Below are 60,948 nucleotides of genomic sequence, written 5' to 3'. Positions count from 1 at the left end.
TGTTTTGCGTTCTGCAACGTTTCAACGTTGCTCATCAATTCCCGGCTAGGTTTTAGTGTAAATCGCTAGAGTTCTTTCGCCAAGTAAAACAAACTCAACTTAACATGTTTTATTACGCTTGAGGTACAGCTATTTTAGTTTTGCGCGCTTATATTTACATGACAAATGCATGATATTTATAGTGAAAATGTGTATTTAAACACAATGGGTTCGACAATTTATCAACAGTTTTTTGGCGACCAATGACGTTTGTCAGCATGTAAAAATCGTAAAAGAAGTTTTGCAACCTTAAAGGGCCCCGGCAGCGGCGATGTGACTTTTTCTACATTTTAGCCATTTAGAATTGCCATAATTCAGGGAATCCGAATCACTAATTTTTTTTTGTCCTATGATTTGTCGTTTTCGAGATATTCAATCAAACAATGAGCTCTCGAGCGACACCTTGGTTTAAAATGTAGCAGCGATTGTTACGTCACCTCGTACCAACTTCTAACAATGGCGTTGGTCAGCTGTTGTTTTTGTTGCTTGTTTTACCTTTGATGCGTACATTTTTTTACTGTTTACAATTGATAAAATTAACGTAGACGCTTAGTTGACAGTTAAGGAATATATAACAACTGTTTTCTTAAAAAGGTAGGTGTTTTGTTGTTAACAAAAGGTATTTTTCACGTAACAGTATTATTGTAGGTGTTCGTGTACTAACTGTGTGGTAATGGAGGAGAGAAAATCATGCGTTTGTTGCCATGAAATTAGTAAGTGCAACAGCAGTTAGCCAAGTTCAACGAATATTCTGAGTCAAATCTGCTTTGTATAAATGCACATCCTGGATTCGAATATATGTCTCAACGTGTATGCATTAGAAGCAGCATATTAACGATTTAAACGTCAATTCGGAAATCATGATGAGGGTAACACCCGTCACGAGTAAGTTTTACTGTACCAACTACTAACATGCAATATGCCACCAGCAACCTCTATGTATTCAGGCTTTACAGATAAACTGCCTACAGAAAATTTGTTGAATGGTGCTGGGGAAGGCTTCAGAGTTACGTTGACTGACAGCCACTTGTCAACTATAAGTTGTGAATTCCCGTGTGACGTTGCTGCACAACAATACATGTGGTTGTATATGCTTTTCACCCAAGGTCCCAACTCTTTGCAATAGGCTTTGTTAGAAAGTGCTGTCAGTTTCTTTTGGATTTCTAAATTCAAAACCATAAACACAAATATACTGGTGTATGCTCATCTTTTATTTTCATCATACTTGTAGCTACATGCCAAACATAATGTTTTGTTTCTGAAGATTCTTCACTAATGTATTTAATGATTTGTGTATGCCTGTCAGTCACAAAGGCTTTAATAAACAATCCTTTGCTTGTGATGCTTTCAATGCATCCCAAGAATCCTTCTTTTTCCATAGCATTGCTGTTTGCCACTTCATTGCCCTAGAAAATATTAGGAAATTACCAACTGAATACCTGAACAAGGTTAATAGCAACAATTTTATTGTTGCAAAGATCCATCATTGTGTATGTACCAAATTTAGCTGAGTGTCCAGGGAAATCTGCAGTTAATTTATTTCTGGTACACCATTTACGACTTCCTGACTTTCCACTTATTTGCAACAGAGAGCAGTACATTTTTGAGCCACAGTCACAAGTGAAACAATTTTTTTTTTCTGGTGGGTACTGTGGCACCTTGACATTTTGGGCAATATTTTAAGAGGTGAAGAAGTTTTCTTTTACACACAATGTATTTTGGTTCATAGCTTAGATTGGGTGGTTCCCTACATGAAAATGTATTGATATTATCACACCTTTTTTTTTCATAACCACACTTTTTTGTTATTACCAAATAAATGGCACGACAATAAACTAAATTAGTATAACATAATGGTAATATTGGAGACTATAATGTTAAATGAGATTATGTCAGAAAAAAATTAACTAAAGCATACCATATGCTGTGTGACTACTTTTCTTGCAGCTGCTCTCATTGCCATTTCTTGCTGAAGAAGAATGTTCTCATAAATCCATGGAATGGCATTTGGCTTTAACACCACAACTTTGCCATACCCCTGTCATACTGCAATTTATTTGTGAAATATTCATCTGTGAAATGTAGGCTACAAAGAACACTGCATTTTGTTGGTCCCTTCCACGTTCTCTTCACGTTAACAAATTTAATCCAAGCTTACCGCAATCGCTTTATACTTGGAAAGCGAAAAAGTGTCATATTGCTGGCCTTTTGATTTCCTCTCGAATAGCAACCATACACAGAACACACTGCAGGCATTTTTGCACACTTGAGTATAAAAATTAAAGCAATTAAACACCAAAATACCTAAACTGACTAACGTAATTGGCGTCGCAAAATGTTATACAACCACCAACAAGCTCCAAACCAAGTTGGTACGAGGTGACGTCACATGACGTTTGAGCTAAGTGACAAAGTATCCGCAAGGTGTCAGTGTTTTTAGATTTAAAACGTAAATATTTAACTAGTAACTTCGATTTTTGTGGTTTTAAATCTGGAATCGTGTTTATAAAAATACGACAAACAACATATTAAAAAATAATTTTCCGGTGCCGGGGCTCTTTAAGAAAAGGGGACAAAAAATTAGTCAATCAGCAAAATTGGGACTAAAAACTAAATGTCCTAATGATTTTTAAGTGTCGGACGCAGCATGTGAAATTAGGCCAATTTATCGTTTTTTGTCTGATTTTTAGGCCACCTGGCAACCAAGTCTACATAAAATACTTTGCTGGCAACCATGAGGACCATGCGGTCTCTCACAAGTTAATTGCCTTTTAATTGATTCGAGCATTGCCAGGACGATATTCCCGCTTTTAGCAAAAGCCTTGTGTATTTTTGAAATGTGGACTCCTCGTATTTGTTAATGTAAGCAGCAACCCAAAGATAGTCTTTGTGCAACCCGAGGAAATATTTTTTACGATGTTCGAACCCAGAAAGCACCCAAGGACGAATCCCGAGGTTTATTACACTTGATTATGGACCAGGCGCGCGGGACCGTTCGGCCAAGCTCCTTCCCATTAAGGCATTAATAAATTATTTAAAAAATGAAAAAACCTTTTAGGACTTTAGCGCCACCACCAATAATGTTGATTGGTGGCGCTGTGGACCATTGTGTGCAACAGTGCAAGTTTGTATGTGTGTGTGCACTGTGCATTGCATGTTTATGTGTGTGTATTTGAATGTACGCGAGGAAGTAGCACCATCCGGTTTGCAGGTGCAGCTGTGTAAAAGTTGATTTGTTTGGTAAAAGAACACATTGCAATTGCATCCTTTACCTTCGTATTGTAAGATGTTGATGAAATACACGACTTGCGAAAGTGCTGGTCGGTGACTGTTACTGCAATGTTGCAAAAGTTGTCTGAACTCGGGTGTGTTGTACTAGTGTAAAAACTAAAAATATGTTTAGTGACATGTAAGTGCAGAACAAATAATTGTTGTTATTTAGTAAGAAGTCTCATTGTCTTATAACAATGCTTTTTTTTGCTTGCTGCCAGCAATAAGCAACAAAGCACAAAGTTAGGAATAAAACTATCCACCTTTAGAACTAGAGAATATAGGGAAAAAGGGGCAAAAAGGACACCTCATTGTTTTCATATTAAAATAAGTGTCAGTACCATTTTGATTCGCGTAACAGCTAAAATTAAACTACTAAACGTTATGTAAAACTTTGGAAACACTGCTGCTCATTCTAGAAGTCTGGAACAGTTAAACTTTAATGATAGCCTAATTTTATTGTTGGATAAAAAGTTTAAAAAATATTTTTACAAGTTTAAACCAATTTCTTTTAAGACAGCTAAATCTTTTAGTGTTGTTAAATCAGCTTATTATAGCTAAATCCAGGAATTTTTTGGGGGGTGCGAAGAATGGTCTGACCTGACAAAGGGGTACGAGCAGCAAAAAAGGTTGGGAACCCCTGGTATAGCACTATGTTATTTCTTGCTTTGTGAATGACCATTGCAGTCATAATAATTGGAGCTAACAAAATTTAAAATTAAATAAAAAAAAATTGTGTAAAATAAAAAATGTCTAAACATAGTCTAGGTTGAAGATACCATAACCATTAAACATCAAACATTTACATCAGCGTGAACATTTACACCTTAATGCACGTTACAACTCACTATATATATATGTTTTACCTTTTAACAAGATTTTATCTAAGAAGCTGTTTGCCCTAAAAACAAAGTTCATTGTATTGTGCTTTTTCTATCATTGTGTGTGAAACTGCATTTAAACCTGCATAAAACATAAGATTTTAGCTAAGCTTACTACAGGTGTGGTGTGCTGAATTTTTTGTTGCACTCAACTCTTTTTGCTTGGAGAGGATATATTAGCTTGTCATGTTTTCATTTTGTGATTAAATTCATATTTAAAAATAACATTAAGAACAAAATATAAATGCTAGTTGCTGAGTTAGGCTATCAATCTGCTTTAGAAGTATCCTGAACAAAATCCTAAATATAAAGATGTTTTGAACTGGACTCTTTTTTATCAACCTCTGGTTAACATGAACAGGTTTTTTTTAAGGTTTGGTTTGGGTGACCGCTAAGTAGTTTTAAAAGACCGCAAGTGTTTCATTTCAATACCAAAAAATAGCCATATTTACTTAAACGAATTATTTATTAGGCTACTGGCAAATTTTGGGAAACCGCTGGAGAAAGACCGAAATGGTCCCCCAAAACACCTTAAAAAAAACACTGAACATGAACACCAACGAGTTGGATGTCAACCAACAATTGTGGCCTCCACTATGTTGCACTCGATAGCGCATCAACATAGCACATCTGTTTTTGCCCTGGTGCCATTGAGTTACAGTGTGTTTTTCACCAAGCAAAATAAACTCAACTAAACACAACAAAATTTGTAAAACAGCATTATCTCAAAATAAAACCACACACCTAAAGCAGCACTTGAAAAATTGAAACCTGACTTATCACTCAAAGCAATAGGCGCTTGCCTGGGACTTATCTGTTATACTTGTTATGTAATGCTGCAAATACTACAAAAGTAGTATTTTGGTCATAGCTCATGTTATATTGATTTTATCAATTTAAGTTCATCGTAGCTTTATTTTCTAAACCCTTTTTCAATAGCTGTGTTTTTTGTTTTTTAAATTTGACATGCTTTTGTATTCATACATGTCTAATGTAAAATACTGAAATATTAAGGATAACTTCCTGAATCAGAGAAATATGAAATTTTTGAGGAAGTACAGCATTTCACTGCTGTACATTGCTTGTTACATATTGCATTCTTAAACAGTTTTAGGTTTAACTAAGACACTTTCTTAAACATTCAAGGGTTGGTAGGTATTTTGAAGTTTTTCTCTGTAATTTTTGTCTAAATGCTTTTAGTACTATGTCAGACAATTGGAGTTAAAGCCGAAAAAAAGGAATATTTGAAGCTTTGTGAGAAAGGTGCCTTTTGACTAGATTACATTAAAAAAGGGTGATGAAATGATCTTTGAATAATAAAAACAAAAATATGCTTTATTTATTAGAAAAGTAATGTAATAAAAAAACTCCAAATGGTAAAAAAGTATTTCCAAGACTTTTGATGTGATTCTGCCAAAAAGCATCAAATGCAATTAATAAAAATATTTTGTCTATTGCTATCTGCTAAACAAATTTCTGGCATTTTATTCTCAGTTGTTTGTTTGCCTGTGGGCTTTTAATCACACTGTATGTATGGGTCTTTATTTATATTACAGTGACGCACACTGATTGTATTAGCACAGGATGCAGTGACGTGACAATTCCTGTGTAGTTTAGCAGTAGTGGGTCATAACATATATGATGGATGCATTGTTGGTGTAAGACTGGAGTGTAGATCACGCAATGTTGCTTTAGATACAGGATAATGCAATTTATTTAAACATCCAGTCAGTTTATAGCTAGCTTTATTAACTTATTTGTTTGTGCTAATTTAAATTTGTTTGTGCAGGTTGTGTTAATTGTCTAATTTTGGTTTTGCAAAATTATGAATACAGCAAACTTGTAGGAAGTTTGAAATCAATGAGGTTGAAACTTATGTGATCAACATGTCAAAAATCAAGAAACTTGTCAGTAAAAACAAAAGAAGATACATAGAAGATGGGTTTGACCTGGACTTAACATGTATCCTTTTTGTTCAAACTGATGATTTTGGTTTAGTGTTTTCAAAATTTAATAGTAGTCACAATCATAGGCACTGCATTAGCAGGGTGGCGCGGCCACATTGTTTTTTTCAAGCATGGTGGCCTCCATAACGGATGTTTGTGGGTCCCCTTCCCTGAAGGGGACACATATATATTGATTTTACTCAAATTGTGTTTTTTTTCTTTTTTTTCTTCCCAAAGTTTGTCCGACTCGTTTTTCCATCAAATGTTTGATGGATTTGGATGAAATTTACACAGATGGTAGATAAAGTTATGTAGATGTGCATCCCACTTTGTTTGTCCAGATAACCCTAGTATTTACCCCGCTAGCCCCCTAAAATGGGTGAGTAACAGTGTCAGAATTGGCTGAAATTTTGATAGCTTGTAGAGTATGCCATTTATAGGTGTCGATTGTTGTGTTCAACCCTGTAGCCCTAACATTTACCCCACAAGCCCCTAAAGTGTAAAACGTATTTGTATGTTACTGGGCACCACAAACAAAAGGTTTCTGTGGCGCAATAGTGTGACAAGGGCAACCAGTTGTATGTTACTCATGTTTGTGGGTTGCTTGGTGGACGATTTTGCGCCATGGCAGTTAGGGGCTTGTTAACAGCCCTATGACGTCAGAAACATTAACGGTTGTTGCTCAAAACACCTCTAGTGGTCAAAATTTTAAACATTGGCAGATTGGGCTGAAATGTTGCAGTACTATTGATTGAGTCATTGGGGTTTCATATTTTTTTAGTTTGTGTGTCGGACCCCATTAGTTACCCCACTAGCCCCCTAAAAAGGGTGAGTTCATAAAACAGTGTCGGGATTGGCTAAAATTTAGGTAGCATGCTATTTGTAGGTTTCGATTGATGTGTTTTACCTTGTAGCCCCAACATTTACTCAACTAGTCCCCTAAAATAAATGAACTTTAATAAAACGTCCTAATAATATAAAATTTGCAAAGTTTCTTGAACATACTAAGTCCTCAAATGTTATGTTTTGCCCTGTAGCACCACAACTTAACCAACTAATCCCCAAAATGGGCGACCCTTTTAACAATGTTCGAATTAAATAAAAATTAAACAGCTTGAATTTGCTATTCATAAGTGTCCATTTTTTGTTTTACCCCATTATGCCACTATTTACTCCGTCTTTTCTTTGAAAAAGAATGTTAAATAGGACATATATACTCCACACAATATCTGGGGTGAATCTAAATTTATATAGTTTGTACATAGTATTAATATTTAAGACCAGTGCCGATCACTGTGTTCTACCTTACAACACTAAACGTTCACATGGTTATCTCTTGAAATGCATTATTTTCAACTTTGCATATGTGGGGACCCATAAGTTTCTGCCTGCAGAAACGACTAAGGTTATAAAAGACGATAGCTAATATGGGACCCAATACAAAATAACCATAGGAAATATATTAATGTTTTACAATAGGTTATAGTCAGGGGCGTATCCAGAAATTTTTAAAGGGGGGGTCCAACAATTTTTTGGGGGAAAATCCCTAATGATGTCATATGTCGTTCAAAACGACGCGTTATGCGGCAAAGCACTTTTTCCAAAATTGGCGGTTTCTCTACCCATCTAATTGACAGGAAGAACAGGTAATTTTAGCAAAAGCTTTGTAGTTTTCTGATTTCGCCGCTGCTATCTAGCTTACTCAGCCAAACTGCAGCTGCAAAATAAGCGTGACTGTCAGGTAATCAAAATCGTTGCTTAAAAAAACAGGGTCCCATTTCTAAAGAACTAAATCTCTTGCTGAAGCGGTAATCCTACTGTTAAGTTGCGCAAAGTCACGAATGCACTAAAGGTGGTAACTGCAGAAGGCATAAATTGTACCTGGCAAATAACAAATTACCCTGATAACGTAACTCGATTTACATCGATCTAATGTTTTTGACAAACTATTACGTGTTTGGCGGATCAAAGCAACACAACATTACACGTTTTTAACACTTTTACATTGTTGAAATGCAAAAACAGTTTAGTATGTTGCACTTAGTGCAGTTACCACTTAGCAAGAAACTGCTACCAGCGTCCTAGCCGGAACGTAACTTTCCGATTGTTAGCGCATAAACCTCCTTATTAAACCCTTGTTACGTCACAATTGGCGATTAGATAACAAGCGAATACAAGAGATTGAAGGCTCGCGTCTTTGAGATCTTTTGAGAATGACTCCCTGTTATCACGCAGTGGTAAACGGAACGATTTTGGCCTATTTAATTTACGAACAACTTTTTGAAAAGGGGGGGGGGTCCAGACCCCCAAAACCCCTTGGCTACGCCACTGGTTATAGTGTAAATGCAACAACATTTTTATGGGTCCCCTTCCCTGAAGGGGACACATCTTGATTTTACTCGATTTGTTTTTGTTTTGTTTTCTTTTTTTTCTTTCCTCCCTGAAGTTTGTGCACCCTCTTTTGCCATGAAATGTTTGATGGATTTGGATGAAACTTTCACAGATGGTAGATATAGTTATGTAGATGTGCCATCTGCTTCGTTTGTCATGACAACCCCAGTATTTACCCCGCTAGCCCCCAAAATGTAAAATGTTGTTGGTGCGCACCACAAACGTTAGTTTTGTGTGATGGTATAAACCAGGGGTGGGGAACCTGCGGCCCGCTTGCATTTTGAAAGTGGCCCGCGTCACAATTTTGTTAAAGTACAGCATAAAACGTAGCAAAAAAAAACAATAATAAAATGTTTATGTACAAACATTTACTTGAAAAGACTTCGACATTTCTATATTTGACGCCAAACTTATTAAAATTGCCACACATTCAACCACTTGCTGTATTTGTGACGTAACAGTCACTCGATTGTCTCTTCTTCCAGTAACAAATCATTTGCCATGCGGTGTTAGTTTTAAATGGAGCTAGGGTGTTCCAGAAAGAATGGACAGATTTTAGTCGAATTAAGTGATGAACCTGTAAGCCTTGTTTGTTGCAAACATGTAGCAGCAAAGAAAAAATCAAATCTGGAGCAATGAAATATAAAATCACTTGTATGCTTAGGGTATTATTACACAGAATTTGAAAGTAAAAAATATTTGGCCCGCCCGAAAATGTTGTGCAATTCATGCGGCCCGCAGTACTAAGTAGGTTCCCCACCCCTGGTATAAACCCAACCAGACATATGTTACTTGTGTTTGTGGGTTGTTTGGTGGATGTTTTTGCAGTAGACAGTTGGAGGGGTGTTAACAGCCTTATTTTTTTTTTTTTTTTTTTTTTTTTATTGCGCATAAACATCACGACAAAAAGACGATTATAACGAGCAAACACATATAGCCATTAGCGCAGGTGGGCATTCCACTTCACTCTATATTTCCACATAGTATCATTTTTTCGAGAAACAAATTTTTCATTGCACTTACAACGTTTCATCTCATAAACAAACATTTCCACCTTTGGCCTCAGTTTTTGAATCTTGCTTTTGTAAATAACAAATCTAGCAATCAAAAGCAAGCAGTTAATCAAGTTCAAAAAACCTTTTTCAAAGCATTCAGTGTGGATTCCAAAGAGTTTTATACAATTGTTAAGGTCGATTCGATTACACATGGCACTGTCAATCCAGGCACTTACGCTTTCCCAGTATACCTGGACATGAATACAATCACAAAATAAATGGTACATGGTTTCTCTGCACACACCACAAAATGTGCACACATCAGCCTCCGCAATCCCAAATCCATAAAGCCTATCGTTTAGAACAATGGCTCTTAAGTTGAATTTAATTTGGAAGGAGCGCAGTCTAGTTTCCATTGTACATTCGTGCAAGTTTTTGTAGATATCTGGCCAGTTTAGGGGCGCCCCTTGTAGAATTAGTTCCCATTTTTGTTGCTGCTTGATCGGTTGCTGTTTATTACCCGAAGCAAAGAACTCGTACGCATTTTTGGCTGTGGATAATTTGTCTTTTATTCCTGTCCGTATTTTGTCCAGGACTGTTTCTCTGTCTGGTTTGTCAGGTGTGTATGCTTCCCAAGCTGTTGGAATTGCCGCAATAAGGCACTGGTAGTTTGCATGGTTTTGATTGTTGTTTATCAATTGGTAATTTTCGCAAACGCTTTTGAAGCTGCGATAGTCTAAATTGTTGTCTATAATTTGTTGGTACTTTAGTATACCAGCGTTTATAAAACTTTCGAAGGCGATGGGTTTTCGTTTGAATAATACTTTGTTGTTTAACCAGATACCGTAGTTATAAACTGTGTTCTGCTTCCAAAATTGGGTTACACATTCCTTCCATAGGTCAATCGATGACCAGAATGTCGAGAGGGGAGTTAGTTTAGTGACCTCTTTGTGCGAGAGTTTTAAATTGGTGGCTGCAATGCAGATCATGGCGTTTAGTGAAGTAATACTAGTTTCAATTGTTTTCCAATAAGAAACATAGTCAGCATCAAACAGTTTCCGTATCCAGGAGAAACGAAGTGATTTTGCATAGGCTTCTAGGTCTATCATTTCCACGCCACCGTCCTCTATTCTACAATACAATATTTTCCTGCCGACTCTCTCCCAGTTGGAGCCCCAAAGAAAAGTAAAAAGTTTTCGTTTAATTTCTTTCAGAAATTTTTGCGGTATACTAATGGGCAAAACGCTCAGTTTGTACAGCAGTTTGGGTATCGCAAGGGTTTTGATAATGATTACTCGTCCTAATAACGAGAGTGATCTTGCTAGCCATGGTTTTGTTACAGCTTCAATTTCCTTTCCTATAGATTCAAAGTTGAGTGAAAACAGATTGGTTTTGTTTCTAATCACTGGAATTTTTACGCCTAGATATTTTATGAACGTATTTGGCCATGAAAGACCTTCCGAAGAAAGGTGGTGATTGGCGTTAGGTTGTCTTTCGCCTATATACATGGCGCATGATTTCGCAAGATTAATGTTACAGCCAGTGTGTTTGCCAAATTCCTTTGCTTCTGCAAAAGCTGCACGAAAGCTTTTTTCTGAACCGTCTAGAAAAAGTAACGAGTCGTCCGCAAAAAGCGAAATTTTAACTTCCTTTGCACCTACGTTAATTCCTTTTACGGCTTTGTTCTGTTTAATAGACAAGGCCAGGAATTCTATGGCTATAACAAACAACGAAGGGGACAGCGGGTCCCCTTGTCGAACGCCTCTTTCTATCCTAAAAGGGGTAGACATGTGGTTGTTATTAATGATCAAGCATTGTGAGTTAACATAGAATGTTTTAATCCATCTGCACATATCTTTTCCAAATCCAAATTTGGAACAAGCTATGTTAACAAAGTTCCAATCCACTGAATCAAATGCTTTACATATATCTAAAAACAGTAGGGCCCCATGCAATCCTTGCTCAGAAATATGATCCCAAATGTTGAAAAGCGTTCTTATATTATCTCCTATGTATCTACCTTTTACAAACCCCGACTGTTCAGGTGCTATAATCGTGGGTAGTACTTTTTTTAAGCGACTGTTGATGGCTTTGGAAGCTATTTTATAATCTGCGTTCAATAGGGTAATAGGACGATAGTTTTCGGCGTATAAAAGGTCTTTTTCTGGTTTGGGGATTAAAGTTACGACCCCCCAAGTCATTTGCCCAGAAAAGGCACCTGTTTCAAACGCATGGTTAAATGCATTAACCAACGGACATTTTATATCTTTCCAAAATACTTTGTAAAACTCCGCCGGAAAGCCGTCTAGTCCCGGGGATTTGTTGTTTTTCATTGTCTTCAATGCTTCATAGCATTGCTCAACAGTCAGTTTCCCTTCACACGCGTTCGCGTTTTCCTTATCTAATCTTGGACACCCTACACTGTTTACGTAGTCGTTCATTTCATCATTTGTAGTGCGGCACGGGTTTTTATTTGCCCTATACAGCGTTTCAAAATGGTCTTTTAGAACTTGTAGAATAGTCTTTTGGTCTGTTTCTATTTTGGAGTTTGAGTTTAATCTAGTAATGGCCTTTTTCTCCATTCTTCGTTTCTCCAGATTTAGGAAGTATGAGTTGTTTTTGCCACCATATTCTGCCCACCGCGCCCTACTTCTTACTATTGCGCTTTTGCTGTATCTTTCAATAATATTGTCGTATTGTTGTTGGGTTATTGCGATTTCGCTCGTCGTGCGTTCGTCATGGGGTTGGGGTGATTTTTGCATTTCTGAAAGTTTATTTTCTAGCTCTGTTTGTTGGGCTTTCAATTTTTTTCCCTTTTCGCAAGCGTATTTGATAATAGATCCCCTCAGGTTGCATTTTAGTGCTTCCCAGAGGACTTGGGGAGATACAGACCCATTATCGTTAGTGTTCATAAATTCGGCGATCCATGTTTTAGTTTTTTTTACAAATTTTGCGTCGTCCAACAAGGACGTGTTCATCTTCCAATACCCTCTTCCCCTAGGTATTTTATCCAGATTAATTACGAGTTTGACGATGGAATGGTCTGATTGTGTGCTTGGTTCTATTTGAATTTGGGTGGTCCTGTTCAGAAGTGTATTTGTGACGAGTATAAAGTCTATGCGACTTGCTGTGTGTGGGTGTTTTTGTGTGCGAGTGTATTGTTTTAGAGTCGGATTTTTGATGCGAAACACGTCGTATAACTCAAATCTTTCCATCGCTTGTAAAATTGTATTTTTCGCGCGGCGGTTGCTATGCGTAGTTTTTCCTCCGGTTTTATCTACTTCATCATTAAGTACGCAGTTGAAGTCCCCGGCTAAAATAAATTCATCTGTTCCACTTTCGGCGCGTTGCTCCTCCAAGCGGCTAAACAGATTGTCGTAAAAATGCGGGCTGTCTTTGTTAGGTCCGTCAACATTACATAGTGTTAAACGCTGGTCAGATATTTCAAGGTCTATGATAACAAAGCGCCCAAGATTGTCAACTATCACTTTGTGTTTTAAGTACGATAGATTCTTGGAGAACAATACCGCCACTCCTTTGCTTTTTGTTGTGCCGTGCGAGGCTATAATTTCCCCACCCCATTCTAATTCCCATTGTTTGAGGCAGGATGCGGATGTGTGCGTTTCTTGTAGACAAATTATATCAATTTTTTTCTGACGCAGAAAATAAAACACACTTCTTCGTTTCTTGGGGTTTTGCAACCCAGCAACGTTGTAAGTTATGATAGAAAGCGGCATTTAAACGCGTTCTACACCTATTTCGATGTCAAATTCATATTCAAAACCGCATTCGCAAAGATAGGGTTTGTTAGGCCCCAAAAGTTGGCAGGTTTTCTTCCCACAGTTACAATTAACAATTGTGTACTTGCAATAGTTGTTTAGACAGTTGGTCGTCATGGTTCGTTTGGGTATTGCGTTAACGGTTTTACACACACAAAACATCGCGTACCTTTCGCATTCCAGACATTCGAAAGTACCTTCGTCGGTTTGATACTCGGGCTGAAACTTGTGACAGCAGGGCATTTTCCTCATAGGTTGATTGCAGATGGTGCAGTTCGTTGTCACCTCCTTATCCGGGACCAGAAATCGGTCCAGTTCGTTGCAGCACGCTGTGGCAATGTTAAACTCCGACGAGCATTTCCAACAAAAGAAACTGGTGTGTTTCTCTGTCACGTATCCATCTTCATCGCATACTGGGCAGGAAATGGGGATTTTTAGCTCGCTAAGGCTGATTGATTTTGCTTGGTGCAGGTTTGGTTCAGTTGGGCTTCTTTCATGGCGTTTTCTCGACGAACCCTGCTTTAGTTCCATAGGGGGCTTGCTAATTTCCTTTGGTTCAGGCAACCTTGTTTCTGTGTTGCTTATCTCAATTTCACCCGTTTTGGTGAAGGTGTCGGCGGCGTCCAAATCTAGCGGTTCCCCAATCGGCTTGTCTGAACTCTTATCTTCTCCAGCGCCCTTGTTGCCACTCTTATCGGTGGCGGGGCAATCAACGCCTTTCGCGGTTACATTTTGGCTTGTTTCCAGTTTCGGGTAGTCTTTTATTCTTTCAGGGCAGTTTTGTTGTTTGTGCCCAGGTTTTGTGCAGTATTTGCACGTTATTTGCTGCCCGTTGTACGTGCAGTAAAATTCATATCCGTTCATCGTAACATAGCTTGGGATTGGGTTTTTCTCCACATCGGCTCTGTCAAGAGTGAGAATTCTCATTCCAGTTAATAGTCCTTTTTTATCTTTCCGGTGTTGGATATTTTTTACATCACCATATCTTTTCTCAAATTCTTTTTTAATTTCCTCGTTAGGAAAGGGTATAGGTACCCAACCCACCGCCACATTTAAGTTGTCGGATTCATACAGTCTTACCGAATATACTTCATCAACTTGTACTAATTTTTCATACAACTCCAGTACAGCTTTTCTTGTGGTACACGTCACGTCCACTAAATTTCCTTTTCGTTCAGATATTCCCACCAGCTTCTTTATTGAAAAGCTTTCTTTTTCTATCATATTGACAACATCTTCTCTTTTGCTTTGACTTCTTGTTTTAAAGCTCATGCAAGTGGGTCTCTTTAAACGTTCCCCACCTCTTTGTTGTATAACTTGCGCAAAACTAGGACCTTTTTCCATTGCTGCTTGCGTCCGCTCGCTACGAGCGCCAACATAGAATGTTAACAGCCTTATGACGTCAGAAGCATTGACGAATGTGGCTAACAACACCTCTAGTGGTCAAAATTTTAAACATTGTCAGAATTGGATAAAATTTTACATGACTGTTAACTGGGTCATTGTGGTTTCATATTTTATACTTTTGGGTGTTGAACCCCATCAGTTACCCCACTAACCCCTAAAGTGGGTGAGTTTTTTAAACGGTGTCGGAATTAGATGAAATTTGGACAGCTTGTAGAATTTGTCATTTATAGGTGTCAATCATTGTGTTTAACCCTGTAGCCCCAATATTTACCCCTCTAGCCCCCTAAAAAGGGTGAATGTTTTAAACATTGTCCGAATTGGATGAAATTTGGACAGCTTATAGAGTGTGCTACTTATAGTAGTTGTTTGTTATCTTCAACTTTGTCACCCCAACATTTACCCCACTAGCCCCCCGAAATGGGTCAATTGTTTAACAATGTCAGAATTGAATGAAATTTGGACAGCTTGTAGAGTGTGCATTTATAGGTGTAGAATGTTGTGTTTTACCCTGTTGCCCCAACATTTACCCCACTAGACCCCCAAAATGGTTCAATTTTTCAAACTATATCTGAATTAAATAAAATTTGGACAGCTTGTACAGTGCACCATTTATAGGTGTTGATTCTTGTGTTCAACCCTGTAGCTGTTACATGACCCTGTATTATTGTGTTATAGGAGCTGATTGTTGTGTTTTAGCTTTTTTTCTCACTATTTAACACTTTTTTTCTCAGATAGACCATAAAATAGAAAACCTTCAAAAATGTATAAATTGACTGAATTTAAATAGTTTGTACTCCATAAAGCATACTTATTTATGCACAGTACAGATCACTGTGTTTTACCTTACAACACCCGACTTTCTCATGGTTATCTCTTGAAATGTATTATTTACAACTTTGCATGTGTGGGGACCCATGAGTTTTTGCTTGCAGAAACAACCAAGGTTATAAAAGACAATGGATGATATGGGACCCAATATAAAATAAGTGTAGAAAATATGTGTTATAGTGTATATGCAAGGGCAATATGTGCTAAGCCACCCTTCTAGTTTTTTATTGCGCCACCTTGCATTTTTGTAAAACTCTGTGTCTATGGTCACAATGCTGAATGTTAAGCTGTAATGTATGTCAAAGTTTCAAATAAGTTTTTCACCTTCACTAACTTTGTTTAAAAAACAGACATTTGTCCCAATGTTTTAGCGATGGGATTTCCTGCGGATAGAGTGGAAGGATTTTATAGAAACAATATTGATGATGTTGTGAGGTTAGCAATGTGTTCTTGTGGAATGAATATGGGTCTTTAGGTTTACCAGCCCTTTGGTTCAGAAATCCAAGCCCTAATTTGCTGAAACTTTAAACAGTTGTTATATTGATTTTATCAATTTAAGTTCACCGTAGCTTTATTATTACCCCAACCACTGCTGTAACTTAGATTTGGTGCTACAACTTTTGTTTGTTTTAGGTTTCTTGAAAGTAAGCATGACAACAACTACAAAGTATACAATTTGTAAGTTATATTGGGTAATTGTGGTTTAATATCTAATTTATTTTGCCTTGTAGCACCAGCAGTTTATTCACTAAATTTGTCAAACCTTAAATCTTGACAGAACATACATTAAATGACTACATACCATTGTTGTGTCATAACTACCCCTCCTTGGTATCATTAGTTACTCTGCTGAAACAGGAAATGTTGTTACCGTATATACTCGCCAATAGGTCACGCCACCGTATAGGTCGCACTGTTAGTTTTGTGTTAAAAAAGTTTAATTTAGAGTTGACTCGCACATAAGTCGCACTAAAAACCGAGGGATTTAAAAGGCCCTTTCCCTAGCTTTTTTGGTTGCAATTGTTTGTTTTTTAGCATTGAACTGCATTGCATTAAAACCGCAAAACCACTGTTTCTCAACAAAGCGGGAAAATCCAACGCACGCTGAGCGGTCACGTGTGCGCTCATGAAACTGTCTGGCATTGGTATGTGCGTACACGAGCGCATGCACCCGTATTTGCACTTATGTCAAGCGGATAGGTCGCACCTATAATTTTTTTTTAAAATATAAGGAAAAAAGTTGCGACCAATCCGCAAGTATATACGGTAATTATGAGATAGAATTGCATTGATAACTGTTTTAATTGCACAGCTTCAGCCCCATATACTAGTAATTACCAAATTTATATTTGAGACACCCTATGCACTATCTGTTAAGTTTTTTTGCAGGTAGCATATTTTTTTTTTAAAAGTTCATCAAAACTTAAAACATAAAGCATTTTTCATGCACTGTTTACAACAATGCAGCCAGTATATATTGCAGCAAACAATAATTCAATTCTATGTTTTTTTTTAAGATGCTCTGAGCGAGTTTATGATACAAAGAAGTTTCATGACCGAGGTATGTAAAGATTTTGTTTTCATTTTTATCCCAATCGGCACAATTGGTTACTGTTACAGTCACATATATATCAGAATTTGTCTGTCACTGGGTCGAAACCTGTAAAAAACAAATAAAACTACACTTTTACCTGCAAGTCAATTGCTACAATTATGTTTCTTAAATGCTATAGTGTCACTTTAAATGAAGTTATAGAGCAGACCGTTACATGTCAACTTTTTGACATGTCTTTTTGTATTCTAAATATATTGTGCTAGTCATTTTTACACACATTAATGGTTACACTACAAGGTTGCAGTGGAAATCATATACGTTTAACATATGGCTTTAGTTTACAACTTTTACAAATGTGATTTGGCTTTAAAATTCAGGGAAAAGTGCTGGTCAAAATTTGCAATTTTGCTAATGATAGTTTAAATCATGGAGGCATATGCGTTTTTGCAAGTTTAAAAACAATACATTTATAGGTTGTTTTAGTCAGTGATTTTGTTTTTATATATCACTTCTTTTTTAGTCACCCCCAAATTCAGGGATCGCCAACCCGCGGATCTGGAACCGCATGTGGCTCTTTGATCCCTCTAATGCAGATTAGTTTTTGTAATTACTAAACATGAAAATTTGCTATTTTAAAGTGCAAACAATATGAGGTGTATTATAAGACTTGTAACGATATACAAGCGTGCATTACAACATTTAAATGCTTATTCGTTTTTAGTTGTCATAAAAAGCAATCTTACTAACACACTAAAGTTGCAAATTAACTTTATTTTTGCAACTTTTGTGTTGTTCACCTACAAGGTGTCCCGCAGAAAAGAAAATTTAGTTTGTTTTTGAGTCGCCTGCTTGAAGATTTTTAAAAACACTACCATAAAACGGTATAAAAGAGGCAAACTGGCAGTGCGCAGGTTAACACACAATATGACTGTTTTTGTCAGCAGTGTGTATATGTGGGCAGCAAAACTTGTTTGTTAATATTTGTGCAACAATAAATAGTAAACAACAAAACAAAAATTAGCAAAAAAAGTTATGTGCAGTGCCTTTTCATTTCAAACGGGCTTAATGACTCATAGTGTGTTTTTATACTATGTGAAACAAGTCCAAATGGCTCTTTGAGTGGTCAAGGTTGGCGACCCCTGCCCAAAATGAATTGACTTTAAACAACACTCAAACCAAAAATTTATAGCATTGTACAACTACAACTATTTTTGCTAAACCAGGGGTTACAAATTTTTGCAATTAGCAAATAATTTTACAGGCTACTTGACAACAGGGAATTTGGTAGTTGCTACTGCTAAACTGTGCATCAATCACAGATTTTGGGCACATTGCACAAAAATACCATTGAAGGAATGTGCAAACCTTTTAACTGCATACAGGCAGTGATTAATATAGCGGAGTACCTTTTCTGCAGTATTGCTGTGTGTCATGAAACCATTTGAACCACTTTTAAGGTAGATTAGCCTTTGAGTCACAATGTAGCATGTTTGACCCACTAAAATGCCCTTCTTTGTAATGTGAGGTCATGCCTGCCATGGCAGGTGAAATACATACCATGACAGGTTTATTAACTATACCAAGGCAGTGGGATAAATTAACAGCTTGCATATTGATCAACTGAAATTGCTAATTGGTTGTAAATACAATAAAGAGGTTTATTTAAAATTGTCAACTTTACAAACTAAATGAACTGTTTTTTAATAGTTGCAACATACCCGTTTGATGACCACAATCCTCCACGATTTGAACTCATCAAACCATTTTGTGAAGATGTTGATCAATGGCTAGGGCAACATAAAGATCATATTGCAGCTATTCATTGCAAAGCTGGAAAGGTACAATGATTTAAACAAGATTATATTGACACAGGGAAAGTGTGAAGAGAAAACAATGTTGTTTTCACTCTGTTTCCCAAACTGTGGGTTGCGACCCAAAGTTGGGTTGCCTGTTTTGTGACAGGAGCATCCCAAGGCTCTAAATTGGTGCCCAATAATAATTTCTAACAACTTGGAGTGATAATGGTTAATTATGGGTCCCCTTTCCTGAAGAGGACGCATCTTGATTTCACTCAGTTTTTTTTCCCCGAGTAAGTTTGTCCATGCACTTTTGGCATGAGATCTTTGGTGGATGTGGATAAAACTTTCACAGATGGTAGATATAGTTATGTAGATCTGTCTCGTTTGACTTGATAACCCCATTTACCCCGCTAGACCCCAAAGTGTAAAACGTTTTTGTATGTTGCGATGCACCACAAGCGAAAGATTTCTCTGGTGGAATAGTATAATAAAGGCAGCAAAACATATGATACTTGTGTTTGTGCAATATTTGGCAGACGTTTTTGCACATACTGGTCATAGGGGCATTTACAGCCTTATGACGTCAGAAGCGTTAACAAATGTTGCTATTAACACCTCTAGTGGTCAAAATTTTAAACAATGTCCGATTTAAATAAAATATTACATGACTGTTTATTGGGTCATTGTGGTAACAGGGTTAAACATAACAATTGACAACTATAAATGGCACACCCAATTAAGGTGTCCAAATTTCATCCAAATCGGACAAATTTTATCCAAATTGTTTAAATAATACACCCGTTTTAGGGGGCATAAATATTGTTTGTTTTTTTAAACAGTGTCGGGAGGTAAATATTGTTTGAATTAAATGAAATTTGGACACCTTGTAGAATTTGTCAAAATAGATCGATTGTTATGTTCAACCCTGTTGCCCCAACATTCACCACGCTAGGCCTCCGAAATAGCTCAATTTTTTGAACAATGTCTGAATTAAATGAAATTTGGACCTTGTAGAGCAGGGGTGGGCAAACTACGGCCTGCGGGCCGCATGCGGCCTGGCAAAGGAGTTCATGCGGCCCGCCAAATGTTAGTGAATTTTAAAGAGAATGTTAGTAACGCTGAATAGTATTATGAGCACAGCCGACGAGTTTTAAAATATACCGGGGTTGCGACTTGCCGATACCTATACCATGTGCAGTATCTGTACCCGGACCATACTTTGGAACTGAACACAGACACTTTTTACGTGCTTTATAGCCGGTTGTGTCTGCCACGTTATTTTGCAAATCGTCACTTGACAAAATTTCTTCGTTCGATAAAGGTAAATAAAAGTAAAAGCGATTTACGTTTTCAAACAGCCCATTTTGCACTGTTGACGCCAAAACTTTGTTCACATTGGATCAAGTTTAGGTCGTTGCAATACTTTGCAAACGGACATTAAACACGGCTTTAGAATCGTTAACACATTAATGTTGGCGCAATAATTTCTTGACAAAAAGACGTGGTGTAGCCTATGTTGCAACAAATGCTTGTTTATTTTGAAACATTTGCAATTGTGGCGTTTCAACCAATATTTGTCCAATAATTTCAGTGACCACAAACGTATTTGCACATAGGTGAAAATATACTCCGTTAATATTTTGGGCAAAATCAGGGGTGCACAACTTGCGGCCGTACGGCTACATGCGGCCGCGGAGACGAGTTTGTGAGGCGGTGACCATGTATGTCAAAAAATACACGTGCTGGCGGCGGTGACGTAACTAAATTTTTCTTTTTATCCTTTTTTATCCTCCTGAGGTTTGACCCTGAATAGCCCAGCGGTTCACCCACAGGCCCCCAAAATGTAAATTTTTAAAACGGCTGTGCTGACGAAAGTACATCATCCAGGAGTTATATGCTTTGTTAGTTGGTGCAATGTAAGTTATGCTAAAGAATTTTGTAACTTTAATAGGATTCACCCATTTTCACCCCTTAAACCCGAAATAATCGGATTTAGTTTTAGGCTTGAAATACAAACTCTAATGTGCTGAAATGTTAAACAATTGTTTGTAGTAGGTTATTATGGGTCCCCTTCCCTGAAAGTTTGTCCGACCCGTTTTTCCATCAAATGTTTGATGGATTTGGATGAAATTTACACAGATGGTAGATATAGGTATGTAGATGTGAATCCCACTTTGTTTTTGTTGATAACCCCCAGTATTTACCCCACTAGCCCCCTAAAATAGGTAATTTTCTGCCTAAAGTTTGTCCGACTCATTTTTCCATCAAATGTTAATGAATTTGGATGAAATTTACACAGATGGTAGAATAGTTATGTAGATGTGCATCCCACTTTGTTTTTGTTGATAACCCCAGTATTTACCCTGCTAGCCCCCTAAAATGGGTTATTTTCTGCCTAAAGTCTGTCCGACTAATTTTTCCATCAAATGTTTAATGGACTTGAATGAAATTTACACAGATGGTAGATATAGGTATGTAGATGTGCATCCCACTTTGTTTTTGTTGATAACCCCCAATATTTACCCTGCTAGCCCCCAAAAATGGGTTATTTTCTGTCTAAAGTTTGTCCGACTCATTTTTCCATCAAATGTTTGATGTATTTGGATGAAATTTACACAGATGGTAGATATAGGTATGTAGATGTGAATCCCACTTTGTTTTTGTTGATAACCCCCAGTATTTACCCCACTAGCCCCCTAAAATAGGTAATTTTCTGCCTAAAGTTTGTCCGACTCATTTTTCCATCAAATGTTAATGGATTTGGATGAAATTTACACAGATGGTAGAATAGTTATGTAGATGTGCATCCCACTTTGTTTTTGTTGATAACCCCAGTATTTACCCTGCTAGCCCCCTAAAATGGGTTATTTTCTGCCTAAAGTCTGTCCGACTAATTTTTCCATCAAATGCTTAATGGACTTGAATGAAATTTACACAGATGGTAGATATAGGTATGTAGATGTGCATCCCACTTTGTTTTTGTTGATAACCCCCAATATTTACCCTGCTAGCCCCCAAAAATGGGTTATTTTCTGTCTAAAGTTTGTCCGACTCATTTTTCCATCAAATGTTTGATGGATTTGGATGAAATTTACACAGGTGGTAGATATAGGTATGTAGATGTGCATCCCACTTTGTTTTTGTTGATAACCCCAGTATTTACCCCGCTAGCCCCCTAAAATGGGTTATTTTCTGCCTAAAGTTTGTCCGACTCATTTTTCCATCAAATTTTTAATGGATTTGGATGAAATTTACACAGCTGGTAGATATAGTTATGCAGATGTGCATCCCACTTTGTTTTTGTTGATAACCCCCAGTATTTACCCCGCTAGCCCCCTAAAATGGGTTATTTTCTGCCTAAAGTTTGTCCAACTGATTTTTCCATCAAATGTTTAATGGACTTGGATGAAATTTGCACAGATGGTAGATTTAGTTATGTGGATGTGCATACCACTTTGTTTTTGTTGATAACCCTAGTATTTACCCCGCTAGCCACCTAAAATGGGTGAGTTTGTAAACAATGTTGGAATTGGCTAAAATTTGGATAGCTTGTAGAGTATGACATTTATAGATGTTGATTGTTGTGTTCAACCCTTCAAAACATTTATCCTGCAAGTCCCCAAAAGTGTAAAACGTATTTGTATGTTACTGGGCACCACAAACGAAAAAATTCTGTGGCGCAATAGTCTTACAAGGGCAACCAGTTGTATGTAACTCATTGGTGGGTTGCTTGTTGGACGTTTTTGCATCATGGCAGTTAGGGGTTTGTTAAACCTATTATGTCAGAAGCATTAACGGTTATTGCTCAAAACACCTCTAGTGGTTTGATTTTTAAACATTAGCAGATTGGGCTGAAATTTTGCAGTACTATTGATTGAGTCATTGAGGTTTCATATTTTTATGGGTCCCCTTTCCTGAAGGGGACACATATCGATTTTACTCAAATTGTTTTTTTTTATTTCTTTTTTTTTATGTTTTTTTATTTCATTTTTTTTTCTCCCCAAAGTTTGTCCGACTCGTTTTTCCATCAAATGTTTGATGGATTTGGATGAAATTTACACAGATGGTAGATGTAGTTATGTAGATGTGCATCCCACTTTGTTTTTGGTGATAACCCCAGTATTTACCCCGCTAGCCCCCTAAAATGGGTATTTTTACCCCGAAGTTTGTCCGACTCGTTTTACCATCAAATGTTGGATGGATTTGGCTGAAATTCACACAGATGGTAGATATAGTTATGTAGATGTGCATCCCACTTTGTTTTGTTGATAACCCCAGTATTTACCCCGCTAGCCCCCTAAAATGGCTGAGTTTTTAAACAGTGTCAGATTTGACTGAAATTTGGATTTCTTGTATAGTATGCCATTTATAGGTGTCGATTGTTGCGTTCAACCCTGTAGTCCTAACATTTACCCCACAAGCCCCTAAAGTGTAAAACGTATTTGTATGTTACTGGTCACTACAAACGAAAGATTTCTTTTGAGCAATAGTGTTACAAGGGCAACCAGTTGTATGTTGCTCGTTGGTGGGTTGCTTGGTGGTCGTTTTTGCGCCATGGCAGTTAGGGGTTGTTAACAGCCCTATGATGTCAGAAACATTAACGGTTGTTGCTCAAAACACCTCTAGTGGTCGAAATTTTAAACATTGGCGGATTGGGCTGAAATTTTGCAGTACTATTGATTAAGTCATTGTGGTTTTTATATATTTTTTAGTTGTGTGTCGAACCCAATTAGTTGCCCTACTAGCCCCCTAAAATGGGTCAGTTTTTTAAAACGTTAAATAGGACATACTTCAAACAATATCTGGGGTGAATCTAATTTTATAGCTTGTATTCTACATAGTATTATTATTTAAGCCCAGTGCCGATCACTGTGTTTTACCTTACAACACCTGACTTTCTCATGGTTATCTCTTGAATTGCTTTATTTTCAACTTTACGTGTGTGGGGACCCATGAGTTTTTGCGTGCAGAAATGACTAAAGTTATAAAAGACGATGGCTAATATGGGACCCAATACAAAATAAGCATAGGAAATATATTTATGTTTTAAAATAGGTTATAGTGTATATGCAAGGGCAATATGTGCTAAGCCACCCTTCTAGTTTTAGTTTAGTGTCAAACCCCATTAGTAACCTTACTAGCCCCCTAAAATGAGTGAGTTTACAAAACAGTGTCAGAATTGTCTGAAATTTGTGTAGCATGTGGGTTCTCTCTTGAAATGCACTATTTTTAACTTTACATGTGTGGGGACCCATGAGTTTCTGCCTGCAGAAACAACTAAGGTTATAAAAGACGATGGCTAATATGGGACCCAATTCAAAATAAGCATAGCGAATATATTTATGTTTTAAAATAGGCTATAGTGTAAATGCAACAACAAAATGTGCTAAGCCACCCTTCTAGTTCATTTAGCATTTAAAATTTTGCCCTATTGGTCACATAGTTACCTTTACAGCCCATAATATGTGCATACTGTCAGTCAGACAGAAGTCACAGGGAGTAATTCACTGGTTTGCGATTAAGACGGTTTAATACACAGCGGTGGGGCTCACATTGATTTCGGACAGACGTTTTACGAGACAGTCTTTTCGGTGATTAGAAATCAGCTGTTTTTGCGCAGCAATGCCATGTTGTTTTATTAAGTTATCGCACATTTTCATTTTAGGCGAAGGTTTCATACCTAAGGCCTAATTTAAACTCGATAAACATGCTTCGGTTTCGTTTGTGTCAGGCAAAGCGTTGTTGATCAACATAAAGCTGAAAAAATAAACTACGGGTTAAAGCAGGGTTAATGCTTTCTAAATAATTTCCTCAAAAGGTAAAAAATAACCGGAACATTTGTTTAGCGTAAATCCGCATACACACACATGTGGGGACCCATTCGTTTTTGCAAGCAAAAACAATCATATGTGTAAATCAAATGATGTGTATAGTACATTAGTAAATAGAATATATATTAAAGGTTGGGAAGCATTGGTCTAGATAACATTTGCATAAGAGACACATGAAGTGTATTAATAAAAGTTCACCGCCAGACTACAGAAATGTGAGAAAAGAACATTTGTGTATTTGCTTTGTTTTATTAAATAACAACAAAGAGAACATACCATTGTGTTGCAATAATATCTGTGTTTGGTGAAGAAGTTACACCAGTTACTCTGCTAGCACACAAAACAAAAATTTAAACAAAGTCAAACTTGGATGCCATTTTAGTGTAACCTCAAGTTGTGGTGTGCCAATTGCTGTGTCTGACCCTACAAGTGAAGGTTATATCCATTAAGTGAGACAACTTCTATTAGGCAGAACTTAAAAAAGTGTCAGAAAATGTGATTTCTGCTATGACCATTAAATATTTCACTTTTTAAAATGTCTTCTGCTGTATTTGCCCATATGTCACATGCATTGCAAAGCTGGTTATATGAATATTTTTTATCTTTTTAAGGTATACAAGCAATACAACATAAATGTCAGGAAAAATACTTGCTGAATCTAACTTTAAATATTTTTGGATTTTCAGGGGAGAACAGGAGTAATGATTTGCTGTTATTTGCTTCATCGGGGTCGGTTTGCCGCTGCCTCTGATGTTTTAAACTTTTATGGACTTGCACGGACAAACAACATGAAGGTAAACATTTATGAAAGAAAAATAATTACTTTACTGGATTTTTCTCCTTGCTACCTGATTCGGTGGTTCAAAACGGGTAGATACTTTTCACATTTGAAGTGATGTTGAGCTGATGTTTTTTTCCAGAAACATACACTGAACACCTGAGTACTTGTGGTAATAATCTGTTATTACTTACAGGGAGTGACAATCCCTTCGCAGCAACGATATGTAAATTATTATGCCCAGCTGCTAACTTCAGGGTTATCATACAAACCAACAACCTTACTACTTCATAGCATAAAGTTTGAAACATTGCCTCTTCAACACAATGCTAGTAAGAATATTTCTACTGTGCTCGGACTGTTTCATGTGTTGTGGCATATTACTCCATTTTTTTCTTATTTAGGTCTTTTTTTTGTTATAAATCAACTCAAGGTGAAGTTATTTACATCGAATCCAGATTTAGTGGAAAAAGTGGGAAATCATCTTATGTTTGATCTTCCCCAAGCATTGCCTCTTTGCGGTGACATTAAAATTGAAGTGTTTAACAAACCTGTTATGAGAAAAGTAAGACATCATACATTTTTGACAAAATTTACAATCTGACTTCTAAACTATGTATTTTAAAATTCAGGAAAAGGTGTTTCATTTTTGGTTTAACACTTTTTTCGTACGGGAAGGAATGTCATCTGTCACAACATTTCCTGGTGCTGGTAGGTTTTACTTCAATTTTGTTCTGTTAATCAGTGGTTTCTCGCATGACACGCAAATTAGTAGGGGTACAAGACTGCTATTTCAGGTGACACATCCTAAAGTTAAGTTACAGAAAGTCAAGTCAAAATTATTGAATTGTAGGGACTTTGAGTTGAAACTTATGCATTTATTGTATCATAATGACTTCTGTTAATGACTCATGTGTGATGCGGTGTGACAATTTAAGGATCATTCAAAGTAGGGCTAAATTATTTGAACAATTCTTTTTCCTGCTCATTTTTGGTTTGTTAAATGTATAAACATATGCTAATGGTTTGGACTGCTGAGGTTGGGATTAGGGTTTTCAATTGATCTGTAGGAATATGAAATCTACTTTTATCTGTCATCTTAGGATATAAATATTATTTTCAGAAAATGACTCCAGGAGTAATTTAGCAACAAATGGAAATGCTCAGCGATATTACCGAGTAAGTTCATTATGGGTCCCCTTCCATAAAGGGGACACATATTGTTTTTGTCCGTTTTTTTTCTTTTTTTTGTCTAACGCTGGTTTGTGAGACGAGTTTGGTCAAGAAAGAGTGCTTCAATTTATTCAAAATTGCACAGATGTTAGTTATTAATCCAGATTTGATCCTTCTAAAGTTTGACCCCAAACGTCTAGCGGTTCACCCACAGGCCCCCAAAACGATTTTTTTTTAATGGCTGTACTGACTAATGTACATAATCTGAGAGTTTCTTGCTTTGTTGGTTGGTGCAATGTACGGTATTCTAAAGAATTTTGTAACTTGTTATTGGATTCACCCATTTTTACCCCTTAAACCCCGAAATAGTTGGTTTTAGTTTTAGTCCAGAAATACAGGCCCTAATGTGCTGTAATTTTAAACAATTGTTTGCAGTAGGCTAAAGGGAACACATATTGTTTTTGTCAATATTTGTTCCCATGTTTTGGTCAAGAAAGAATGGTTCAAACTTTTCCAAATTTACACACATTATAGATATTGGTATAAAGATGGTCCATGTGAATTTTGACCTCGTTTGATCCCTCGGTTCACCCACATCCCCCCCAAAACTTGAGATTTTAAAAACGGCTATACTTGCTGAAGCAAATGATTCTGGAGTTTCATACTTTTTTGATTGGTACATTGCAGCAGATTTTAAAGTATTTTGTAACTTGAAGTTGTGTATATCCATTTTCACCCCTTTACCCCAAAATATTTGTTTGTTTGTTCACATGTTAATGAGGTCAGAAATACAAGACTTAACCTTCTGAAATTTTAAACAGCTGGTAATAGGGTGCTCCTTGTTGGCTGTTAAAAATTTCAGTGCAATCGGCTCAGTAATTATGGGTCTCCTTCCCTGAAGGGGACACATATTGATTTTACTCAAATTGTTTGTTTGTTTTCTTTTTTTTCTTTTTTTCTAGACCCCAAAATGTAAAACGTTTTTGTATGTTGCTGTGCACCACAAACCAAAGATTTGTGTGGTGTAATGGTATAATAAAGGCACCAGTACACGTGGTACTTGTGTTTGTGCATTACTTGGTGGACGTTTTCACACATGCCCAGTCAGAGGGGCACTAACAGCCTGATGACGTCAGAAGCGTTAAGGAACGTTGCTAATAACACCTCTAATGGTCAGAATTTTAAACATTGTTGGATTTGGATAAAATTTTACATGACTGTTAGATGGGTCATCGTGGTTTCATATTTTATACTTTTGAGTGTTAAACCCCATCAGTCACCCCACTGACCCCCTAAAATGGGTGAGTTTTTTAAACGGTGTCGGAATTTAGTGAAATTTAAAAAGCTTGCAGAATTTGTCATTTATAGGTGTCAATTGTTGTGTTTAACCCTGTAACCCCAATATTTACCCCTCTAGCCCCCTAAAAAGGGTGAATTTTTAAAACATTGTCCGAATTTGATAAAATTTGGACAGATTATAGAGTGTGCTATTTATGGTTGTTGTTTGTTATGTTTAACCCTGTCGTCCCAACATTAACCCCACTAGCCCCCCAAAATGGGTCCATTTTGTAAACAATGTCAGAGTTGAATGAAATTTACATAGCTTGTAGAGTGTGCCATTTATAGGTGTAAAACGTTGTATTTAACCCTGTTGCCCCGACATTTACCCCACTAGCCCCCCAAAATGGTTTAATTTTTTAAACAATGTATGAATTATTTGAAACTTGGACAGTTTGTAGATTGTACCATTTGTAGGTGTTGGTTGTTGTGTTAAACTCTGTAGTACCTATTATTTACTCCACTAGACCCCCTACAGTCAAGTGCAATTCACCATTAATAGCAGCTGATTTTTGTGTTTTGGCCTGTTTTGTCACTATTTAACACTTTTTTCTCAGATAGCCATAAAAGAGAAAAACCTTAATCAATGTATGAATGGAATAAATTTAAATAGTTTGTACTCCATATAGCATATTTATTTGTGCACAGTACCGATCACTGTGTTTGACGTTACAATGCCAAACTTTCTCATTGTTATCTCTTGAAATGCATTATTTACAACTTTGCATGTGTGGGGACCCATGAGTTTCTGCTTGCAACTAAGGTTATAAAAGACAGTGACTGATATGGGACCCAATATAAAATAAGTGTCGGATGTAAATATATGTTAAGAAATAGGTCACAGTGTATGTGTAATGGCAATATGTGCTAAGCCACCCTTCTAGTTTTTATATATTGTTTAGTTTGTGTGTCGAACCCCATTAGTTACCCTACTAGCCCCCTAAAATGGGTCAGTTTTTTAAAACGTTAAATAGGACATACTTCAAACAATATCTGGGGTGAATCTAATTTTATAGTTTGTATTCTACATAGTATTATTATTTAAGCCCAGTGCCGATCACTGTGTTTTACATTACAACACTCGACTTTCTCATGGTTATCTCTTGAATTGCATTATTTTCAACTTTACATGTGTGGGGACCCATGAGTTTTTGCCTGCAGAAACGACTAAGGTTATAAAAGAAGATGGCTAATATGGGACCCAATACAAATAAGCATAGGAAATATATTAATGTTTCAAAATAGGTTATAGTGTAAATGCAACAACAAAATGTGCTAAGCCACCCTTCTAGTTACTCTTACAGCCCCAAATATGTTTTTACATGCTGTCTTTTGTCAAATTTGTGCTCGCTCAGTGCACAGCTGGCGCAATGGGAGTGATTGACGATAGTGGCGCATGGAAAAAACGCAGTCGTCACTTGACCATTTTCTCACTGGTTGGAATTAAGATGTTACGATGTTAGTTATATTGCGCTGTAAACATTAATGTAGGTCAACTTATTTGTGTTTCGAAACCCAGAGCGACAACGCAGCACGATTTGTTACACCTGTGTAACGTGACTTCTCAAACTAAAAGCGTTAATAAAACTGTTTCAGAACAGGAACTTATCGGCACCGGGGAACGTTATGTGCAGATTAAAAATCATAGTTCAACAAACAAAGGGCTATTAAGGAAAAAAATGTTGAAAATTTGTTAGAAGTTTAAACAGTTGGACTCATCCTCTCTCCACCTTGTGAAAACAACGTGCAACTCCATGTCGAAAAAAGCCCAATTGGGCATCAAAAGTGCAAACCTGCCCACTGAAAAGCGAATATATCTTGGCCTCGGGCAAAACTGGACATGCTATCAGGCAGTCTTTTTGCACTGTGCAATTTAGATATGTTTGTAGATCATTTAAATCGTTAGTTATGCAATTGTTGTATCACACAGTTTTGCGTCTTATGGCGGTTAACGACAGGCCCCTCCTGTCGCGATCACACCATATCTTTACCTAACAACATTCGCATGCCGCAAGACAATGATCGCTGACAGAAATAAATCCATGAAAAATCGACGCTAACCTCTGTTGTCTGGAGTTTTGCCTTGACCCCAGCCACGGGAAAAAAATGTTGCCCCCATATAACATTTGATGAAATTAGTTGTCGTTGATTTATAAAAATCTCCTACACAAGTTTACTTGAGTAGTTTAAGAAAACCACTATTCCAGTTTTTCCAGTTAACAATGATTGTGCCCTATTTTTACTGTTACCAATTTGCATGTGCATATGTGTGGGGACCCATTAGATTATGCTTTCAGAAACAATTATGTTATAAAGTGCCAGGAAAAAGATAGGGACCCAATGATAAATATAGTAAATGGTATATGTGATACATCGTTAAATATTATGTAGTATATATAAACTGGCAATATATAGGAAAACCACTATTCTAGTAGAGTTAGTATTTAAAATTTTGCCTTAATCGGCCAAATGTTTACCTTTACCGCCCATAATATGTGTACACTGTTGGTCAGATAGAAGTCCCAAGGGATTAGTACTTTACTGGTTTACGATTAAGGCCGTTTAATGCAGAGCAGGAGGGGTCAACTTAACGTACAGCAGACAGTCATTTCGGTGATTAAAAATCAGCTGCTTTTGCGCAGCATTTTCAGTTTAGGCAAAGGTTTCACACCTGAGCTGTAATTTAAACTTCGGTTTCGTATTTGTCACGCACAACGTTGTTGATCAACATAAAGGTGAAAAAAGAAACTTTTTCGAAAGCTGTGATAAAATGTCTTTAAATTCTCATTGTCAGCTTGGCTGCCGCAAAGGTCATTAAACGGCCATTCGGCATCTGTACAGTGAGAGGTTACTACATGTCAATTGTATTCGTTTTGCGAAACAAAGTTAAGTGAAAAACAAATTGTTATGTATACCTTTGTAGCTTCTTAATATATAGTGTCTGTAATACAACTGTTAAGGTTTTTCTCTGGACGACACTATTACGGCCAATGCAAGAGATTATCTTGAAATTATTTTTTTATTATTTTTTATACTGTTTTTTTTGTAAATTGTTTTTGTCTCATTGCTTGAAAAAACAATTTTATGTGTAGATCAAATGATGTGTATGGTAAATTGGTAAATAGAATATATAAAATGGAAGTATATTAGAAAGCCACCTTTTTAGTTTTAATTGTTTTGGACAGCAATATTGAGGTCAAAGCTATAAAAGAGATTAAATTTGCCTAGAAATGGAAGTATTTTCTACCATTCCTTGTTACTACTATTGTAAATATATGACAATGATTCTTTGTAAAGAATATGGATAAACCCTCCTAATCAATTCACGTAAAAACATGTGTGGGGACCCATTCGTTTTTGCTTGCAAAATAAGTCAAATGTGTAGATCAAATGATGTCCTGTTTTTGTCAGAAATACAACCCCTAATGTGCTGAAATTTCAAACACTTGTTTATAGGTGGTTCCTTGTTTGTTGTTCAAAATTTAGTGCAATCGACCCAGGGACTACCATTACAGTCTGAAATATGTGTCAGATTGTTATTGTGCCCTTGCTAAAGACAAGTATGACATATGATGTATGTAGTATATAAATTCCACAAATAAAGAAATGCCACCTTTCTAGTTTTAAATTAATTAGATTACATTTACACAGTGTACACACATGCCCCATCAAAAGGATATGATTGTTCTGACCATCCACAAGCATGAATTGGACCGGGCAAACAAAGATGAGGCTAATCGCCTTTTTTCACCAAACTTTAAGGTCTGTATAAAATCTTGTTCAATAAATAGGTATGTCAAATTTGGTTGGCATTGTGGTAATGTTTCAAATATGTCTGTAAAAAGGGAAAACATAGTCATTTGGCCATGTTTCTGATAACTCCAACCACTATCCTTAAATCCAAGCCCATAAAATTAGTTTAAAAAATCCACTTTTGAATTACCCATTTGTGGATTTCCATTGGGGACTTCCAACCTATGTCATGTGTCTGACAAAACACAGCTGTGAAGTCCTGTTGTAATTTAAAAGCGCATGCATTTGTGGGCAAAAAAGGCAAACCGGTACGAAGTGTAAGAAGTGATGTAAGGTTTTCAAACAATAACCAATAATATAATTTTTAAGAACCAAATGTGTTGACATTATGAAGCACTTTTTATTTGTGATTCGTGGGTTAGCAAACTTTTAAATTCGTGTCCATTAATGTAAGTTTACATAATAATTAGTGATGGGACGATACCAGGTTTTTAAGCCAGTACCGATACCGAGTACGAGTACCACATGTATATACCTTCGATACCGAGTACGATTACCGAGTACTTAAGTGTAGTGTTGTGCTTATGTATATCACTGTCTAATTTATCTGCCATGGTCGGGGTCATACGTGTAGACTATAGAGTTTTAAAAAATACCGGGGATGCGACTTTTGATCACCGACGCCGATACCTGTATCATGTGCAGTATCTGTACCCGTATGGGACCAAACACCGATACCTTCGGGATTTAGCCTATCCCTATATAGTTTCTATCTCATTGTTTGCAAATAGTCACTTGGCACAATTTCTTCGTGTGGTTTGGACGTTTGCTGTGCGTCTAATAACGTCTGATGTAAAGAAAGGACGATTTGCGGAATCAGCAACTTTAACGACGATTTAGTTCTCAAATAATGTGTTACGGCGGGCGATTCACGTTTTAAATATAGCCGACCATGTATTGTATACGCCTAAACTGAGGTCTATTCGGATCAAGTTTAGACCGTTGCAGTGCTTTGCAAACGGACATTACACTCGGCTTTTATATTTATTTTTTTGCAAACGTTAGTCTATATGTCATGTTTGTGTTGCATTAAAATGTCCGCTTATTGCGAAACACCGACGTCTGTTCGATCAATGGCAGGAGTTCAAGCGCATTTGTTTAGCTGGAAACACGTTTTAAAACCGACGTAACTTGAACAAAGATGCGATTTTGGTGTTATACAAAGGTCAAGGGCGGGGGGTACCGCGCACTCTACGCCAGTGGTCGAGGTACAGGCGTGCACGCACACATGCTGACAGCGAAAAAAATATACGTAAACTGGCGGAACTTTTTTCCAATTTTGTGCTGTCCGAAGCAAATATTGGCAAAAAGTTGCCCGTATTCTTACGGTGTAAATCGGCCATCGGTACTCGCACGTTGGTATCGAAAACTGAGACAAAATATTTCGATACCGAGTACGAGTATCGATACCACTGAAATCGTTCGATACCGAGTACCGGGTACTCGTCCCATCACTAATAATAATGTCAATTCACACATAGATTTGCCAAATTTTATCCTTTACTGCTATTTTAGGGTTTTGAGCTAGTGTGTGATTTTAGTTTCTCGTTTTACTAGAAATGCTCTCTACATTTTACTGTAAAAGTGGCGACCTATTTACAATAAAACTTGTTTATTGGTCATAAATATCTGTTTTGATTTGTACACAATAAAACAAATGTTTTACAGGTGATTTTGATATTCAGCCATATGGACTCCTCGTCACTGATTGTAGCCGGAGGCAAACCTATTGAAACCATTTCACAAGGCAACCAAGGTTCCTCAAGCAGTGACCGTGACACAGATGATGGAAGTTTGACTGATACTGATGAAGATGACAAAGACTGGAGTGGAATTGATGAGCACTCATCTTCTGCAGAGGACTTGCCATTAAGCGATAGTTTTCATAAACCATTAGAGTGATGATTGATTAAAGACTTGGTATTCCATGTGCGCAATGTTGACGGGCCATGCACTTAACTTTTTTATTTCAATTGCCCCAACACTGCTGCTGTTCAAACTGTACTTTCATACATCTAATCAGTGTTTATGAAGCATTCAAACTTGTCCACAAATCCATTTGTTGGGTTGGGTTAGAAATTAAAAAATTGCTGCTGAAAGCTTTTGATGATATGCTGCACGTGAGATTTTTAGAGATTAGTAAATAGCACATTTTTTATTTGTTCTGCATATTATCTCACAGGCAAACGCATTTTTAAAAATTACCATTTTGTTTGTCGCTTGTAGCAACCACATAAACCCATCTCATCAAATCCATGTTAGTTGGCCTGTTGTGTTATCGCCTATTTTAGCCTCAGAAAGTGTGGGTTGTTGTGATATGCCTCCTGCATTGCTCACTTGCTGGTTAGTATATAACCATGCCCATATTTCTATTTAAATGCAATGCAGAAATTCGATTCGTTTGCCATGTTTAAATTGTGCACGGTCATTAACCAATTTTCAGCAGATGTGGAGCTATCTGGAAAATGTTTGTTGATTATTGACACAGTTAAATATTATGCTATGCCTTCAAATGTGACTGTGTGCGTGTATGTGTGTTCCCTTGCATTGTGCAATGTAGACTGTGAGTTGTTGACACAAGTTTCTAACTTTGTAAACAGAATTATTGAGGATCCCATTGCTCTGGTGTTTTTTTCTTGCACTGGATCAGCGTAACAATATAATTACAGACCACAGCATCTTTTTGTTAATTATTCTCATTATTATCCACATTGGCTGCAGCATCCAGTTCACTGGGGCTTTTTGGATTTTGTATTAATTTCATTCAAAGTAAAACTCATAAGTGTGCTGTCACATTTTAACTTTGACTCATGTCGGTTTACCAATCATTGTTTTATAACTTGATTCATTTTGTTACTCCAATAAATTATGATCTAACGTTTGACATCTTACCTTTGGTACAGGTTACTTTGAATATGTTCCATAAAAAATAATTGCACAGTACCTCTTTGCTGCACTCTGTGATATTTGTTAAACAGATTTAGCGCCTTAGAATATGCCCTTGTGCTAAAAAATCCCGCACGCCAGCGGCGTGTGTTGTTTAGTTTTTTCCTCTTTAAACAGATTTTAATGGAAAATTTGCCTCAGTTCTCTTTGACCCCAAATTTTGCAAACTAAACAAAATTATGCTGTATTTGTCCCCAAAGCATGTTAAACTTACTTCTGGTAGACACAAAGGCGCATGTGGCTACTAGGCTGGTAATATTCTTTTAAGTTCCATAAAATGTTTTTAGAGCAGTTTGAAACCCCAATTGGGGTCGCGACCCACAGTTTGAGAAGCCCTGGTAGACTAAGGTTATAAGACGTCCAGAATTTCCCGGAGACATTTCCAGATTTTGGCGTAAAATCTGTGTCCGGAATTAATTTGCAAAATCACCCTAACGTCCAAAACCTACAGTGGTTCTCACCATACAATTCCTTTCCCAAAGGAAGGTTTTGATTGCTATCTCTGCTGTTTTTGATGCACAATGCCACATACATTCATATCAATTGACTTTACCGAAATATGCAAAGCTTACGGTCCAGGCTGAGGTTAAAAGAACGAGTTATATACAGGGGCTACACTTAGTTTTGTATGGTTTCAACAAGACACTTTTTTGGATTTGGCGTAGCCTGTAGCAATAAAAGGAAGCTCGAGAAACGATAAAAGGTGTTGGTTAGCCGCATCCGGCCCACGTTCCGTGGTTTCCATATCCTACTATTTCCAGGGTCAATGTGCATTCGTCTTAACTTACAAGCTGGGACGCAATCTTCTGCCTGATGGGGGCAAGTCGCAGGCGAAACGAGGCAAGAGATTGCGGCGCAAAGGAGCGCCGGAAAGGCCGGAACAGTAAGTTTTAAGCAAAATCGAGGTGATAATTATACAACAGAGATTGAAACAAGTGAAGCTAATGTTGCAATACAGTGCTCGGTTGGTTTACATCTTTACCAATAAATTTGCAATTCATAAACCCAAATGTTATTTTTTGGTTCCAATACCTTGATAAATGTATCGGTGCGCTTTTTTTTTCCGGAATTATTCATAATTACAAATACCCCTACCCTAACAACTATTAACTTGAATACAATTCGAATTGCTGTCACTCAAAAATTACCAAAGTATCCATGAATTCGAATAAGGTCATGCAGCATTCGTAAAGTGTGTAAGGACGCGTGTATTCAACAGGTGAAACGTAGGCCTAAACCATCTGAGCGCCAAACACGAATCATGAACGATGCTGGGGTAAAAGTGGCAATGAAACCTCTTTAAACAATTGGGATATTGCTACCAAAACCAAATGATGCTGCGGAGGTTCAGGCGGCTTTAAGGACTGGTAATGCTACTCTCACAATTTAACAACGCAATAGGTTTGCGCTATGAGCCTCGCTAAGTTTATAGTTCAAACTGCTGCCTCAAGATTCTTTTGAGATAAACTCCAGAAAACACCACTTGTATAATCCGTTGATTACATTGTTGGTTTATTTTGGTTATCATCAGCGACAGAAATGCTTCAAGATGTCTTATTCAACTTATTCAAATAGAATCCAATTAACATTAACAGCAATTAATAACGAGTGTTGCAAAGAAAGACAAAGGAAAAGCCGTTTAACCTGTATTAATCTCCATACTAAAACCTAACTAAACATGTATTTATTCTAAGTTTAGTAAATATTAGCGCTGACACTAGCCCTAGTTCGGGGGTGGGGAACCTGCGGCCTAAAGGCCACATGCGGCCTTTTAGAGCATGCGGTGCGGCCTTCAACGCAAAAATACATTTTAAGATCTTGATACTGCATACTGCACCCGTCGAAGAAAAATATACGAAATTGTAGTTTTTGTGGATTTTGTCTTATCTCCCATTACTATTTGATAAGTTCTAGGGCAGCGGTGTTTACTTTCTGTGGGACTACCAAGAGCTCCTGGCTCTACAGCAGTGTTTCATACCGGAACGGAACGAAATCAAATAACGTTATTCGTTCTGAGCAAATTATTTATTTCGTTATTTCGTTCTGGACCGATATTTTCATTTCGTTCCGGTCTGACCGAAATAAATTAATTACGTATTTTTCGGTATTTCGGTCTTAACAAAATAACATTTCTTTGTGGTCTTTACAACTATTAAGCGAAAAAGAAAATAAGTTGCAACAAACAACAATTATTGTCGGTAGTTGTTACGTCACATAACATTTCTCAATGATGGTCAAACGGATGTAAATTGTGGAGTTTCAATTTTTATTGTAGTTCAACGGCGCGAAATTTTCAGCAATTTTTTCATGATAAATGTCCGGAACGAAATACCGGAATAAAAAATAACGGTATTTCGTTCCGTTCCGGTATTTTGAATATTTTTTATTTCGGTATTTCGTTCCGGTATTTAAGCCAAAAATTATTTATTTCGTTCCGGTATAACGTTCCGTTCCGTTCCGGTATGAAACACTGCTCTACAGTCTACAATCTTACTTGCGTTCTAAGCCTTGTCTGTGATGTCACAAGCTGCCCTTAGATCATTGATATGCGTAAACAAGCGCATCTACTCGTGAAATAAATCCTGAATGTTGTAGTGAAGGTGGAAATGTAGTGGGAAGTTTATTTACCTTTATTCAGCTTGGAGCGTAATTCCCACGACTTTGCAAGAGAAAATTACACAACGACCATTCCGCAAATCAAAGAGTTTGAACACCACTGTCCTAGGCCTAGGAAATAGTCTATGCGGCCTACACAAGTGTCGATAAAACGTTGAGTGGCCTTTATGAACAAAAAGGTTCCCCACCCCTGCACCAGGGCTGCCAATGAGAATTTCAACAAAACCCAAGACTCACAGCAAAATAACCCAAGAATTTAAATGAAAACCCAAGAATGCAAAATGTGGTTAGAAATGCAATTAATTAGGAAATTTACTCGTTTCATTGACAAATATTTGACAATTTACAGTCCGGAAATGCAACTTCTTTTGGTAGGAAATGGTCAATGTAAGCAAAGGGAATATTATGTTCAATAAAATATGCAGCAATCGCCAGTTCACTCTTGGCTGTTTGATGATCAGCATCTGTTTTCTTTTTCATAAAATTAGTAATGTCTACAGTATATTTAAAAGCTTTAAAACTTCTTTGATGGTTCGCAGTTTTTATGTTTAACGAACATTGATCTATTTGCATTTTTAAGTGTAACGATTGCTTTCACTGTATACTTATCTAGAAAGAATTAAGGTCTAGAATAGAGAGAAAATAAAAGAGATGATAAAATGGCCCAAACAGTGCAACTACCCGAAAAACTTTTCTCGTTAAAATAGTTCTTACATTTATCTATTTCATCAATAAGACTCAAAACCCAAGAATTGCTATAATTTTCAAAATAAAACCCAAGAACCCAAGACGTTAAGTAAAACCCAAGATCTTGGGGCAAAACCCAAGCTTTGGCAGCCCTGCCCTGCACTAGTTAGTCTATGTTTAATTAACAGATGATCTAATTTGTTTTAATTAGACCTTATGGGTCGCTGGTCGCAAAATCCAGGCGCTTTCGAGTTAAATTAAAACTTTATAATTTCTTAGTTGCTGTTAATATTTCTAATTGAGAGACTTCAAGTTGAATTACAACTTTATAATTTCCTAGCAGCTGTTAATATTTCTAATTCAGAGACTTCAAGTTAAATTACAACTTTATAATTTCCTAGCTGCTGTTAACATTTTTAAATCAGAGACTTCAGGTTAAATTACAACTTTATAATTTCCTAGCTGCCGTTAACATTTCTAACTCTAGAAGCTTTATATTAAATTAGAAAGAAATTATCATATTCTAGTCACTGTTAAAATTTCTAATTCTGAAGCTTTAAATTAAAAAGACTTTATCACTTTCTAAACACTGTTAAAATTTCTAATTCAGAAGCCTTAAATTAAATTAAAAAGACTTTATCCTTTTCTAGATACTGTTAAAAATTTTTATTCCAGAAGCTTTAAATCAGTGGTTCCCAACCTTTCGTGGACCATGGCCTCCTTAAAGTAACTTTTTGGCCTCGTGCCCCCCTTCAACTTACCATGTAGGACCTGTGGCCCCCTTAAAATGTAGATAGCAATCTCGCGTTGGAATGCGGTATTAATTTTGGCCTTAAACAGGGCTAAAAGAGTAAATGAGTGTGATAAACCTCACTATAAACGAATAGTATGTGAAATAGTCGATTAAATTCGGGACAAAAGTTAAAGTGAAAATGACTTTTAGTGGGTCTCTCTTGTAAATCTACGCGCGTGGCCCCTGGTTGGGAACCACTGCTTTACATTATATTAAAAAACTTAGCCTTATCTAAACTAACGCAGGCCTGCTCTCTATTTATTTTCCTTGGTTTCTGTTTAGTTCCTATCTGCCTAAGTGATAACTTACAAAATGGCAATTTTCCCAGCATTCACGGCTTATATAGGCAGGAATTGGGGGAATACCCGAGCGCTCCGAGCAAGAGCGCCCAAGAGCAGTTTGGGGCCATTTTAGAGCTTGGGAAACTTTGATATGTACATTTGTTTGTCCTGCGTTCGATATTATTGTATGTGACCGCTACAATGCCACTATACCACAACACCATACAGCAGGGGTGTCCAACACGTGGCACGCGTTCCAAAACTGGGACGCAGAGCATTTGAAAATGGCACACAAGCTTTTGCAAATTCAGATGGTAAACATTAGGATTTGCCACGCAATTAAATTTGTTTCGATTGATTCTTCTTGGCCTTTATTCTAACTTCAGTAAGGATTATCAAAAGTTACACAACTCACTAATTAAATTGTTCGTTTTTTAACAAAACTTGAGCCCCGTTGCAAACTACTTGTATCTTGTGTCGCATAAACATAACAAAAGGTTTTTGGAGTATCATAAATTGAGCCTGTACCGTTAAGACGTTTAGGAAATGGTTCGGAAAAAGTACCAAACGTTGGCGCGCAGTATATTTTGAAACTAAATTTGGCACGGTGGTGTGTTCGAGTTTGACACCCCTGCCGTACAGGTATTGTTTGCCAGGTGCCTTGTCGTGATTGCGATATGATGTACATTGGCCAAACCAGGCGGAATCCAAATTCACGCCTCAAAGAACAACAAAATGGCATTCAAAAACATGGAAATTAGTAAGTCCGCCTTATGCGAACACGTTTTGAAATGTGATCACCGCATTAATTGGAACAATGCCCAAATTTAAAAACAAGAACCAAATTGGTCGAAAAGGTTGGTCTTTGAAAGTTGCCTCATAAATTCAAATGTTTTAAATCGTAATGATGGCAAAAACCTAAGCCCAGTTTTCCGCGACATTTTGCGTCCGGCTTCCTCGCCAAATATCGGACATTAGTTAGCCTACGGCCTACACTGTCATAATGTGGAACACGCAACTCTTCACGGAAAGCCTTTGTTTTTGTAATTATTTTTCGTTATATCCCGCTGCGCTTGTGCAATTTCGCTTGTGTGTTCGCAATATATCATTGATTGCTCTGAAGAAGCCCATGCCGTTCTGGTGGGCGAAACGTCAGCAAAAATATAAGTTCTTGAAAAAACAACTACTATTTTGTTTAATATTACACCAGTTTCAGCTTCTAGGTCATTGAACTTTAAGTTGGGTGTTAATTTTGTCATCAAAACTGGAGTTTTACTTCAAACTTCTTGGCATTCAAATATTTTGGTACAAATGCCTCCCAGCCAATAAAATAAACATTTTATGACAAAAATCAAATTGCTTTACGCTTGGCTGCGCAAAAAAGTCCCTATTATGTGACGTGTTTCCATATCAACAGTCAACTACACCCAACAGTGAAATCAGAAATAACAGGACAATTTTGGAAGCAAAATTGAAATTAAAATCTTTACATAAACAATGCTATGGCTGACATTTGGCAACATTGAACTAGGGTAGGTTCAATTCTGTTCACACCTTTTTGGTCCTAGTATAAATGAAAACGTTGTAAATTTGACGCGTCCATAAATAAACATTTAAAAAAGAGTCTCAATAAAGAAAAAATCACAATAAAGACTGTGTATTAAGCTGTAATTTTTTATGTCAGATCAAAGCTACTAAAATATTATGACCATTTCTTTTGCAACCTTGTAACAGTTTTTCTGGTTAAAAACCGGAACAACGTCATGGTCATACATAATGATGAACAGAATATTTGGAAGCATTGTTGGTATAATATTGAACATTCCAGCTTAACTCTATTTGTTACATAAGTATCAGTGATTTTTTTTGCTGATTTGTTTACATTGGAGGCGAATCAATTTTATCAAGCCTGTTGATGGAGTAAATAATTAACGTTTTGTTTTGGCTACCTGTTTTCAGTAAATATTTATAGTCTACCTTGTGGTATGGCATTTTTACTTATTCACAGAAAGGCAACTGCCAGTTTCTTTTGGATTGATATTTTTAACTGTGTAGATTAAAAACAGCAAACAGGTTTTCTGTATTTTGTTCGAAAATCTCTGTTTCCAAGCACAAGCTACATTGAAGAATGGTAAGATGAAAAAAAAAAATGATGAATTGTATTAGAGACCTTTGACCCCAACATTTCACACAAAATTTGGACTGTCTAAAGCAGGGTGTGCAACATTTTTCGTTGGAGGCCATGTAACCAATTTTGGACCTCAAGCGAGGGCCACATAACTTTTTTTCAGGTGCACAATAAATTCGAAATTCTTCCAAAAGCATGAATAAATTTATTTTCTACAACATACTAGTGATGGGATGAGTACCCGGTACTCGGTATCGAACAATTTCAGTGGTATTGATACTCGTACTCGGTACCGAAATATTTTGTCTCAGTTTTCGATACCAACGTGCGAGTACCGAAGGCCGACTTACACCGTAAGAATACGGGCAACGTTATGCCAATATTTGCTTCGGACAGCACAAATTTGGAAAAAAAGTTTTCGGCATGTGTGTGTGCATGCCTGTACCCCGATCATGGCAGATAAATTCGCCAGTGATATGCAACTAAGTACAACACTACACTTAAGTACTCGGTAATCGTACCCGGTACTCGGTATCGAAGGTATATACACATGGTACTCGCTTCAAAACCTGGTATCGACCCATCACTACAACATACAGAGTTTCAGCGCAACACTGGCTTTCGAAACAAAATAATTGTTTACTAGGCAAAGGGAATTGTTACGTCACATTCGGTGAAGTAGGCTACTTGCTATAACTGCTGTATTATTCACCGGTTAAAAAACACTGATTTAGCTTATATTTCTTATGTATAATATAGCGACGTAGAAGATTTACCAAAAACTAGTGGAAAATGTTGCTAATTTTTCAGAATATTGCATTTTTTATCTTAATCAGTGTGTTGGTGGGGGGCACACTAAATAGCTTGGCGGGTCAGACTGTGGCCTACAGGCTGTATGTTGCACGCCCCTGGTCTAAAGCATACATTATTTATTTACTGAAAGTTAAGTTAAAAGCATGACTCAAAGATTTTTATATAAAAGTGTTGAGAATTGTGAACCAGCAAAAACAGGTTTTATAGTAACGTGACATTTTATACAACTTTAGAATAACTTTTCTGCAAGAAGAGGGCATTTTGACTGGAATGACCAACAAAATCGCTTGGAATTTATCAGGTGTGTTAGACCATTTTTGCACTAAAGTTTACAGCATATGTAAGTAACGAGTATTTAAATTTAGTCAGGACAAATCAAATGATGTCATTAGCAAAAACAACAAAAGAACCACTTTTGGGCTCAAATATGGGGAAAGGTAATTTTAACTCTGCCAAAGTACCAGTTTTACACAACACAATTGTGTTTTATAATACACAGAACCACAGTTAACAAATCCAACTTGGGGCTACTGAATCCAACAAATGCAACATTTACTCAAAATAAAACGATTCCCAAAGCATCCCCAAAAGTTGGCATTACACGATATAAAGAAAATGCAGTGGTGACTTTACAACATGTGAAAGCTGTGGCTATGGACTTGTTGAGAAATGAAGTAAGAACTGCCAACAACTTTATTTCCTCATCATTCAGGTAAGGGGAATATTTTTCTGTTGTCATAGTATGCCGGGCCCATAGAACAATGATCAATAGTCGAAATGGCAATCCCCTTCTACGAATCTGACATGTGCAGCGTACAAGGCAGGCAAGAGTGCTTGTGATTCGACTAGTGGCAGGTTAACCACTAGGCATGTAGCTCAATTGGTAGAGCATGAGTCCCACAAAGTTTGTTCTTGCCATATGGTAGTGCTTGGGAGACCGGCTTGACTCGGTATAATGCCTTTAATGGGCCTTGGTGTACTATGATTTCTAGATGAGTATGTCATGAATATTGGTCTGCATGGATGGTTCTGGGCTGATCTCAGTACGGATGTATGTTTTTTAGTTTTTTCTGTTATGATCCATTTATGGTGCAAAAATTGTTGTACATTCTGAATTTTGTGCTTTACAAATAAATTAAATTTTGTTTATTCAGCAATTGTTATCATTATACATTAAAATACACAAAATAATGTTTAATTAAAAAAATGTGTGTTGTTAAAGTGTTTTTTTGCAGGCAGCTGCTCCAAACACAGCAGTTTAACAACTTCCTACTGATGTTGTTGAAATATTTTAAATGTTTTTTTGATGAGTTAGAACAGGAAAGGAGACCTCATAAGTCAAGCTATTTACAACCAAGCAAGTAAGTTAAAAAAAGGAAATGGTTCAAATTGGATATCATTATAAATTTAAACAATAATGGGGAGTGTTTTTTTTATCAAATAAATGTTTTCAGAGCAGAAATAAAAGCACTTGCTGAAACAAGAGAAATGCTTGCCATCACAAAAAAACAGCTTGGGCAGGCATACTGTGTATTACTGTTAGGCCTTGGTTTGGAAAAGCAACATCATATGGAATGTGGAAAACAAAGAGTTTCTTCTACACACCGGTAATTGTATTAGTATGAAAGAGTTTGATTTAAGCACTGACAAGTTTTATTTCATGTAAAGAGACAAAAAAATGTTCGAGGACTTGTACAACTTTTGCATTCAATTAATATGGGTAACATTTCGGCGGCATGATTTTGATCAGATCCAAATTGAAGTAGGAAACATGCTGAGGTCACCAGTTTATAATCCAGCTTTGCGACCCAAACAAAGTAGCACAGAAGATACTAGTATTCCTGTACAACAGTACAAACCTGGTAGGGAAAAATAGTCTGCAAGTGTAATGTCTCCCTGTTGTCAAAAAACATCTGAAGGTTAAAAGATGGTTTCCATTTTTTTAGAAATAAATTTTAATATTTTAAATGTACACTCATCTACTAAAAACATGGTTTTTATTTAACAAATGTTTGATATTTTTTTAGGAATTGGCAAATCAAATAAGCCCATTGCTGAAAGAGTGCAAGAACTTTTGTCTGTAAAGTTACCTGAAATTAAGAAAATCACTCCAGCAGAACATAAAAGAAAACATGGAAAACGACCAGCCATGATGAAAGCAATATAGTAAAAAAAATTCTCATATTGTTGTGACATTGGTACACATGTTTTCAAATTTTCTTTTTATCCTGTCAGGTTAAACTTCATAAATTTAGCCTGCTGGGTTTTATATCATAATTTTTTTGTCAAACAGATTTACAAAGTGTTGGTATTATGTTTTGTTGTTAGCCAACGGTCAACTGCATTAGTTTCCTTGCTTCCCCTACCTCTTGAAGAGTCAAAGTATTTGTTTATGCCTTTGTCACTTCAGCAAGTACAAAAACACAACACTGAAAAAATGGAGGAGCCTACTCTGACTTGCTTTGACCTGTTTACCTACACAGATGAAAAGTATGTTTTTCACCAACTTTTGTGTTTTCAAGTGAATCTGCCAAATAACATTCGAATTGAGCTGACGCAAATGGTATACAATAACACTTGCCATTACTAATTCTACTTTTAGGAAATGTGCGTCGCTAATATGTGTTCCGTTAGCTAATGTGGACATTTAGTTTAGCTTTTATTTTCAGTTAATTGGACAGAAACCTATGATTTCTTTTCCACCACTTAACGTTTTGTGTTATTGGACATTTGTTTTGTGAACGTTTTTAGGATTGGAATTATTGGCGACCCCATGGATATGTTCAATCCTGATAACCTCATGCCAAAAAACATGGAAAACGAAGACGACATCGAAACACCTGACGATGGTGAGATACGAGCCTATTATGTTTGCGTGTACATTAGATAAACTTTTATAAATTTTCTTCTTTAGACACCATGATTAACTCCCATGGAAAGAGTTCACAAAATGACAAAATTAATTTACGAAACGTACCTTCGAGAGCAACGACCGAAGAAGGGGACTAAAGTTTTGCAAGATCTTTTCCAAAGCATGGACAAAATAAATTTCTTAAGTTTACGTCTTAATTTTTTTATTATTATTACTTAGATAGGTTTTACACATGGCACTTACAAAATGTAAAATGATAGTCGCATTTGTTGCAAGCGAGGTAATCACTGAAATGGTACAAAAAATTTTCTATTGCAAACGAGATAACCGAATCCGATCCTTGTGTCGGTGAAAAGTAAAAAAAAAACTTTTCAAAGTTTACTTTGATTTACGTGCGTGCTTTGCGGACCGAGGGCGGTACTGAAATTTATTTGAGATTTGCGCCAATTTTCCAAAAGTTAAACAACTTAAGCTCTTTCTCGTTTTTTTATGAGTAACTTTTTGAAAACTAAACCAATAAAAGATTTATTTTATTTTGCCTACTTCCGGACACGACACCTAAACTGTGAATCCCATAAGAAAAGAGGCAATATGCCCAAATTACTGATTTATATCATGCTAAGATAAACATATTCATACTGGGATCAGCCCTGAAGCGTCGAGTCAGACCTGCGATTACGGCATACATATCGATAAATAGTACGACAGGCCTATTAAAGGCGTGTACCGAATCAGCTGGTCTTCCAAGCATTCCCACATGGCAAGGCACAGGCTAGAAAAATCTAACCTGCGGTGGGATTCGAACCCACGACAGGAGTCTCTCCGGGACTCGCGCTCTACCAACTGAGCTACACAGGCTCAGTGGAGAAACCGCCGAAAGTCGAATCACAAGCACAATTGCCTGCCTTGCATGCTGTCAGCTTCGTAGTAGGGGATCACCGGTTCGAACATATTCATACTGGGATCAGCCCTGATGCAGACCAGTGATTACGACATACATATCGATAAATCATAGTCCCCTATACCTAGGCTTGCCATACGTCCCGGTTTAGCCGGGACTGTCCCGGTTTTAAGGGTCTGTCCCGGTGTCCCGCCCGGTTAGCCGATATGTCCCGTTTTTTTAAGTTTATGCAGCCATCCGGTACGTTTAATTGACTCTCACCTGTGTTGCTATTAAAAGTGGATTGTCGTGCTTTGGTTTGTTGTTCACTACATTTATTTTGATGAAAGTGGCATTGTTACATCACTGTATAATTGTGAGTTGATTGTTCCTGCTTTCATTGGATAAGTATAGTTGGCTGCAAGATAGTTTGCTAGATTTGTGAAGCACTTTAAAGTGTGACAATCAGACTGCTAAAATATTTCGAAAATGCCTAAAAGAAAATGTAAATTAACTAGTCAGCTCAAAATAGACTACCCATATATACGAGAGACGCATGATGACAAGGTTCACTGTGATCGTTGTCGGTCTGTTTTTTCAATTTGTCATGGTGGTCGATCAGATATCAAAGAACATTTGGAAACCAAAAGGCACAAAACTTCCATTGAGGCAGCAGTGTCGTCAACTCAACTGACAGCATTTTTCAAAAAGGTCAATTCAAACGAATCTTTAATCTCAGCAGCAAAAGAGGCTACATTTGCGTTTCATACTGCTATTCATGGACAAAGCTTTAAAAGTTGTGACTGTACGTCCAAGTTGATTGCAAAATTGTTTGATCCGAAGTTTTCCCTGGCAAAAACAAAATGTGAATCAGTGGTTGTTAATTGTATTGTGCCGATGTTGAACTACGGCTGGAGTTAGACAAGGCTAATTTTGTCACCGTTACAATCGATGCTTCGAACAGAAAAGAGATCAAACTTGTTCCAGTTGTGGTCAGGCCCCACGAGAGGGGGGTGCAGCCGGTGCGCCGCACCGGGGCCCATGATAGTCTAGGGGGCCCATAATTATTAAGTTGAAGATTACAGGGTGATTAAATGTGTACTTTTAAAATTATTTAGAAACTGAAAAAAGTTGATGCTGATCGCCGAATGTGGAGTTTGATTTGTTTGTAGTGCAACTCTATGCAACAAGTTTTATTATTGTTACGTTGGTGCATGCGCGAATTTTAGCGAGATCTCTTATTGATGTTTCTACTTTATTGTGCCACAGTTGTGTCCGTTGTTTGATAAGAATTATGCACATTTGCGCTGCCTACATAGTGCTGGTGAGCTTTCTGGACGTAGCATTTGTTACACGTATTTGATTTGGTCACAGCTTTGGTAGTAAGCGAGGTACTTTATTGCAGTGGTCGGCAACCGCCGGTCCGCGGCCCGGTACCGGTCCGCGAGGAGTTCGTTACCAGTCCGTATAATTTTTCAGGTTAAATGCTATAAAGCATTTTGCCTATGTATCCCGGGGATGATAAACTAATTTAAGCGTTTTTATTGCTAAATATTTGTAGTTTTTTTAAGACCGGTCCGCGATAAAATTTCACTTTCAAAAACGGTCCGCAGTGCAAAAAAGGTTGCCGACCCCTGCTTTATTGGACCATATTTGTTAACGTACATAAACGATAAAGCGACAGTTATGTGTGTGTGTGTGAAGACGTTTACTTTGCTCTCTGCCTTCGACCCTTCGTATTAACATTTTTAATTGGTCTGTACGTACCTATGCGAAAATGACCGTCAAAGCAGTTATTATTTTAAACAAATTAGCAGTAATGGGGTCTCATGTCCGACTTAAGTCACATTTTTCGAAAGCTTGACTTGACTTGAGTCTTCTCAGCTGTGAAAAGTCTTGGCTTGACTCGGTATACCAACAAAAACAGGAAATCTTTTACCAGATAACCTGTTCAGTTGGCTTTAACCAAACAATAGCAGAACTTTACTGTGCGATTTGTAGGTATTTTTGTTGGTATACCGAGTATATATATTTTATATTTTTGTGGTCATTTCATCCGGCCCTCGACCATATTTTTTGGTTTGCGAAATCGTATTGGTAACTTTGTAACATTCAAAAATTAAACTACTCCCTACGAAAGTTTTCCTGTCGCGATATGTGGAATTGATATTACCTTGTTTCATAAGATTACAACGCCTATGATTGATTCAAAGCCAGTTTGTTACATCACAGACAAGACTACAAGTGCTGATTGTGCGCAAACAATTGCCTTCCTAGGTTACTTGTGACGTAATATACAAGCATTGCTCGTAAGATGAGACTAACTATATCAGGGGACGGCAACCACTGGCACGCGTGTCATGGTTGGCACGCTAGGAGGTATTTTATGGCACGCCAGCCGATTTGTGTGTTTATATTGAAGTAACAATTTAACCTGTTACACTGCTTGTTTATAGTTTTTATCATGCCATGGTCTTAAAATTCAGCCTTTGGCACGCGTCGCCTAAAAGGTTGCCGACCCTTGAGCTTGAACTATACAGTTTAACAGTCGCATTACCAGATTTTGGGATTGTAGAAATACCATGTCTTGGCGCTGAAAAAAGTTTGTGGTGACCCCTGGTTTAAGCGAACACAGTACATGTCAAGACCAATATTTGCTTTTGAGCGTTTACTTTGTTGTACGAACGCTATAGTGCATGCAGTAAAAAGAATTTTAGGTTTTTAAAACTGTAAAGGTTTGACGTTATTGTCCAAGCTGTTTAATGAGTGCGGCTAGCTTGCTTTTGTTTGTTATTTTGGCGAATAAACGTATTAAACGCTTGATCATCAGCACACAAATAGTGTTCAAAGGGGGGCCCAGAAATTGACTTGCACCAGCATATTTTTTCTCTCTCCAGGGCCCTGGTTGTGGTTCGTTACTTTGTGCCCGACTTGGGCGTAAAAGTAAATCTGTTGGAGTTTAAATCACTAGGTGGTGAAACTTCTGAAATACTTAGCAACTACTTAGTGTCCATTCTTGACCAAAATGTGCTAAAAGAAAAACTTGTTGGATTCTGTGCGGACAACTGCAATACTAACTTTGGCGGTGTAAAAAGAAAGGGGAAAAATAACGTTTTCTTCAAAGTAAGGGAAAGCCTGAAAAGAAATATAATAGGCATTGGATGTGCTGCTCACATTGTTCACAACTGCCTCCAACACGCAGTGGATACATTGCCTAAACGAAATTGAATATCAGCGAATCTTGCAACATGGTAACACCAGATTTTTGTCTTTGGTACCAGCTTTGCAAAGAATACTTGATATGTTTGAAGCTCTAAAAAGTTACTTTAACTCCCAGGAAGGCTGCCCAACACTAATCAGAAGATGTTTTGAAGAACCATCGCAAGAGCTTTATTTGAAATTTGTCCACGGCTTACTGAAGTACTTCAACGAAATTATTTTGAAGTTGAAAAGGAAAATGCCAGTGCTGTAGATATGACAAACGTTCTTTCGGAACTAAAATTAAACTTACGTGAAAGGAAGGAGATCAGCTTCATTCCCTACCAGGCACTGTGTCTTTTAGAAAAGTTGGAAAACGCGGGGGAAGTGGATGGAAAAGTATTCCGTAAACAAACAACAGAATTTTATCAAAAATGCCTATCATATCTGGATCTTTACGAGGATGCTTATAAAGATGTGTTACCTCATCTTTGGATTGATCTAAAAGCAGATGAAATATCGTGGCCTAGTGTTCTTTCATCGGCAGAGCACATTAACACCCTGTTTGGGATTCAGGTAATCAACAGCGACTCCCTTTTCGACGAGCATGTGCTAATCAAACGGTATCTGTCTCAACATGATAAAAACGAAAGCTGGAAAAAGAAATGTTGTGAAAAAAAGTGGGTCGAGATGTTTGCCTTCCTTTCGGAAAAACATGTACTCACTCCAAACTTTCGAAAGGTGATGGAATTTGTATTTTGCTTACCAGGGACTTCGGCACCGGTGGAGAGAATTTTTTCCATTATGAAAAATATATGGTCTGACAATAAAAGCAGAATGTAAAAGCCCTTCTGACATGCAAAATTAACACTAATATGTCATGCTGCGATTTTTATGACAAAGTTAAATCGAACAACGAGTTCTTAAAAAAAGTCCGAGGTACAGATATAAATACGACTGGTCCAAAATGTAAATTGATTGCGTGTTTGCTTTTAGTGTTGAGTAATTCGGATATCGTTGTTCGTTTAAGTTAGGTGGTAGAGTAGTGGTTGAAACGCAATAGATTTTAGCTTAATATTCCTCAAATTTATGGGAATGCTAAAAAATGAATAAAATGTAATTTATTTGCTGTGTGATTGTAGCGTTTTGTTTGTGTCTGTAAGGTTTACTCCTTGTGTTTGTGTACGGGGTATTTTTTGGACAGTATCCACCCCAGCCTTCCGCCTGTCAGTAAGTTTCATTTTCAGGATAAAAATCGTATCGTCTGTTTTTGATGTAAAAAATACCGCATGTTTATGTCGTTAAAAATGTTTGTGTTTTCTGCTGCGTTCGCAAATACACAGCCAGATTTTGTTGATTATGATCAGGTCAACCACCTTCAGGCAGATCGTACAGAAGAGGTCGCGACGGCGTTGTCTTATATCAGTAATATCACCAACTATGCTAACCTTTGTTCCCCCAACACAGAAGAAACGGGAAAAAAATTGTTTGAAAGTGTCCCGGTTTAAAGTAAAAAAAATATGGCAAGCCTACCTATACCAGTGTTTCCCAACCTATGGGTCGCGACCCAAAGTTGGGTCGCCTGTTTTTTAAACAAAAACATCTACTATTTGACTTTGTTTCGTAGTGTTATTATTTTATTTCCCAAGACTTTAAATTGTTGCCAAATAATAATTTTGTGACAACATGATGTGATAATGGGTAATTCTGTTTGTGACGTCATAAAATATGTGTTAGATCAGTGTTTCCCAACCTATGGGTCGCGACCCAAAGTTGGGTCGCTTGTTTTTGTGGCAATAAAAGCATCTACTCCTGGACTTCGTTTCGTAGCGTTATTTTATTATTTCCCAAGGCTATAAATTGTTGCCCAATAATAATTTCATGACAATTTGGCGTGGTAGTGGTTAATTCTGATTGTGACGTCATAATGTTTGTGTGAGATCACTGTCAAGCGTTGTCTGGCTGATAATGCTTTGAGCCAGCTCTAAGTTGGTTAAAAATAAACGAATATTATTTGTTTGATTTTTCAAATTGGCGCAGAAATTTTCGAAAAGCTTCCCTGGTTTGCAAACAAAAATCAACCCAAAATAGTAAGAATGTATGTTTGTGGGTCGCAAGAATCCACAAAACCAAATTTTGGGAAGTATTTGGGTCGCGACAAAAAAAGGTTGGGAATCACTGTGTTAGATCACTGTTGAGCGTTGTCTGGCTGATAATGCTTTGAACCAGTTCTCAAGTTCGGGCTAAATGGAAATGTTTGGTCAATAAAACGCTTTGGAGCACAGTAAACCCGGAACAGACAACACAACTACAGGCCGGTTCACACGCTACGTGATTGGTGGAGCTGCGCGAGCCGCAGCACCCTGTCGCCTATTTCGTCCAGCATGTAGCTTTTCCAAGTGCGCATGCGCACAAGTGCAGAACGTCATGAAACATCACGATTCGTCATGAAACCGGAGCTGCAGTTCCACCATAGATAACATATTAATGGCATATTTTTTTTAAATGAAAAAAATGCCGATCAAGGCGGAAATTATACTTGTAAAAATTATACTTAAGAATAAAAAAATAAGTATAATGAAAGTTATCTGTATTGTTGTGGTAGGACCATTAAGTAAAAATATCTAGGGGGTGCTGCAGCTCCGCAGCACCCTAGCACGAGCCGCCCCTGGTACCGTTACTTGTATACTCCATTTGACTTGCTTGAAGCCGAAATTAGAACCGAATCCCAAAACACTTTATCGATTAAAGAAATAAACCTGATTTGCTATTATCAGGGTTCCATCGATATGGACCCCAAACAAAGAACAACAGAAAACCTAAATTTTCATACGAAACGAAACAAACGTTTTTCAAAAATCTTGGGATTTGTATGAACCAGGATATAAAACAAGGACATTTCTTAGAAATAAGGCATTACATTTTTCCAAGACATTGCTCTTCAAAATAAGGACCAATCTTAGAAACAAGGACGATATGGCAACTCTGACTATTACCTACTGTTGCGCTACCTTTTTTCAAAACTACTGGGCGTGATCCTGTGCGCCCAGACAGCGCAGCATGGGTGATCGCTTTATTCCCAAACGGTTCCAAACCCCACTCTTCCTCGCGCCCTTGTACTCCCTAATATACCGTAACTAAAATTACGAACGTTTATTCAGACGGCACACACAGCTGGTGGCACTCGAGAGAGGCTGAGCACAGCAACAAGGCGAGAAAGATAAGAGCGGCTAAAGACGGACACGAATTGGTCAAAAATAAAAGACACAACTACAGTTTAATTTAACTCTTACCGAATTATATAGGACCAGAGTCACAATTTAGTTGGAAGCAAACGTGGATGCAAGTGGATTCACAGTTCTGCGAATTACAGATCAAGTTATAACTCACTGCACAACATCAACAACGAGCTACAAACAATCACGTTCACAGAAAATTTTATACAGTTGCTTACCGGAAAAGAAATGCAAGCGTCTGGCAGTAGTTCAATTCAATATCAACCAGAGTTGCAAGTCGGGTTTATCGGGCCGGGTTCGGGCTTAGGTATTTGTCAGAAAACGGGCTCAAAACGGGCCTGACTTTACGTTCCGTTTCCGCCATTTTTAGTAACAATTCTCTGGCTTTGCCCTAATGCCCACCCTACTATAAAACGTATTGTTTACCCCAGTGTCAACGATTGTTCATTGTGTTTGTTGTCTTCTTACTTTTTTTCTTTCTCATACTTTGTTGCAAGGTTTTCGTGGATAGGCCTGTCAATCAAAATTTCTGGCCCAAACGGGCTTCTCAAAAACGTTTCGGGTTCGGGCCGGGCTTCGGGCTTATACTTTCGGGTTCGGGCCGGGTTCGGGCCGGGTTCGGGCCGGGTTCGGGCTCAGATTTCGGGCCCGCTTGCAACTCTGATATCAACGCTTATTCCTAACCGCTTAAACACAACTTTCAGTCATTCACGTCAACGAGGCAGTCACACTGTCAATCAATAATGTCAGTGAACCTAAACCAATGTTGTGACGTTACTTAACTCGTCTGCGACAGATAGTTCCAAGGATCGACTAAAAACTATTTTTTGACTGGTAGGACTTTCCTGAAACGAAATAACTTGGATTGTCACACTAAGAAATCAAATTAGCGGATTTCTCGTTTAATGATAAAATAATAAAAATCTGTGTTTGTGCAGTAAAAGTACGATCCACCCTTTTCAGGCCCCGGCGAGCTCTCCTTTATTTCTACGCGTCAATCGAAAATAGTGGTCCCCCCACAGGCGCCAGACATTTCAAAAGGGGCCGTGCGTCCAAAGTTAAATAAATTTGTTACGTTCCTCTAAAATTTAATTTGCAAGTGTAGTGCGTTGTTAATTGCGAGCAAACAACAAATGGGATTTAAAAAGAAACGAATATTATGATGCAATACCTTATGAAGTAACATACATTTTAAATAATGAACTAAGTTTTTAGTTTATCAGTTTAGAACAGGGTTCACCAAACTTTTTTCACAGCGGGCCGGATAATTTTAATAATCACGCGCGAGAGCCGCATGACTTTCAAGCTTTGACGCAACCTTTCCTAAACTATTTTGAATTTAGCTATCCGGTTAACCGGATAATAACAAGTCTATTACAACATCATCCAATTATGATTTTGTTTAATTGTCCAGCATATATCAAATTTACTGCTTAAGCAGTGTAGTTCTGAAAAAGCACGATACATCAGTTGTTTCATATTTTGCCCCTACAGTTAATTTTCTGAGCAAAAATAGGCCCAAAACATTGTTATTAAACAAACAAGTCTTTTTCGAATCTCAAAAATTATCCTTCCGAGCGAATCACCTTACAATTACAATGGATGCAATTTCTATTTTATTAGTGTGACTTCAACTTTCTCGTGAATTTTAACATCAGTAGGGAATGTACAACAACACGAATATTCGTATTATTTAGGATAAACCTAAAGTCGTCTGTTGCGTCTGTCACTGCACATTAACTGCGTTTTTTATGATATTATTTTAAAATGCATAAAACGCTTACGCGACACTATTCTTTTGTTATCCGGTTACCCGACACAAAAACACCCGGATATCGGATAACAAAAAATCCTTCGGTTAATCGGTTAACCGGTTATCCGATATCCGTATAATTCAACCCCATTTACGACATAAGCAAGGGAAACTGATGGTAGTTCCATTGCTAAGTGTCCGGTGGTTTTGGTGTGTTGGCCGCGAACACGGAGACCCCAGTAGTGACGAAGGCCCCTGTGAGCACGGATCTTCTTCAAGCGTTTCAAATCCTCTCGGAGCTTGTTATCCAGCTGATTGGACAAAACCTGACTGAACTTTCCATCTCTGGCATCTAGATTTGCATTTGAATATTTCCGACAAGTCCGCATTTTAAATCATACTGCGCAGTTCCAAAACTAACCTGACGCTTCAACAAACTGAAATATTGCCATCGGATGTAAAACTTTGCAGACTACCATATTGCGCTAAACTAAGTCTTTCCTCGCCCAGATTGTTTCATAACCAGATTTTGAGTATGTTGTTATGTCAGAATAGCCATAAATAAACTTTGAATTTAACATCCAATGTTCCGTAGTTAGACTCCCAAATTTACACTTTTACCCGACAAATTGTTATTATTCTCGGGATTGAACTAAACTGTAACAATCACATATATTCGCCGCTATTTCACAGGCATTAAGGCTTTTTGATAGTTCTTGTGTTGTTATTATTTTATTCTCTACAAAGTCAATGTTTCTCAACCGGAAAAAAATAACCTGCTTTGGGGGCAAATCAAAGTAAGCCAAATTATGTTACGTTTTCGAAATAGGAGAAAGGAAACCGTGGTAAAATTTACTCTAAAAAAATCTATCTAGGGCGGTGATTCTTGACCTTTTCATGACGGCCGAACCCCTACGATACTCTTCAGCCTAGGTCGAACCCCAACAAGTAGGTTTCTAACTCATTTTGTGCTTTGGACCTTACGTTTTTGCTGCCAACAAATATTCGTTTTTGCGCCAAGTGTTCTTTGTTACGTCAAATATAACCAAGTTACAACCTTCCTATGTTTTGCCATCTAACCTAAGTATTTGTACTTCAAAAGCATTTTGCTAAAGTATTTGTACTTCAAAAGCATTTCTTCGATCTGCGTTGCCGAACCCCCTAGGGTTCGATCGAACCCGGGTTAAGATCGGCTGGTCTAGGCGTAAATGATGAGGAAAAACTGTTTTTCACCTTTTCAAAAAGCACTAAACAGGCAATGGCCTATGTTTAAATTACGCCAAAGAAAACGTAACTTGTTAATGTTCTATTTCAAGCATATAGCCGTGCTAGTGACAAAGACACGAAGTGGTGACACAACAATAACGTCATTATGACGATAAAGGAAGAGATGCCGGAGACAAACAACACGTTGGTGGGATAAATACTAGTCAAATCTATCCTTGTTTCGGGCGTTGCAGCAGTTTTTTAAAAAATGCTTACGGTTAGGGCTATTTGGTTTGGTCTGAGGTTTCATAATAATAATGACATTAAAATCAACCTAAAAACCTAGTTCGTTATGTTCAAATTTGTCCCCAACCCTACCCCAGTTTCACTGTAAAGTTTAAATAACTGCGCTCTTTACACCATCTACCGGAAATTTGTAAACCTGGCTACTGTGGGTTCTTACCACTGATCTCTATAAGTGGTTCTTACGTAATAAATACCGATAGATGGCACAAAGAGCATTTGTGAATAATTATCCCCAAATTGTGTAAAAATGCTGATGACGGAGAGGGCTGTTAGGGTTGATGTAAGATTTTATAATGATCATAAAACCAACAACTTATAAACTTACTTCGAACGTTGAATTTGAGTTCCTTACCCTATCCAAGTCTCACTGATAATTAGGGTGATTATTTTTTGACTTGTCAAAAAAAGTCAAAAATTTGTCAAAATTTTTAGAATAGGTCAAAAATTGTCAAAATTGTTTACAAAGTTAAAATTGTTTACAAACTGCATTGTCGTGGTGTTGTAGAGGTTGTACTGTTGGTGAACGTTTCATTTTACACCTTGTAGTCTACTTTATGGTAGAGCTACTAACACCATACGTTTCTCCTGATCCAAAAGTGCTTAATTTTCGATAGGTGGCGTAAAGAGCTGAATTATTTATTTAGCGGCTATAAATGGGTTGGGCTGGGAAATATTTACATAAAATTTTTACATTAGTAACTACTTTTTTGGGTTAGTTTTATTGAATTTTAAGTGCTAATACCTTACCCCAACCCTAATAGCCCTAACCGTTAGCATTTTTTGAGATATACCGTTTTAAATGAAAAAAGTGCTCTTTGCGCCACCTGTCGAAAATTAAGCACTTTTGGATCAGGAGAAACGTATGGTGTTAGTAGCTCTACCCTACTTTATACTGTTGTAATTGGCCCATTGTCTACTTGTTGTGAATCATAAACCATCAAGTGTGTGAAATAATTAGGTTGATATGGCGTGATGCTCAATACACATCAAAACGTGCAAAATTTTGGTAGGTCCCAAGTCATTTTACGGCAGCTGCAGGATAGGTGCAGCTCTTGCTTGGGTTTTGCTTTAGATACTTCATGTATCTTTCGTTTAGACAAATGTATTGAATAATTTTTGTTGTGGCTTAGCTGCAGTTTTTGGGCAGTGATTTTTAATTAGCTCATTCCATTTTCAGAATAGGCTTGGTCTGTGTTCAGATTTTTGCCCTTCTGTTAGACTTTGCACATTCTTTCGCTCTAGTTAGATTAGCCCATAGTCTTTACATACCCTAGTCTGAAAGCGCACAGACATTAAAAGTGGGAAGCTACGCCATCTAGCGGTGGTGTGGCACTTTTGCAGGCTACAATGGAATCGGTATTAAGAAAAGACGCTATCGATGCGTTCTGTTCGTTTTTTTTACTTGGTCAGCTTTAACTCATAAAAAACGAAGCAAAGAAGTTTTATTTTAAACTATATGTGATAAATTGTGTGTTTCAAACCGTATATGTCACATAAAACTTATTAATATTAATTAATATTTGACTAAGCAAGTATATCGACCAGGCCCACCTAAGTTTTTTTTTACCTTCCTAAAGGTTCCAACATTAATTGTAACGAAAACGTTATTTAAATCGTACTCCAATATTAAAAGTTTCTTGCAATACACAATTTAAGTTGGTTTGCTGTTAACTAACCTAACAAATATTATCCATTATGAAACAATCGGATTGTCTTTATTATCTATAACAATGAACCACATAAACATTTCAAAGCACTTAATAAAAATCGACAGATTGTAAACAAAACGAAATTTTTCAACTGGAAATGAAAATGAGTAATAATAGAGGCAATTAAGTACTGCTCAATACCAGGCTGTTGCAATTCATCACAAACAAAAAATGTAAACTTGTTTAAAATTCCATATGGCCAAAACAAGGGGAGATATGGTGTTGACACAAATGATTGGGCTACAAATTTTTTAAAGGTTATGTTTTTTTAAAGGTTACAATCAACAACAAAACGAAAATGGATCAGGTTTGGTAGACTACCATCCCAAAATTTACCACAGAAATGCTTCACTAAATCAATTTCTTCCAGAAGAATCATTAGAAAACATGAGTTACCCCTAAAAATAAACATCAACTATGAATCACTTGAGAATTTAAGAGTCAGCCTTTAGAGCTGGTGAAAAAAATCGATTGGGAATTAAAAAAAGGCATAATGAATGATCAATCTATACTGTTTTTTCTGAAGTGGAACCTGTTAAACAACAGTTTTTGTGGAAGTCCGCAGTATCAAAACGTTGTCAATTCAGATCTCCAGTTTCTTTGCTTTATTGAAGGCATTCCTCTTCCAACCAACCATGATTTTTATTTAAATACACTCACAGGTCCAAATGCCATCAATATTCAAGTTTTTTTAAAGTCCCTTGAAACATATTGCTTGTGTCCCGGGTATAAAGAAGTTTCTAAACCTTCAGAGTGGGTTTCAGTTACCAAGTATAAACAAAGTTTTGGTCAATTTCCAGAAGCTGTCAACAGGTAAGGTCATCTACAAAAAATATTTTTACCATTTCCTTCTGTAATACACAAATATTTAAACATTTAACTAATATTCTGACATAGGTTCATGGCACATAACTGCAGTATTGCTGTGAAAAACAAAAGATGTTTAAATTGTTTAAACCTTGAGCTCAATGAGGCAAGGGCCATGGAAAAAATGGAAACATTAAAAAAAACAGTTCAGTCATTAGAAGGAATGCATCGATGTAGTGCAGAAAAACTGAAGATTCCATTTATTAAAAAAATATATATAAAAAAATTGTTGATTCTGTAAAGGCTAATGAGATTTTTTCTTTTGAAAATAAAAAATTGGTATTGCAATGTATAGATATGTACGAATGACAGCATATTTCAACTCTCACAGATGTATTAGAGAATATCAGAAAAAATTACAAAAAACTAAGGATTTCAAAAAGCCAATGAAAACAAAAATAGGTACATGGTAGAAGAGTGTTTTAATGTTGTTTCTTGTCTCTATGTAAGCCTTGCTTTACAATGTGTGTTTGTACATAATTTATTATTAAAACATTTAAAATACTTATTGCAATAACTAGTCATTCTTGTGGAGTTTATGAACAAAATGCATCAAATATCCCCATAGTGCACAGTTAAAAAACAAGTTACTTTCTGACAGTTTAACACAGAAACAAACTTTGTAGTTTCAAATGTGTCTAATATACTTTAATACCATACCAACCTTTTTTACTGAATGGTCCACTATGACTCTCACAGATTAGTTACTTTATTCAAAAAGTAAACGATACATACAACGCGTTATGTTTAGCAAACTAAATTGGCAAAATCTCTCAGAAAGATTGCTAGCTACTGGCGAAGGGAGATTTTCCTAGTCAAATGAAGGTGTTGCACATATTTTCTCAAGCATGTAATGATTAAATAAAATTTTACATTACAATTTTACAGAAAAAAACTAATACAGTAAAAAAATTACCAAATACCACACTTAAAACCCGCTAACCACGCGTTTTCTCAATACCGATTCCATTGTAGCTTGCAAAAGTGCCACACCACCGCTAGATGGCGTAGCTTCCCACTTTTAATGCTGTTTTTGCCATTGCGCTTTCAGACTAGGGTATGTAAAGACTATGATTAGCCTACAGCCATATTTTAACTTTTTGTACAATAATGCGTAATTTAACTACTTGAATTCTTCATAGGTCAAAATTTTGTCAAAAAAAGTTTTTTAAAGTCAAAATTTTCAATTTGTAGGTCAAAATTTTTCGTTTTTTAGGTCAAAAAATAATCGCCCTACTGATAATTTAAATTACTGTTCTCTTATACCCTCTAACGGAAGGTATCAAACTTTATGATTTGAGTTGTTGTTACGTTAGATAGCTCTACCATGGAAGTCTAACGTTTTTTACAAATTTGCGCCGTAGTAATAAATAAAGTAGCTAAGCGAATTGATCCGACTTTTGGCCTTCATGTCGTATAGTGATGATGGGAGTTGAATTGAGGAATTTAGAATTAGCGCAGGAAGTTTTTTTGACACTTAAACAAACAGAAAACACGTATTTGTAACTTATATTGTACTAAAATACTAAACAATACCGAGGACCTTTAATCTGCAGGTACCATTTCGATGATTATTTTATATCAACGGAACGAAAGCAAATACAGCAATAATCCAAGCAAGTATCTTGGATTCAACTCATAATATTGGAATTTTGCTGGTTGATCGTACAATGGCAACATATTGCAGCCGGACAAGAAAATGCGTTTATAATGGCAGTGATAAAGGCAGTTTAAAAAGCAGGAGCAGCGGTGAAAAGGCAGCAATGGCACTGATAAACATGATTAATTTCTGTTCGTCGTCATCATCTTTCTTTAATTCGTGGAGCTCCTCGATCACAAGTCGGAATCGGCTGAGACCAAAAATCGAAAATGAAAAACGAGGTGGACCCAATTTAAATTATTTTATCAAGTCCCCTCGGCATTCAAATAAATTGGCTTTACTGTAGCCTACAATATTTAAAAAAATATCCCCTTTATAAATATTTTTGTTAGAATTGGTAAAAGCAGACTAGAACAATCAGCAGTTGTTAATAGGTTTGTTTTACAAAGTTCTCAATCGCTTTTTGATGAGTTTTGACAAAATTAAAGGCATTTGGTTAAATATGCATGGTTTGAAATGTAGGCCTAGCTGGTAAAAAAGATTCTTTTTGGCTTCTATCTACTTTTTCAGTTCAATTCTTGTCCGAGCTAATTTGACACTTTATCCAGACAAACATTATTGCATCTTGACTCTTAGGGTAAAAGTCCTCAGTTAGATTACCTTCATTGACATTGGTACTCCGTACGAATGGTTTGTTGTGGTCAAACCTACGTCATTCGGGGCCTCGATTCCATTTCGTCTCATTCGCATCAGGGCCTTTAAACAAACAAAACTTAATCACATGCTGGTAAGTACCGACAAGCGTGATTGAGTTGCTTTGTATTTAAACTTTGCTCTGTACAAAAATTACATGGATGCTTTGACACACAATATTTTCTTGAAAAGTCCCAACAAAATGTTCCAGACCCGCGTAAACACAGATTTTTCTTGCGTTTCCAACTTTTTCAAAACTTTCTCACAGCTAATTGCAATCATAATTTAATCTCGCTACTTTCATCCGTTGGTTTTTCATAATAGTCAACATCCATAAACTATCAAACGAAAAAAAACTCAAAACATTCCAAAAACAAAAACAAACATAACTACCTTATATTCTGATATTCTCAGTTTTTTCCCATTAACAATGCAAGTTCTTTTGGGACGTGGTTTGTATTTGTAGTCGGGGTATTTTTCCAAATGGAGCTTGCTCAGTCTTGCTTGTTCTTCATAATATGGCTGTTTTTCTACAGTTGAC

At 37.0% G+C, this 60,948-nt stretch overlaps 4 protein-coding genes, 2 long non-coding RNA genes and 1 other non-coding gene across 11 annotated transcripts in view; 3 read left to right on the top strand and 4 right to left on the bottom strand.

Moving 5' to 3' along the window:
- Positions 1-293: 293 nt before the first annotated feature.
- On the top strand, positions 294-1,718 carry LOC145239125 (uncharacterized). Of its 2 annotated transcripts, XR_013862229.1 has the most exons (3): positions 461-633; positions 688-924; positions 987-1,718. It is a non-coding gene; the product is annotated as an uncharacterized LOC145239125 (long non-coding RNA). The 2 variants fall into 2 exon arrangements; XR_013862228.1 differs by having other exon boundaries at positions 294-924.
- LOC145239124 (uncharacterized) lies at positions 1,209-2,619 on the bottom strand. Its single transcript, XR_013862227.1, has 2 exons — positions 1,958-2,619; positions 1,209-1,445 (listed from the first exon to the last, which is right to left on the bottom strand). It is a non-coding gene; the product is annotated as an uncharacterized LOC145239124 (long non-coding RNA).
- Positions 2,620-5,963: 3,344 nt separating this feature from the next.
- Positions 5,964-34,707, top strand: LOC145239118 (phosphatidylinositol 3,4,5-trisphosphate 3-phosphatase and dual-specificity protein phosphatase PTEN-like). Of its 2 annotated transcripts, XM_080102402.1 has the most exons (12): positions 5,964-6,152; positions 15,887-15,971; positions 16,170-16,214; positions 17,054-17,097; positions 18,799-18,929; positions 25,408-25,515; positions 25,696-25,831; positions 25,904-26,064; positions 26,132-26,210; positions 26,623-26,678; positions 31,662-31,772; positions 33,492-34,707. In XM_080102402.1, the coding sequence occupies exons 1-12, from the start codon at positions 6,077-6,079 to the stop codon at positions 33,723-33,725; spliced, it is 1,266 nt and encodes a 421-aa protein (XP_079958528.1). In that variant the 5' UTR covers positions 5,964-6,076; the 3' UTR covers positions 33,726-34,707. The 2 variants fall into 2 exon arrangements, with proteins under 2 accessions (XP_079958528.1, XP_079958527.1); XM_080102401.1 differs by having other exon boundaries at positions 25,696-26,064.
- Positions 13,260-14,681, bottom strand: LOC145239117 (uncharacterized). Its single transcript, XM_080102400.1, has one exon. The coding sequence runs from the start codon at positions 14,643-14,645 to the stop codon at positions 13,260-13,262; it is 1,386 nt and encodes a 461-aa protein (XP_079958526.1). The 5' UTR covers positions 14,646-14,681.
- Positions 34,708-40,942: 6,235 nt separating the features above from the next.
- LOC145238531 (protein phosphatase 1 regulatory subunit 36-like) lies at positions 40,943-46,151 on the top strand. The gene is made up of 11 exons (XM_080101725.1): positions 40,943-41,277; positions 42,321-42,388; positions 42,453-42,524; positions 42,587-42,799; positions 43,323-43,448; positions 43,542-43,694; positions 43,756-43,949; positions 44,115-44,253; positions 44,416-44,577; positions 44,839-44,936; positions 45,002-46,151. The coding sequence occupies exons 1-11, from the start codon at positions 41,275-41,277 to the stop codon at positions 45,094-45,096; spliced, it is 1,323 nt and encodes a 440-aa protein (XP_079957851.1). The 5' UTR covers positions 40,943-41,274; the 3' UTR covers positions 45,097-46,151.
- On the bottom strand, positions 45,744-45,817 carry Trnas-gga (transfer RNA serine (anticodon GGA)). The gene has a single exon. It is a non-coding gene; the product is annotated as a tRNA-Ser (tRNA).
- A 12,789-nt stretch (positions 46,152-58,940) lies between the features above and the next one.
- Positions 58,941-60,948, bottom strand: part of LOC145239291 (uncharacterized) — a 5,680-nt gene continuing 3,672 nt past the window's right edge. For all 3 annotated transcript variants that reach the window (XM_080102597.1, XM_080102596.1, XM_080102598.1), the window contains 3 exons: positions 60,801-60,948; positions 60,375-60,470; positions 58,941-59,964 (listed from right to left, as the gene is read on the bottom strand). The exon at positions 60,801-60,948 is cut by the window's right edge and continues 19 nt beyond it. In XM_080102597.1, coding sequence (XP_079958723.1) covers positions 59,917-59,964; positions 60,375-60,470; positions 60,801-60,948 — 292 coding nt within the window. In that variant the 3' untranslated portion in view covers positions 58,941-59,916. The remainder of the gene's footprint in view (positions 59,965-60,374; positions 60,471-60,800) is intronic.

The sequence above is a fragment of the Phallusia mammillata genome, chromosome 7 (assembly GCF_965637545.1).
Source record: "Phallusia mammillata chromosome 7, kaPhaMamm4.hap1.1, whole genome shotgun sequence".
In the NCBI taxonomy this organism is placed as follows: Eukaryota; Metazoa; Chordata; class Ascidiacea; order Phlebobranchia; family Ascidiidae; genus Phallusia; species Phallusia mammillata.
Note: the sequence above shows the minus strand (reverse complement) of the source record. Positions and strands in the feature narration are given on the sequence as shown.

Coding starts and splice junctions, on each gene's coding strand:
- LOC145239117 (XM_080102400.1), bottom strand. CDS start 14,645: ATGGAAAAAGGTCCTAGTTTTGCGCAAGTTATACAACAAAGAGGTGGG.
- LOC145238531 (XM_080101725.1), top strand. Junction 42,525..42,586: donor GGGCTCAAATATGGGGAAAG/GTAATTTTAACT, acceptor TATAATACACAG/AACCACAGTTAACAAATCCA. Junction 43,950..44,114: donor TGTACAACAGTACAAACCTG/GTAGGGAAAAAT, acceptor ATATTTTTTTAG/GAATTGGCAAATCAAATAAG.
- LOC145239118 (XM_080102401.1), top strand. CDS start 6,077: ATGTCAAAAATCAAGAAACTTGTCAGTAAAAACAAAAGAAGATACATA. Junction 17,098..18,798: donor AAAGAAGTTTCATGACCGAG/GTATGTAAAGAT, acceptor GTTTTTTAATAG/TTGCAACATACCCGTTTGAT. Junction 25,516..25,695: donor CACGGACAAACAACATGAAG/GTAAACATTTAT, acceptor TATTACTTACAG/GGAGTGACAATCCCTTCGCA.